Source organism: Pipistrellus hanaki, assembly GCF_964339955.1.
Source record: "Pipistrellus hanaki genome assembly, chromosome: 3".
Classification (NCBI taxonomy): domain Eukaryota; kingdom Metazoa; phylum Chordata; class Mammalia; order Chiroptera; family Vespertilionidae; genus Pipistrellus; species Pipistrellus hanaki.
The window spans coordinates 90,648,407-90,707,233 of NC_140505.1; the positions used below are offsets into that span (position 1 = coordinate 90,648,407).

General features: G+C 39.5%; 1 protein-coding gene across 1 annotated transcript; it reads right to left on the reverse strand.

Moving 5' to 3' along the window:
* Positions 1 to 19,091: 19,091 nt before the first annotated feature.
* Positions 19,092 to 51,960, reverse strand: LOC311618612 (cryptic protein-like; the record flags this gene model as incomplete). Its single annotated transcript, XM_084876199.1, has 7 exons — positions 19,092 to 19,270; positions 30,207 to 30,316; positions 30,414 to 30,528; positions 31,441 to 31,614; positions 31,705 to 31,754; positions 40,113 to 40,224; positions 51,768 to 51,960. The coding sequence occupies 7 exons, from the start codon at positions 51,958 to 51,960 to the stop codon at positions 19,131 to 19,133; spliced, it is 894 nt and encodes a 297-aa protein (XP_084732325.1). The 3' UTR covers positions 19,092 to 19,130.
* Between the last annotated feature and the right edge of the window lie 6,867 nt (positions 51,961 to 58,827).

Here is a 58,827-nt window from a genome sequence, read left to right on the forward strand (position 1 = left end):
AATGTTTGAACTGGGCAAAATAACCTTTGGAAAGAGGTTTATTCCAAACAAGTATTTGTAAAAGCTAACAGGAGAGCAGACCTCCTGGCCACAGGACTGATGATTATAAACATTCTTTATAGTTATCAACACCACCTATACCTAAAGAATAAATTTAGTTTATTTGCATCTATTAAAAACTCCTTTCTTCTATCTATGTAATTTTCCCTTTATCCTTCTCATAAAACTCCTTGCCTTCATCCCTAATTGTAACATTGATATATTACAATTGATATATTACAATTGATATATAACATTGATATATTACAAGTAGGTAGTTAGATAGACATGAGCAGAGCTAGATATGGGAAAACCTTGTGGTGGAAAGCCCTAGGTGCCTAACATCACACAATTCTAAGGTAGGACCTCACCCCTGAAGTAACCTTTCCTCCACTAGCATATCACTGGTCATGCAATTTAGACCCTCTTCTAACCTTTCATCCCTGGAAAGTCACTTATATGGTAGACCCCTTTAGAGGATGAACAAGGAGAGGTGGGCAGGAGAAAAAACTTCATATGACTCCCATCAATCCCTTGCATGACCATTCCCTTAGGCATTAAGCCCTCGAGACAGTAAGGTTCTAACCCACATCACATAGTCTTAATAACAAAACCTTACTCTCTTGACCACAGAGAAAGAGCTTTAGTCAAATTAAAGATATCATCTAGCTAGGCCTTGTGTTTCAGCTCTAGATGAACCAGATGGGGACAACACCATGGCTCACATCAGATCCAGCTGGGATGACTAATGATCCCTTGCTGTGGTGCCAACCAAACACTAGAGAACATAACCCTAAAGAAACACACCTGGAAAGCTGATGAATATACTATTTAAATTCTCCCCTGATCCCTCCAGATAAAAACCCTTAACACAAAAGACCTAGTGTACACTCTTCCCCTTCTTTGCCTCTGTAACATGTTTCCTGAGCCCATAAAGCCCAAATGGCTCACTTCTTCCATGGTCCACTTCTTCTACCTCTGTGATTTCCTAAATATTTTTTGCTTGTATTTGAGCCTTGTAACTGAATTATTTCTTAGCTAAAACTCAAAGACAGAGGTCTAAGATCTAGAGCCATTCACAATTAACATTATTTGAGTTTCTGCCTGTATCAGTGCTTTCTAGATAGTTATTCTCTTGGATTTCAAATAAATGTTTTTTGTCTCTCACTTTGTCATTTTATTTTTAGGTTAACATAATATATTTCACACATATGCATGATCTTCAAGCTATAATTTACCTTATTTTATGCTTACATTTACTCAAAGTGACAACCTAGACTTATTTCCTTGCAAAGATCCAAAAAGAGAGACTTATAAAAGTCATTTTGACAAGTATCTAAATGGTGTTTTTCCTCTCCCATTGCTAAGCTTTTCTTCCTTCACCTTGCAATGCATAGCCTGTTATTTTTTCCTCATGGGAAGGAAGCCAAGTTTCCACCCTGATGCTCAGTTCCTGAAGAATATCTCTTACTTTTCTTTTAATAGTATTTATTACTTACCATACAGAAATCATTACTGGCACAAGTGAGGGAGACTGATTTTCCACAAGGTAATAGTATTTCATATTCTTAGAACATTATATGAAGTGACCCCAAATTAGTAAAATTTGTGGTGAATTTCCCCCACTTTTCCTGGAGGCTCCTTCTTCCTCAGATCTTAGAAAAACTGATGTGGCATGTGGCTTCCCCATGAGCTACCTGCAAAAGGAAGGAGCTCTACCCAGCACCAAGCTTTTAAAATTGTGGGAGGATTAACTCTGAAAGTCAAAAGGGTTTGGGACTAAGGGAAGGTTACTGCAGTCTCAGGCCTGGCAAGTGCCCCACATAATAAGGCTCTGAAACAAATATTAAAATTGTAATTGAGGCTCCTGATTTACCAGAGAGAGTCCAAGATGGCAATACACTAGGAAAACTCCATCCACTTGCTCCTAGCACTGGATCAGACTTATAGATAAACTGCAAAACATTCAGCTTGAAAAACCAGTTGAAAATAGCTGATCTGAAATATTGTGAGCAGGGAACATGGAGATTGGAGAAGAGAGCAGAGTGGGTGAGCCAACTTGCATAGCTGCACAGCAGCGGAGTGGCTAGAAAGCAGAAGGGGAGGTGTGGCCATGCAGAACCAGACCCTGGAAAGCATGAGATCTTAGCCTCATTCAGGGACACACACACACACACACACACACACACACACACAGCAACAAAGGGAAGGGGACCCCAATTAACATCAGACAGTGAAAATCATTGGTGATTTAGTCGACAAGGGAGAATATACTGCACTATTCCCAGCAAAGAATGCTTGCTTTGGTACAACACTAACCTGGGAAGTTCATTCTGATCTGTATCTATGGGAGGGGCCATGCAGTGGAACTCAGGCAACTGAGGTGTCTGACCAGTTCACTCAGCAATAAATCTGAGGGACCATTTATCCTCTGAAAGAACCTACATGGAGAGCAGGACAGTGGCCAGATAGAGTGCCCTGGGAAACAGGATCGATCCACCCCACCTTGTGTGAAGAGTAGGTAACATTTTTCCCACCTGAAAAAAATGCTATGGACCAATAATCAGCACCCATGTGGCTGGGCTTGGTGGTCTGGAGAACTCGAACATCCAGCCTAGTAGGATCCTGGGGAGAGGCCCCACGGTGAGGGCTGGCTGAGTTAAAATACTGGAGTGCTGCCCTGGCTGATGTGGCTCATTTGGTTGAGCATCATAACATGCACCAAAAGGTTGCTGGTTCAATTCCCAGTCAGGGCATACGCCCAGGTTATGGGTACAGTCCCCCATTAGGGGGAGGACAAGAGGCAGGGGCTTGATGTTACACTCTTACATTGATCTTTCTCTTTCTTTCTCTCATGCTTGGGGTGGTGACATCGTGGTGCCAGTGACTCAGGCAGAGCTGAGGCTTTGGAAAGAGAGGAAGTGCCCATTGTCCCTACAAGTTATGAGCACCATCCCTAGTATGAGACTGTTTAAAACATCCTGTTTAGGACACAGATAACCCCACAGAGCCCAGTTTCTTGGGAAAGGTAGAGCAGCTCAAAACAAGGATATTCAAGGTGCCATGCCAAAGGAAAACCCAGCCACTGGGCTATAGAGTCCCTGCCCACCAGACTATCTGGGGCTCAGCCCTGCCATGCATCAGTCAAGGTTTCCCAGGGCCAGGGAAGAACAGCAACATTGGCAGTGACCAAGGGGCCAGATTCAAAATATCAGAGCAAAATCCAGAGAGCTCCACAAATAGCACAGCCAAAAGATTTTGGGTGTTTTTTCTTCTTCTTTTTTTCTTCTTCCACATTCTCTTATTTCTCTCTCTTTTTTTTTTTTTATTATTCTATTCTTTTTTTCCTTTCTCTTATTTTTATTTTATTTTTTTTATTTTGTCTTTTCCCATTTTTCTTTCCCCATTTTATTATATATTGTATTGTATTAATTAGTCTGATTTTTTTAATTATTGTTATTTTATTTATTTTTCTCTTATTTTATTCTTTTCCTTCTTTCTTTCATATTCTCATTTAATTTCTATAATAATTTGGGTTTTATGTCTTTTATATATTTTTTTCACTTTCTCAGTCTTTTTTCTTTTTTAAAAATCCTCACCCAAGGATATTTTTCCATAGATTTTTAGGGAGAGTGGAAGAGAGGGGGAAAGACAGAGGAATGTTGATGTGAGAAAAACGCATTGACTCATTGCCTCCTGCACATGCCCCAACTGGGGAAGAGCCTACAACAGAGGTACATGCCTTTAACCAAAATTGAACCTGGGACCCTTGTCCTCAGGCCAATGCTCTATCCACTTAGCAAAACTGGCCAGGGCTTATCAGTTTTTCATTGTGGCTTTGTTTTTGTTATTGATTCATGGCAGTTTTTTCATCTGTTTTTTTGGTCTGGTTTTGTCTTTTACTGTTCTGTCAATACCTATATAATAGTTGGCACAATTGGGTCAGAGTTGCTCACAATCAGCAATCCTGAAGGCTGAGCCCACCTATGAAAAGGTCAATAGCTATCGAGATCCAAATTCAATAACAGGGCCCACATAACCCATACAAGGGACATTCCTAGAGCATCCGGCTCTAAAGACCAAAGAGATGGCACAATTGGGTCACACAATAAGGCCATACCACCAAGAGTAGGAGGCATACTAATCTTATTCAATACACAGAAACAAACACAAAGAAACACCTCAGGCAGCATGGCTCAATTGTTGAGCATCAACCTATGAATCAGGAGATCGCTGTACAATTCCCAGCCAGGCCACATACTCAGGTTGCAGACTTGATCCCCAGCAGGGGGAATGCAAGAGGCAGTCAATCAATGATTCTTTCTTATTATTTATGTTCTATATCTCTCTCTCTCCCTCTCTCTTCCTCTAAGAAATCAATAGAAATACGTTTTAAGAAACAGCAAAACTTAGAGAGAAAAAAATAAGCCTCAAATGAAAGAACAGGAGGAATCTCCAGAAAAAAAGCTAAATGAAATGGAGAAAAGCAGTTATCAGAAACAAAATATAAAGTATTGGTCTTTAGAATGTTCAACTGCATTTAAAAAAAAAAGGGGGGGGGGGCGCATTGACACTATGAAAAACATCCATAAGAAATAAGAATAACAGCTGAAATAAAGAATATCCTAGAAGGAATTAACAGTGGCTTATAAGACAAGGTAGAAAAAAACTCACTAAATTAGAGTAGCAAAAGGAAAAAAAAAATACTTTAAAAGCATGAGGACAGTTGAAGACAATTTTGGGACAGCATGAAATGAAATAACATCCATATCATAAGGGTGCCAAAGGGAGAAGAAAGTGAGCAAAGGTTAGAGAACCTGTTTGAAGAAATAATGACAGGAAACTTCCCTAACCTGGTGAAGTAAAAGTCACACAAGTTCTGGAAGCACAGAAAGCTCCAATCAAGATGGCCACAAAGAAACCCACAACAAGACACATCATAATTAAAATGACAAGCATTAAAGACAAAGATAGAATCTTGAGGACAACAAGAGAGTAATATTGTAGTTACCTACATCCTATAAGACTCAGTTGATTTCTTAACAGAAACACTATAGGACAGAAAGGAATCTCATGAAGTATTCAAAGTAATAAAAAGCCAAAGTTCTGAAACCAAGACTACTCTATCTAATAAAGCTATCATTCAAAATTGAAGGTGAAATAAAGAGCTTCTAGACCAAAAAGAAAGGCTAAAGAAGTTTATTACCACCAAACCAACATTGCAACAAATGCTAAAGAAAAAGAAATAAAAAGGACCATAAGCAAAAAGAATAAAAAATGGCAATAAGTAGATATCTATCAATAATAATCTTAGATGTCAATGGACTAAATGCTCCAATCAACATACATAGGATAGCTGAATAGAAAAGAAAACATGACCCATATATGATATTAAAAAAGAGGCCCACCTCTGAGCAAAACACTCACACAGGATGAAAGTGACAGAATGGGAAAAAAATTTCCATGCAAATGAAAGTGAAAAACAAACAGGGTAACAGTACTTATATCTAACAATATAGATTTCAAAACAAAGTCCATAATAAAAGACAAAGAAGGTCACTACATAATACTAAAGGGATTGATTCAGCAAAAGGTTATAAACCTGGTAAACATATATGCAACCCAATATAGGAACACTGAAATATATTTTAAAACTTCTGGAGGAGTTTAAGGAAGAAATTGACATCAATATAGTCATAGCAGAGGACTTTAAAACCCGACTGACATCAATGAATAGACAATCCAGATAAAAAAAAAAAATCAACAAGAAAACAGAGACCTTAAAGAACACACTAAATTGTATGGATTTAGTTGATGTTTACAGAACATTTCATCCCAAAGCTACAGAAAATATTCTCCTCTCCAGTGCACATAGAGCATTCTCCAAGAGAGATCACATCTTAGGACACAAAACAAGTCTCTATAAGATCAAGAAGATTAAAATCATATCAAATATCTTCTCAGATCATAATGGTATGAAATTCAAAATCAACTACAATTTTTAAAACTCAAAAATATTCAAACACCTGGAGGCTAAATAGCTTGTTATTAAACAATAAATGAGTTACCAATGACATCAAGGAAGAAATAAAAAAAAAAAAACTTCCTGGAAACAAATGAACATACAACAATCCCAAATCTATGGGACACTGCAAAAGCAGTCCTGAAAGGGAAAGTCATAGCATTACAGGCATATGTCAAGAAATAAGAAAAGACTCAAATAAAAGATATAATCCTACAACTAAAAGAATTAGAAAAAGAACAAGAAATTCCCAGAGTAAGAGATGAAAATAATAAAGATCCGAGTGGAAATAAATGACCTAGACACTAAAATGATAACTAAAAAGAAAAAGAGAGAGAGAGAGAGAGAGAGAGAGAGAGAGAGAGAGAGAGAGAGAGAGAGATCAATGAGTCTTTAGCCAACCCCATCAAGAAACGAGAGGGGATCCAAATAAATAAATCAGAAATAAAAGAGATGAAGTAACAACAGACACCACAATACAAAGGATTGCAAGAAAATTCTATGCCAATAAAATGGGCTAACCTTAGATAAATGGACAAATTCCTAGAAACCTACAATCTTCTAAAACTCAATCAGGAAAATCAGAAAACTTGAGTATCCCAATAACAACTAATAAACTTGAAGCAGTAATAAAAAAAACAAAACAAAAAAAAAACACCCACCACTCCCCCCCCACCCCCCAAAAAAAAAAAATTTCCTGGACCAGATGGCTTCACAGGCAAGTTTTGCCAAATATTCAAAGAAGAACTGAAATCTATCCACTTCAAACTATTCTAAAAATTCAAGAGGAGGGATGCCTTCCAAGGTCTTTTTACAAGGCCACATTATCCTAATTCCAACACAGAACAATTACATTAAAAGGAATGAAAATCACATTGCAATATCCCTGATAAACACAAATGCTAAAATCCTCAACAAAATAAAATTAGCAATGGGATCCAACAGTATATTAAAAAGATCATATACCATGATGAAGTTGGATTTATTCTAGAGATGCAAGGTTGGTAAATATCCACAAATCAATAAATGTGATATAGCATAAACAAAGTTAAGATAAAAATCACATGATCATTTATTAATAGATGCAGAAAAAGCATTCAACAAAAATCCAACACCCATTTTTTATAAAAACTCTCAGCAAAGTGAGAATAGAGGGATCAGATCTCAACATAATAAAGGTCATATATGGCAAACCTACAGCCAACATCATACTCAATGGGCAAAATCTGAAAGCATTTCCTCTAAGAACAGGAACAACACAGGGATATCCATTTTTACCACTCTTATTCAATCCTATCTAATAAAGACAGGATATTCAAACTGACAATAATTCCACAACAAAGATGGAGGGGCCCACAGCGAATAAGGAGGGAATATGCAAATTGATACTATAAGGTGAGAGGTGAAGGTGGCTCTGGGCCAGAGAGAAGGCAGTGCCAGCAGCCAGGGGAAGGAAGGACTATTCTTGCATGAATCTTTGTGCATCAGGCTTCCAGTATAGTACATAATGGAAGTCCTAGCCACAGTGATTAGACAAAAATAAAAAATAGCTGAAACTGGTTTGGCTCAGTGGATAGAGCATCGGCCTGCAGACTGAAGGGTCCCAGGGGTGTGCAGGAGGCAGCTGATCGATGTTTCTCTATCATCGATGTTTCTGGCTCTCTATCCCTCTCTCTTCCTCTATGTAAAAAATCAATAAAATATATTTAAATAAATAAATAAATGGCATCCAAATTGGAAATGAGGAAGTAAAACTGTCATTATTCACAGATGGCATGATATTGTACTTAGAAAACCCTAAAGACTCCATCAAAAACTACTAGATTTAATAAACAAATCTGGCAATGTAGCAGGATACAAAATTAACATCCAGAAATCAATGGCATTTTTATTCACCAATAATGAGCTCTCAGAAAAAGAAACTTAAAAAATTTCAATTTACTATTGCAACAACAAAAAATAAAATACCTAGGAATAAACTTAAGGATGTAAAACTTGTACTCAGAGTCTGAATCATAAGAGACTTTCTCAAGGCCATGGCACGGGACTATAATGACAATCTCCATTTGTGGGGTCCTACTGAATATATTGCTTTGATCATTTTTTTATGTTGGTAATGGTAGGTGTTACGGAGCAAGTCCCCAAGAGATGGACCACCGGAGCCAATTTGATTAAGCATGCTAGAATTTATTACAGATTCGAATCCGGGCTCAAACTTTGGCTGACGCAGCAGCCGACAAACACCCAGGCAAGAGCCCCAATGGAGGGGCAGTCCCTCCAGAGCGCTCACACAAAAACACAGACAAACACACACCTACTGCGGCCAGTCAAGCTCTCCGGACCCGGTCCCTCATGGTCCTGGCTGGGGATACCAGACGAATTCATGATCCCCAAGGACCACCAGGGAGCCGAGTCCGATGCAATAAACAAAAGAGCCATCTCCATGCTAGCATGGGCTGTCCCACTCACGCCGGCAGCATGGCGAAAGAGGAAGAGAGCGAATATCGCCCAGTCCAGGGGTTTTACTCAGGTCGGTGGTGATGTCACTGCCTCAGCTAACCCTGACTGGCCCCTCAGGACAAAGAACTGGCCAATCAGTTGTCTGTTCCTAAATCCTAAAGACTAAATTCTAAAGACTGGGGACAGCCTGCAGGGTGGGTTCCCAGTCACACCATGCTGGACATTGGAATGTGGCCCTATCTTGCCCATAATACAAAAGCAGAACTAAAGGTTATCTATAGTTTCTACCCCTAAAGCCACTGAGTCAGTGGGAGTCAATCTCCTGTAACTACCCTATTGTTTAAGGAAGTAATCGAAGGTCGAAGTCAGATAGCAAGGTTAAAATTCAAACAGCAGTTTTTACCCAAGTATGATTGCTACCATATTTCAGTAGGCTCCTTAATGTAGAAGTGACTCAGCAGGCTTGTAGCATGGTAAAAGCCCTAATGCCACCTCCAGCGCTATACATGGGATAAATCAAGAGCTGAGCCAGGTCAGGGAGGCAATTCTAGAAAAATGGGCAGCAATAGATTATTTGCTGTTGCAGCATAACTATGGTTGTAAGGAATTTCAAGTAGTGTGCTGCTTTAATCTTTCTGACAATTCTCAGTAAATAGAATACATATCCAAGATCCTAAATTTGGTGTATTCCATCCCAGGGAACTGCTTTCAATACAGTCCAGCAGGATGAGATTTTTAATCTAAAACTAATCTCATAGATATGAGATGATAGAAATAGCAGTGAAAAGGAAAATGGGGGGTGGGGCATGGACTTGCAACCTAGTTCAGTATCTGGTTAAAACTATAGTCTTACTTCCCCATTCTGACTGACTTCGGGAGAGCTGCAGAGCCTAACCCCAAGGCCCTACCAAGACTGACTTGGGCGGAGCTGGGGAGACCCTCAGGGGCCCACCACAGGAGGAGATATATAAGTCAGATCCTCCCCATTAGGTCAGTTCAGGCTTTGGATCTGGAATTCCCCTGGACTAACAGATCTGTGAAATAAAGGTTAACTTTCCTCCCTCAGAGTACTGGCTGATCATTCTTCCATGCATTCTGCTACAACAGCAGTGAAGAAATGTTAGGACCAAAAATAGAATATTGGGGACTAGCTATGGTTATGAGAACTATCGATCATGCTCTGTGTACATGATTGGCTTGTGTTGGTTAAAGAAAGGACATTCTGACCTGGCTGGGAGTTGTATGCCCCCATGACCTGGGAGTTAACCTTGGACATGAGAATCAATTTTGAAACCATTCTCATTCATCTGCCTATTATCATGGAAAGATTAACAACCTTGTTGCCCAAACAATGGAGTCCCACCCCACCCTCCTACTTCCTTATGCCTGTAATCCCTACTTCCTGATGTAATCTTTGTCCTACCCTATATAAGCAGTTGGTTTATGGGGGCTGCAAAGGGTATTTTTGTGGATGATCTACTGCTCTCCTATGTTGCTGGCAGTATTGAAATAAATGCTCATATATGATTCAAAAACTAAAAAATAAAAAAACCCGTATGCAGAAAACTATAGGACATTTAAAAATAAAGAAATAGTGAAAAATACAAACAAGTGGAAGCATATACCATCTTCATGGATTAGAAGAATTAACATTATTAAAATGTCCATATTAGCCGGGACCGGTTTGGCTCAGTGGATAGAGTGTCAGCCTGCGGACTGAAAGGTCCTGGATTTGATTTTGGGCAAGGGCATGTACCTTGGTTGTGGGCACATCCCCAGTAGGGGGTGTGCAAGAGGCAGCTGATCAATGATTCTCTCTCATCGATGTTTCTAACTCTCTATCTCTCTCTTCCTTTCTGTAAAAAAATCAATAAAATATAATTAAATAAATAAATAAATAAATAAATAAAATGTCCATATTAATCTAAGTAATCTATAGATTTAGTGCAATCCCTATTAAAATATCATCAGTATAGAACAGATCCAGAACAAATATTCCAAAAAATATATGGAACCAAAAATGACCCATAATAACTACAGCAATCTAGGGAAAGAAGAACAGAATTGGAGGAATCACAATACCAGCTATCAAACTATACTACAATGTAATCAAAACAATCTGGTACTGACACAAAAACAGGCATATAGATCAATGGAAGAAAATAGAGAGCTCAGAAATCAACCCGCATGTATTTGGTCAGTTAATATTTGACAAAGGAAACAAGAACATACAATGGAATAAAAACAGTCTCATCGATAAATGGTGTTGGGAAAACTGGACAAAAACATGCAAAAGATGCAACAAGACACATCAACTTACACCATATATAAGAATACACTCAAAATCAACAAAAGACTTAAATATAATTCACAAAACCATAAAAATTCCAGAAGAAAACATAGGCATTAAAAAACAGAGACATCTCATGTAGCAGAATTTTCCCTGATACATATTGTAGGGCAAGAGAAACAAAGAAAAAAAATAAACAAATAGGATTACATCAAAATAAAAAGCTCTTCACAGCAAAAGAAACCATCCTCAAAATGAAAAGGGAATCCACTGTATAGGAGAACATATTTGTCAAGGATACATCTGATAAGGAGTTAATTTATAAAATATATAGAGTACTCATTCAACTCAACAAAAGAAAAACAAACCAATTAAAAAATGAGCAGGAAGGAGCCCAGGGCAGGTCCAGGTGAGAAGCTGAGCTGGCAGGCAATTCCTTGTCTTCAACCCTATTGTAGCTTCTTCAGAGACTGGGAGATAGAACATGGCTGAGCAGTAGAAAAGAACATAATACAGATGCCAGGGTCTCCTTCCCACACCTGTTTCATGATTTCTTTCAAACGAGTGGCCTTAGATCCCTAGGAAAGGGTTTCAAGGAGGTTAGGTGGGAACCATACCCCATGAGCTTCATCCTCAACCACCTTCGCTTTCCCCACAATAAAAATTTGTTAAGGGCCTGCTATGTACCAGGCACTGTTTTTCTTTGTTTGTTTCCTATGTTTTTTGTTTGTTTTTAACGATTTTAAAATTTATTTTAAAGAGAGGGAAAGAAACATTGATGTGAGGGAAACATAGATCTGCTGCCTCCTGCATGACCCCCACGAAGAATGTAGTCTGAAACCCGGTCATGTTCTCTGACCAAGAATGGAACCAGCAAACCTTTGGTGCAGGAGACAATGCTCAACCAACTGAGCCTCACCAGCCAGGGTTTCAGGCATTGTTATATATGTCAAGATACAAGGAAAATTTAGAAAGATCAGGAAAGGGTTGTTGGTTTTTCATTTGCATTTTAGATGTAGGGTGGGGTCAGACATTAAACACATAAACTATAGAATAACAAGAACACAACAAACAATTAGAGTAGTTACTCTCTGAAGAGGCTTTACATATAACTATAATCCTGCCAACAACTGTGTGACAAAGATGGTATTGTTATCTCTACTTTATAATGGGAAACTAAGACACAGTGGGTAACCAACATCTAGTAAATGGTGGAGCTGGGATTTGAACCTAGGTAATCTGGTTATGATAAATGCTATGAAGAACAGTCTGATTGGTTGGTTGATTCTCTATCCTCATATCCCATACCTATTTCCTTGTACCTTGCCCTCATAGTCAACTATTTTCACATGGCATTATCAAGCTTCCTAGTAGTTGCCAGTATATTAGGGGTGAAGTAAAATCTCATTGTTTTAATTTTAATTTGCATGTTTCAACTTATTAATAATTAAGCATCTTTTCATATGCTTGTTAGCTTTTTTGATTCCTTCTTTTGTAAATTGCCCATTCATATATTTCTTTAGGGCTGATGTCTTAATCTTTTCTTTTTTTAAATATATTTTTATTGGGTTCAGAGAGGAAGGGAGAGGGAGATAGAAACATCAAGGATGAGAGAGAAACACTGATCAGCTGTCTCCTGCATGCTCCACACTAAAATGAAACCTGCATCCTGGACATGTGCCCTGACTGGGAATTGAACCATGACTTCCTGGTTCATAGATCAACACTCAACCATTGAAACACGCCAGTTGGGCCAATGTCTTATTCTTGTTGATATATAAGAATTCTTTGTATGTTCTACATGTCTGTCCTTTGTCCATCCTGAACACTGCAAAAATCTCCCATTTTACCATCTGTATTAACTGTGCCTATGATGTTTTTTGTTGTTATTTTCATATGATTAAACTTATCTCTCCCATTTTTGCTTTAGAGTTTGTTTTTGAAATTTTGTTTTAAAAAATCCTTTCCTATCCTTCTCAGAAACTGGTCTTGTAGAACTTGTTATAGAGGCCATAAAACTGAACAGTGCACTGCCCTGAAGGGAGTGTTATTAATGCTGGCACCAGGCCAGACCATCAGATATGGCCTGGAGACCCCCAACACTTGGGAGCCTTCTTGCAAGGCCCATGAAAAGGACCGGAAGCATAATTCATATTTGCTGGGCAAAGACTCCAGGAAGATATAAAAGAGAAGCCCCCAGCATGTTACTTTACTCAGATTTGGAAAGTTATTCCCTGAGTCCACTGATGTAAATAAACAGTGTCACTCCTTTTCTCTAGAAGCATTTCTTGTTTTTTCTTTGGTCTTCTGAAATAAACAGAGAGGGAGCTGAAACCATGTAGCTGAAAAAAATCCTGTGGCTTTCCCTGTTCCTTCTCTCAGTGTCTCTGTGTGGTTGGTTCCCTTAGTCACTAAGATTTAGTGAGAGTTCACATATAAACAATGCAGAATGGAAGAGCTTATTGTTTTCTTCAAAGGGAGGTTCTCTCATGCTCTGTCAGAGAGAGCAAAACCAGGGCTGTGAGAAAGCCTTGGAACAGGGCAGCTCTGAGATAGTGGCCTAGCAAGGCTGTCTTCATCTGTTCTCTTCAGCATCAGGGGACAGACAAGGTATATTACACATTTATATAAATATGCAAACCATGAGCCCAAGGCCCTTTTGTCTCCTAAGAAATTTCTACTTTTTTATGATCTTTCTAGACATCTGGGGTGTCATTTACAGGAAAAATACCCTTTATCCTCAATTTCTCTAAGCACTACAGAAAAAGCTGGCAGCTTACTTTTCCCAGTTCCTGGATGAGATTTTATGTTCTTTTAGAGCTAGGTAGGTGAAGCTTTCTTAGTTAGTTAGTTAGTTAGTTAGTTAGTTAGTTAATTAGTTAGTTTATCGTATAGGTGAATAGATAGATAGATTAGATAGACAGAAATAGATAGATAAAAGGGTTATTTTGTTTTATGTTTATAACCAGGAATCATTCTATTAGGAAGATCCATAATTCTGGTTCCTAATTATCTACTTAAAAAGTAAATGAGTATTTATATCTTATATAGTCACATGAATAATCAACCAACATGTGTTGGTTTTTCTTTTTCCCACAATTGTTGCCTCTCAAATGTGGAACAAATATCTCTGTTCAGTTTCCTAAGTGCAGCCCTTGAAAATAAGATTATGTGTTTTTTTATCCACCTATGTTTTTCAGCACACTTCATCTTATATAATAAAACCCTAATATGCAAATTTACTGAATGGTGAAATGACCAGGTGCTATGATGCTCACTGACCACCAGGGGGAAGACATAAATGCAGAAGCTGCCCTTTGAGGGGTCTCGGACTGCAAGGGGGCACAGGCTGGACTGAGGGACTCCCCCTCCAGTGCATGAATTTCATGCACTGGGCCTCTAGTATTGGTATAAAAGTATAGAAGATGGGCATTTTGTAAACATTCCACACATAGTATAAACATTCATAAAGTTCTTAAAATAAATTTACTAAGTCCATCAGCAGTTTGTTACTATAATAATTATGCTGTAATAAATAGTACTGCTCAGAACGCACTTGAAACTATTTAAACACAACTTTGCTATCAAAAATCATTATTGCCTAGAGATGTCTCAAAATTTGAATATTTTTCATGTTAACCCTTTACTAAAGTCTATCTCCTTTTTAAACACTTATTAATATTATACTGAATTCATAAATTCAGCCAAGTATTAAAAAGTTTAAAATGAAAATAAACTATTTTACAATACAGATTTTTTAAAAATAATTGTATTACAAAGACTTATGAACTAAAGTGGATTTTTAAAAGCTGAAAAACTAAATGGAACTATCTATTTGAAGTGAATGCTTTCAAAGTAGACATTCTAAACATCGCAGCTTTACATGAACAGGCCTTTCTCATCATAACTGGAGTCTCCAGCATGTTGGGCCCCATTCTAAAGGACTTCAAGTTACTGACAATTTTAGCATTATTTCACTTCTCTTTCTGTCTCTCTGTTTAAAGAGCTGTGCCACTAAGCACAGCTTATAGTGGGCTTCAAAATATATCTGTTAAACTGTGTGTGTGTGTGTGTGTGTGTGTGTGTGTGTGTGTGGGTATGCACATATGCTATACAGAGCACTAAGATAGCAAGTAGCTTATTTAATTCAACATGACTTCCTATCTCAGTGGTCATAGTGAGAAATCTCTATTAACCTATATTTGTAGTGCCATAGCAGCCAGGTAGTCAAAACCATCCTTCCATGCAGCAAAAATCTCTCCAGTTCATGCAGTTTTATATCACACTAATGACCCAGTGCACAGATTCATGCACATTGAAAGGAAATTAATTAGAAAAAATATTTTAATATCACTATTTGCCCTTTCTCTATAATAGAAGTGTCAACCAAATTCACAATTGACAATGACAGATTGAAACACACGCAAGTGATTGGTACCAGTGAGAGCTTTATATTATGTATCAGACATGTGGGAGTCAACACAGCCTTTTATATATACTACTAGAGGTCTGGTGCATGAAATTTGTGCACTGGGGGAGTGGGGAGGGGGGTGTCCCTCAGCCCAGCCTGCATCTTCTCCAATCTGGGACCCCTCGGGGGATATCCAACTGCTGGCTCCTATGCCTGCCTGCCTGATTTTCCCTAGCTACTTCTGCCTTCCAGACTGATGGCCCCCTAAATGCTCCCCTACTGGCCTGATTGACATCTAACTGTTCCCCTGCCAGCCCAATCACCTCCAACTGCCTTCCCCTGCAGGCCTGGTTGCCCCCAACTGCCTTCCCCTGCAGGTCTGGTCCCTTCCAACTGCCCTCCCCTACAGGCTTGGTCACCCCCAACTGCCCTCCCCTGCTGGCCATCTTGTGACAATGTGGGGGTGGCCATCTTGTGATGACGTGGTAATAGCTATCTTGTGGCAGCCATTTTGTATAATGTGGGGGCAGAAATCTTTTGACAACATGGGGGCAGCCATCTTTGTGGTGGCCATTTTGTGATGACATGGGACAGCCATCTTGTGACACGATAGTGTGAGGGTCAATTTGCATTATACCTCTTTATTATATAGGATATATAATAAACTTGCTTAATTAAGTCTGCTTTCTGATTTAGCTAAACTTTTTCCAGCCCAGTGAAGCACCCCAACTTCTCTTTCAAGTAATGGTCAGCAACACAGAAGTAAATATCAACAAAAAGCAGATTATTATTGTAGATCACGCAGGGAGAAGAAATGGTAAAATATTTAACTGCAGCAGTGTTTGACTATATTCTGCACAGTGAGAAAACTAAAGTCATTTTCAAGGTCTACCATTTATTACTTCTTTTCACTTGAGTCAAGTGTCTAAACTTTCTAAGTCTCCAATTTCTGGCTAAGGAAAAGAAAATAGGATTCCATCAAGTCTCCTATCTACCTACTCCAGGACTTCTGTGAGGATCAAATGAGATGAGGCATGGGAAAATGCTTCACAGACATTTGGTTAAAGTGTAAAATGTTTCCATCTGGCTATAAAGCAAGTCATGTTCCTGGGCTGAAAAAACTCCAAGGAGGCTAGTTGCTAGGGAGAGGAAGCTGGGCGTTGCTATGTGATATCATTACCCGGCACCCATAGCCACTGTTTCTGGAATGGGATGGGCTATGGGCTGCATTTTGCTCCATGAAGTCACAGCATTATTGTCTGCGATTTAGTAGGCTGTTGCTCCAAGGAGGCGGCAGGGCCTATGTCCCACTTTGGGGGAAGCTGAGTGTTGCTTTGTCTGTGTCAGGTCCGCGGTGCTGTTTCTTTCTAAATGGTCAATGCATGTCATGGCATATCCTGCATTGAGTATTTGCTCCCTGGTGCTCAGTATGTGTCATAGCGACCAGTTGGAAGGTCAGAGGGACACATAGCATATTAACCTTTTATATATATAGATGGGCAATAAATCCTGTAATGGCATGTACACTGAATTCAGCTTTGAACATTATAAGGTTTATAAAAGATCATTTTTTTATCAACTAATTTATTAATTCAGGCTATATTAGCTATTTCAGAGTCATTTTCTCTCTCATATTTTATTCTTGTTTACCTAAATAATTAGTAATATTCTTGTCTTCATTCTTCTTCATTTCTAGTTGTGGTACCTGTCCAAACAGGACTATGACTGATAAGCAGAAAGCTAAGATACTTGACAGATCAAATTTAGAAATACCTGACTTCCAAATACTTTGTGATTGACAGGAAGACAGCCATTAAGTCCCCCTTTATTTTCCCTGAGTTCTTTATAGGAATTTAGTTTCTTAGAGTTCAGGTTTGGTGGCTTGCCTGACTGGCTGTCAAGAGATGACTGAATCCTCTTACAGGTTATATAACTTATTTTGGCTAAATTATCTCCCTGCTTTGCCTTTATAATGGATTTTGCTTTGTAGACTCTTCCCCTTTTAAAGAGCTGTTGGTGATAATCTCAAGAAATGCTAATTGTCCTGAAAAGGTTGTTACAAAAAGAAGGAAGCAGGTCCCTACAGCCTGGCCTTCCTTCACCTATGGCAGCTTCTTATCAGACACAGAGCACAACAATATTGGGGACACACCTGTCCCCCAATGACTTAGAGGGTAGTGAGGAGATTGACAGTGAACAAAAAAACAAAAGACATGAGATGCTGCAGCATGTTATCAGACCAGTCACACAGTAGTCACCAGCCAAATAACTAAGATTTCATGAGAAGAAATGCAGTTTATAGCCAGCAGATAAGGACACACAAGGGGAAGTGAATGTCACTTCTCCCAAAGCAGCTGTCCCCAAACAAAGGATAGGATTTGTTTAGTAAATGGGGGGAAAAAGGCTACATGCTAACCTGACTAGCTCAGGGAAGGCCTGCAAGGTAGTTTGGCAAACTCAAAGACCTAAAGAAACTAAATGATGGTCTGAAATTAAAAATTTAACTAAAAGCAGATTATAGTGGGTAGTCATGTCCTAAGCCAGTATTTTCCCTGACAAAGATCAACTTCAATCTTTACTGATCCTAACGTCTTTTTGCATTTAATATAACATTCCTGTGGAATGTCAGGATAACTTGTAATTTCCCTTTTTCTGGATCGCTCAGGGCACAACAAATGGTAGCAGGGTGGAAACCACAATTCCCTCATTGTTATTGTTATGCTGTTAGTTGTCAACTGCTAACTATCCTGTACCCATTTTGTAAAAGCAGCATGTATCCATCATTTCACTTTTTATCCAGTTCCAGAGGTAACCCCTTGCTTTCTCCCACCTCCTTAATCTATCACCAATGGATTTCACGTAACCCACTTACATCTCCTCCTTTGATTGTGATGTATAAAACAAGGTAAAGGGCCACCATTTTCTGGAGCATTATCCCAATCCGTTGAGATTTTGCTTCCCGGCAATTGGCAGTTTGACTCAAATAAACTCACAAAAATTCTTTATAAGTTTGAATGTTTTTATATTAACAGTTTTTATTCAGGAAAGTCATGCATAAACATTGAGGAGAGCTTCCTCATTGCACATAGAGGTGGGGACATTCCTGCTCATGTGTAGTTAGAAAACATGTCTATACATACATCCATGTTCATTCAAAAATGGCAGACAATCTCTACCTCTGGGAAGATATTTTAGTATTACAATGAGTGTATAATGAGAAAAGTTCATGAAGGGGTCAGTACAGAGTCCTCCAGGACACTTTGGCCAGATCAACCCCCTGGTTCTGCAAATCATCCTGAGCTTGTCTCTGAAAAGACAGCTCTGGCAATCGTCAATGTCAGGGATGGTATAGGTATGGAAAGAAGTTTAACCAATTAAGTCCCTTCTGTTAAACTCTTAGCAAATTACAGGATGTGGGTACACAAACCTTATAAAACCTAGGGTGTTCTTAGTGGGTTTACAGGTTAATCTAAGCAAAGAAATGCTTATGAATTCTAAATAAAAGTTAGTCTATGCTAGGCTGCCTGCATATATCAGCAATTTACAGCATCTATTTAGGTTACAGCATCTCTAGTGCATCTATGCATGGGGGCTAGGGATGCTGGAGAGGAGTTGTTATTTGCCTGCTCAGTCTACTCTGAAATCACAGATGATGTAGGGTTGAAAAAGTCCCTGCCTCTAGTGTTTACTCATGTAAGCAAAATCATGTATCTAGAAATAAGGCTTAGAGAAGCAAAAAAGGCTCTTTCATGATAATGTTTATTAATAAAAATATTTATATAATACTTTGGTTTATACAAAATCAAGCAAATATATTACTTACAACACAGAAAACTAAAGAGGATGCACAAGACATGCTTTCCCAACAGATACAGGGACAGTAAGGTCCTGCTGGTGTATATTTTGAATCAGACCTTTGTAGGCCAGGCAGCAATCTTTCCTTCACTGATGATGTATTTCAGGAGAAAGCAGGGTAGGAGGCTAAGAAAGACCAGCAAGCACTGTGTGCTTAGTCTAGTCGAGTATGAGGTGAGAAATTCCTTCAGGTCTGAAAAAAAACAATACCAGAAAATGTAAGACATTCTGTTGCAGACTGAAACAGGGTTTTGTATATGCTCTGATAAAGGTCCTTCCCTGTTTGGCCTCCTAACTAGGCTTTGCCTGCATTAGGGCTGGATGGGAGTAAACCCAGAGCCCATAGCACAGGCTCACCAGAGGTCACCGCACTCGCAAAAGGAAGTCAGCCTTTGGGGGCACAGCTCAAGAAATAGGTGCTTGCCTTTAGCTTTTTTACTCTTTTTTTCTGTAGCCTAAAAAAAATGGGATTTTTGTGAAACATGGGATTTGTTGAAGAATTCACTGATTGTCATTAAGGCAACAAATAAGTGACTCTGCAGCCCCTCTCATTTAGCACATGAGCTGACCAAAGTGATCTTTCAGAGTTCCAAACCAAGTCATTTAGCAATTAGGGGCAAATATATCTGATTTAAAATATAACACTATTTTTTTAAACTAGGGACAATTTAGTAAACAGAAGAAAAGTGCCCACCCCTAAAGAAATGGCAAAATACCACAAGAAGGTAAAAACAATAAATAGCTCCATAGCATTGTGGCACCACACACTACAGTGCTCACCTCTCCTGCTGTCACAATGTGGATCCTTGTCAACAGACCTCACTCTGAGCTCTATGAGTCTGGCTTTCTGTATGGCTGAGCCTCCAGTCTAGAGGTGCTGAGTAGAAAGAACCGTCAATTTCCCTTAGTCTGGGGTACTGAAGCTAGGCAGGGATCTTGGCTAAAGTCGCTGGTAGTGAGTGATTACCATGTAAAGCTGGTAAGCCCCAGCTTTATGGTCACAGGCAGGGATGCCAACTCCACCAAAGCATTCTCACAAGCAAATTGGGGGTTGGATGTGGCCTTAGTAGAGGAACTTCTTCCTGGGCTAGCCAGCCCCCAACCACCTGCTGCTCCTGGAACAGGGCTGCCAGCCCCACACTCTATGATACTTCTAGAACAGTGGTCGGCAAACTGTAGCTTGCCAGCCACATGTGGCTCTTTTGCCCCTTGAGTGTGGCTCTTCCACAAAATACCACAGCCTGGGTGAGTCTATTTTGAAGAAGTGGCATTAGAAGAAGTTTAAGTTTAAAAAATGTGGCTCTCAAAAGAAATTTCAATTGTTGTACTGTTGATATTTGGCTCTGTTGACTAATGACCACTGCTCTAGAAGATGCCCTATGAGAACCTGTGGTAAGCATGAGACAGTAGGATGATTAAGTAATAATAAATACAACCCACTGTAGAAGGGTCCCACTTTACTTGCTCACAGGTGAGCCACTGTGGGCAGTCTAGGAGACCAGACTCAGGATGGGACCAAAGTCAGGCCCACTCCAAACCTAGTTGCCTTCCCCATACCACCTCACCCTGTGAGAGTGATGTTCCAGAGTACTATACTCCACAAAACAGGAACCCTAACATGTAGGCACAGTGAAGGCTCCAGAAGAGCTGGTGAAAGATAGGGGTTCCCAAATTAAGAAGCTATTCAGGTGATAAAAGGGTCAGTAAGTACTGAACTTGAGAGCTGATTTTCCGAGAAGGAAACAGGCTGCCCAAAAAAGAAGGATTCAAACCCCATGAATTGTCTTTTCTTGTATATAAACTTGAAGGTCATTGTTTGAGTCAGCTTTGTGAATTAGGTTAGACTGAGTTAGCCCCTCAGCAGGAGTCCCAAAACTGAGGCTGTGAGCACCATGTAGTATCCCTTCAAGGGAGCATAAGGTTACCCTTTGAGCTAAGAGAGAAAATATTAGAACTTCCATTACATATTTATAGAAGCATTACTAATTTTTACTGTGTATATTTAAATCTAGGAAATCAGTAGTTCTAAGCCCACCATTATTTTATGTTATGCCAAACACACACACACACACACACACACACACACACACACACACAAGCACACACACACACACAACTCTGCTACTGATTATTTATTATAAGCTAGTATGGCCCTGGTACACGAATTCGTACACTAGTGGGTCCCTCAGCCCAGCCTGTAGTGATCAGGCCAAAACCAGGTCTCCAACATCTCCTGAGGGGTCCCGATTGCAAGAGGGCACAGGCCAGACCAAGGGACCCCAGCAGTGCACGATTGGGGTTGGGGAGGGACACCAGAGGATGGTGGGGCTCCAGGGTGTGTCCAACCAGTCTTGCTCAGTCCTAACCTACTGGTTGAAGCATCTGCACCCTGATGGTCAGTGCACGTTATAGCAAGCAGTTGAGCAGTCTTAGCATATCATTAGCATATTATGCTTCGATTGGTTGAAAGGCCAACTGGACACTTAGCATATTAGGCTTTTTGTTATATAGGATGATTTTTATTATATACTTATTGAATGGCGTTTTTTAGACTTTAGTCAGACATAGCATATTTTTATCATGTACACTAGCCTGTGCATACGTGAAAAGGAAGCTATAAGTGAAATCAAGTTTGTGCATACTCAGCATGGCCACTGTGTCATCACCACTTAATGGGAAAATGGCTCAAATTTTTTTACTGGTGGGATGGGAGATTTAAAAAAAAAAAAAAAAAAGTTTTGCACCCTGGATGAGAATAACATCATGCTTCAATGTGAGGTCCAGAACCATAATTCTCAAAACACTCCTATTTGCAGATACTCACAGATGCCCTTGGGAGGCAAATGGCTTCCTATCCTATTGTGCAACCCATTGGACCAATACCTACCATGAGAAAACATTCCGGGAGGGCTTAACAAAGTGTCTGCTCTCTCCCAAGCAGCACACCATGGTCTCAGTGCTGGTTAGGGCTAAGACCTCTTTAGGTCATCCTCCCCACAGGTCACAGCCCCACAGATTGCAGCCTCACAAGCCACAGCCCCTCAACCCCCACAGTCCCACAGGCTGACTCTGTCCCACAGATATTTATTTGCTTGTTGCTAGGTTGGTTGATTGTTTTATGTCAGAAATGTAATTTTAAAAATTGAGTTTGAAGTAAGAAGTGAGGCTTGACCTGATAACATTCTGACATTTGCATTTTTTGTTTGTCTTTGAAGGCATTTGAGTTTCCTACTTCATTTTGTCATTATTTAGAGCATTAAACTAGTTCTTGATACTAATAAAATATATTTAATTATCTGGGGCTATGTGTAAGAAGAACCAACCTCTGTATAAGGATATCTTGGGCTGGCTCAAGGACTAAGTAAAACCCCCTCCTAGCTGAAAGCTTACCCTTATTTAACCCTATTTTACTTAATGCCCACCAACTATTAGAGGGTGTTGTTCATTTCACATTTCAGCAAATTTACAATTAATGCTAAATTATGAAGTAATTCTAACCTCAATGTATTGATTAAAATACTTTGATGATGTTAATAAAGTAATAATAAATTATTTTGTGCATAATATGTAACAGGTCCAGTGCCTTTGCATCTTAACAAACAATGGACAATATTCAGCTCCAATTTTGCATCTGTGGCGTCTGAAGCACAAACAAGTCCTTTAACCTTTTATAAAGATTATAAATATTATAAAAAGTATTTTTGGAATTTGAACAAGTACTTTGGGGGATTTTTCATGCTATCTCTATTTTGCCACATTTTCTCTTTAAATGCAATATTAACAAGTGCAAATGAAGAAAATGGTAGAATTATAGTTACCTGGCTAAAGCATATTGTTTTTAGAACACCAAGAAAGGATTATTTGATCTGTAATATAGTAATAGATAATGGCTTATATGGTATTTATTCTTTGGAGCTATATTTGTAACTAAGAAGCCAATATTTATTTAGAATTATTATGCACAAAGCATTATTTAGATCCTAAAGCAGAAAAATTACAAAAATAGCCCACACCAATAAACAAAATTATTTTGCATAAATTTTATCCTTCAACATTTGTGTGAGGATAAAGGGCAGGGCTATCCTCATCTGACATGAGAAAATAAAGGAATAAATCATGTTCTTCTAAGTCAGAATGGAAAAGCATGCCTTGAAAAGGTATTATATGTGAGATTAGGAAAGCTTGTCATATTTGGACTCTATAGGGCCCTTGGAGATCCTTTGGTAATGGGGTCTCTGGAGGAGCCAGAGAGCCACAATTTCATAGTATACTGGGATTAAAAGTAGACTGAATAAAGCAGAGGACCAAATCAGTGATTTGGAAGACAAGGTAGAAATAAATACCCAATTAGAGCAGCAAACAGAAAAAATAATTAAAAAGCAGGAAGATCACTTAAGGGAGCTCTAGGACAACATGAAATGTAAAAACATTCACATTACAGGAATACCAGAAGGGGAAAAGGATGAGCAAGGAACAAAGAACCTGTTTAAAGAAATAATGACAGAAAACTTCCCCAACTCAGGAAAATGCCATAGAAGTTCAGGAGGCAGAGAGTTCCATCAAGAGAAACCCAAAGAGATCCACACCTAGACACATCATAATTAAAATAGCAAATGTTAAAGACAAAGAAAGAATCCTACGCCAAAACTGGTTTGGCTCAGTGGTAGAGCGTCGGCCTGCGGACTGAAAGGTCCCAAGTTCGATTCCGGTCAAGGGCATGTACCTTGGTTGCGGGCACATCCCCAGTGGGGGGCGTGCACGAGGCAGCTGGTCGATGTTTCTCTCTCATCGATGTTTCTAACTATCTATCCCTCTCAATTCCCCTCTGTGTAAAATCAATAAAATATATTAAAAAAGAAAAAAGAAAGAATCCTAAAGGCAGCAAGAGAGAGAGAATAAATTACATACAAAAGAGTTCACATTAGAATGGCAATTGATTTCTAAAACAAAACAAAACAAACAAACAAAAAAATGCTTCAAGCCAAAAGTGAGTGGCCTGAAGTACTCCAAGTAATGAAAATCAGGTGTCTAAATCTAAGACTACTGTACCTAGCAAGGCTATAATTTAAAATTGAAGGTAAAACAAAAAGCTTTCCAGACAAAAAGAGGTTAAAGCAGTACATTACCACCAAACTAGCAATGTAAGAAATGTTAAAGGGACTTCCTTAGGAAGAAGAAAAGGAGAGAGAGGATCATAGGCATAAAGAAACTAAAAATGGCAATAAATTAATATCTATTAATAATAACCTTAAATGTAAATGGACTAAATGCTCCAATCAAAAGATATAGGGTGACTAGATAAGAAAACCTGACCCATATATAAGCTGTCTACAAGAGACTCACCTCAGAACAAAAGATACACACAGACTGAGAATGAAAGAATGGAAAAATATATTCCATACAAATGAAAAGTAAAGAAATGCTGGAGTAGTAATATTCATATCAGACAAAATAGACTTCAAAATGAAGGCCATACAAGAGATAAGAAGGCCACTTCCTAATACTAAAGGGAATGTTTCAATAAGAAAATATCTCTTGTAAACATATATGTATTCAATATAGGAGTACTCAAGTATATTAAAAAACTCTTGAAGGACATTAGGAGAGAGATTGACAGCAATGCAGTTATAGTGTAGGACTTTAACACCCCTCTGACATCACTGGATATATCTTCCAGACAAAAAAATTAACAAGAAAACAGAGGCCTTTTTGACACAGTAGATCAGATGGATCTAATTGATATTTACAGAACATTTCACACCAAAGTAACAGAATATACACCAAGTGGCCAGATTATTATGATCTCTAAACACATAGTAATCTGGCCACTCATTGCCGAAACCAGTTTGGCTCAGTGGATAGAGTGTCAGGCTACAGTCTGAGGGGTCCTGGGTTCGATTCTGGTCAAGTGCATGTACCTTGGTTATGGGCACATCCCCAGTGGGGGGGTATGCAGGAGGCAGCTGATCGATGTTTCTCTCTATCCCTCTCCCTTCCTCTCTGTAAAAAATCAATAATCTGGCCACTCAGAGAATATCATATATATTTAAAAAGGCTAATATGCAAATTATCCCCTCCATCAGGACCAGGAGTTCGACCAGCAAGCAGGCCAGCCAACTGCCCATGTCCTCTCCCCCTGGCCAGGCTGGCCAGACCCCACCCATGCATGAATTCATGCACCAGGCGTTCAGATATCATAATAATCTGGCCACTCAGTGTACATTCTTCTCAAGTGCACATGGAACGTTCTCAAAAATAGACCGCATGTTAGGGCACAAAACAAGCCTACACAAATTCAAAAAGATTGATGTAATACCAAACATCTTCTCGAATCACAATAGCATGAAATTAGAAATTAACTACAATAAAAAAATACTCAAATACATGGAGACTAAATAGCATATTATTAAGCAATGACAGGATTACCAATGAAATCAAGCAAGAACTTAAAAACTTCCTGGAAACAAATGAAAATGAGCACACAACCACTCAAAACCTATGGGACACAGCGAATGTAGTTCTGAAAGAGAAGTTCATAGCACTACAGGCCTAACTCAAATAAAAAAAGGACTAATACACTATCTAAACCTAAAATTAAGTTAATTAGAAAGAGAATAGCAATAAAAGCCCAGAGGAAGTAAAAGGAATGAAATAATAAAGATCAGAGCAGAAATAAATGACATAGAAACTAAAAAAAATAAAATAAGTGTACAAAAGATCAATAAATCCAAGAGCTGATTCTTTGAAAAGAATCACGCTGGTCCCCTCTGTTTGCTGACTCCCCATGACCCTAGCTAGACTCATCAAAAACAAAGAGCATTTATGGATAATAAAGAACATTATAAACTGATTAACCAAAAGATAGATATAGAGACAGTAAAGCAACAAGCAGACTGTCAAATTACAGCGGGGAGGGTAGGGAGATCTGGGGGAGATAAGAGATCAACCGAAGGACATTTATACTTGCATATAAGTACAACCAATGGACACAAAACTCTGGGGAGGGAAGGCATATATTGGGGGGGGCAATGGTTAGATATGTACACAGATAATAATTTAATAAAAAATAAAATAATAATAATAAAACAAAGAGAGAGGATCCAAATAAATCAAACAAGAGATGAAAGAGCCAAGAAAGCAACAGATAACACAGAAATACAAAGGATTGTAAACAAATACTATATGCCAACAAACTAGATGAACCTGGGTGAAATGGAAAAATTCCTAGAAATATGCAATCTTCCAAAACTCAATCAGGAAGAATCAGAAAACCTGAGTAGGCCAATAACAACTGATGAAATTGAAGCAGTAATTCAAAATAAATTGAAGCAGTAATTCCAGAAAATAAAAGTCCTAGATCAAATGGATTTACAGGTTAATTTTACAAAACATTCAAAGAAAAACTAACACCTTTCCTCCTCACATTATTCCAAAATATTCCAGAAGGCACACTTCCAAGTTTGTTCGGTTTTTGAACAGATGAAGCCAGCATTTTTCTAACTCCAAAACCATATAAAGACACTACAAAGAAAGAGAATTACAGGCCAATGCCCCTGATGAATATATATGCTAAAATTCTCAACAAAACATCAGCATATCAGATCCAGCAATATATTAAAAAGATCATACGCCATGATCAAATGGGATTTATTCCAGGGATGCAAGGCTGATACAATATTTGCAAATCAATAATTTGATATATCACATAAACAAATTGAAAGATAAAAACCACATGATCATATAAATAGATGCAGAAAAAGCAAAATACCGCATTCTTTTCTGATAAAAACTCTCAGAAAAAGTGGGAATGGAGGGATCATATCTCAACATAATAAAGCCCATATATGACAAACCTACAGGAAACATAACACTCAATGACCAAAACTAAAAGGGTTTCACTTAAAAACAGGAATAAGACAAGGATGTCTGCTTTCACCACCCTTATTTAACATAGTACTGGAAATCCTAGCTACAGCCAACAGATGAGAAGAAGAGATAAAAGGCATCTAAATTGGAAATGAGGAAGCAAAATTGTCATTATTTACAGATGACATATAGAAAAACCTAAAGACTCCACCAGAGAACTACTAGACTTAATAAATGAATTCAGCAAGGTAGCAGATACAAAATCAACATGTAGAAATCAATGGCATCTTTATACACCAATAATGAACTCTCAGAAAAAAAAATTAAAAAACAATCCTATTTACCATTGCAACAACAACAACAACAACAAAAAGATACCTAGGAATAAACTTAACCAAGGAAGTAAAAGACCTGTACTTGGGAAACTATAGGACATTGAAAAAAGAAATAGAGGAAGATAGAATAATGGAAGTGTATACAATGTTTATGGATTGTGTATACAATGTTTATGGATTGGAAGAATTAACAACATTAAAATGTCTATACTATCCAATGCAATATATAGATTCAACACAATCCCTACTAAAATCCTAAAGGAGAAAATAAACAATTGGGACTACATTAAAATCAAAATCTCCTGTATAGCAAAAGAAATAACCATCAAATTAAAAAGGGAACCCATTGAATGGGAGAACATATTTGCCAATTATAGATTTGAAATGGATTAATATTCAAAATATGTAAAGTATTCGCCGGGACCGGTTTGGCTCAGTGGATAGAGCGTCGGCCTGCGGACTGAAAGGTCCCGGGTTCGATTCCGGTCAAGGGCATGTACCTTGGTTGCGGGCACATCCCCAGTAGGGGGTGTGCAAAAGGCAGCTGGTCGATGATTCTCTCTCATCGATGTTTCTAACTCTCTGTCCCTCTCAATTCCTCTCTGTGTAAAATCAATAAAATATATATATATATAAAAAAAATATGTAAAGTACTCATACAGCTCAACAAAAAGAAGACAAACAATCTAATTAAAAAATGGACACAAGACCTGAATAGATATTTCTCTATAATCATCAGAGAAATGCAAATTAAAACCACAATGAGATATCACCTCACACCTGTCAGAAAGGCTATAATTAAAAGATCAACAAACAAGTGCTGGTGAGAATGTGGAGAAAAGGGAACACTAGTTCACTGCTAATGGGAATGCAGATTGGTACAGTTACTATGGAAAATAGTATGGAGTTTCCTTAAAAAAATTAAAAATGGAACTTCCTTTTGATCCAGAGTTCCCATTTCTGGGAATATATTCTTAAAACACCAAAACTCCAATCAGAAAGAATATATGCACTCCTCTGTTCATATCATTATTTACAGTAGCTAATATTTGGAAACAGCCCAAGTGTCTAGTTGTAGATGAATGGGAGGAAAAAAGCTGTGGGATATTTACACTATGGAATACTAGGCAGCTGTAAAAAAGAGTGATCTCTTACCCTTTGGGACAGCAAGGATGGACCTGGAAAATATTATGCTGAGTGAAATAAACCAATCTGAGAAAGGCAAATATCACATGATGTCATTTATTTGTGGAATCTAATGAACAAAATGAATTGACCAATAAAATAAGACCCAAAGCAGGGAGGCATGAAACAGACTGACAAACCTCAATGTGGGTTTGGGGAATGAGAAGAGATAAACCAAAGAACCTATATACTTATATGTATAGCCCACTGACACGGACAATAGGGTAGTGAAGAGTAAAGACTTCTGGAGTGGTTGGGGCTGGGAGGAGGAGGGGAAAGGAGGAAAAAATGGAAGATTTTCTGTAGTATCAACAATTAAAAATTTTTTAAAGCAAAAAATATCTTCTTTATTTTGTATCAATGATTATTCTTTTTTTAAATATATTTTATTGATTTTTTTTTTTACAGAGAGGAAGGGAGAGAGATAATTAGAAACATCAATCAGCTGCCTCCTGCACACCCCCTACTTGGGATGTGCCCACAACCAAGGTATGTGCCCTTGACAGGAATCGAACCTGGGACCTGTCAGTCTACAAGCTGACACTCTATCCACTGAGCCAAACCAGTTTCGGCTCGATGATTATTCTTATAGGTAGAGTATAGAAATGGCACAGTGTTTGAGAATCAGATCCTGAACCCTTATGTAGTGCTATTGGGAATGTAAACTGACACAACCATTATGGAAAACTGTATGAAAGTTCCACAAAACATTAAAAAGAGAACTTCCATACAAACCAGCAATCCCACTTCTGGATATTTGGAAATCCAAATCACTAATTCGAAAAGATATTTGCATCCCCATGTTCACTGCAGCATTATTTACAAATAGCCAAGATATGTAAGTACACAGGTATACATCAGTGGATGACAGGATAAAGGGAATCTATATTAATAATAGAGGAATATGCAAATTGTCTGACAGTCACAATAACAGTAACAACAAAACAGCAGGCTGCCTGGACGACCAGGAAGGCAGGGGTGTTAGTAAGGGACGACCAAATGACTGAGCAGGCTGTATGGGGGCGACCATGCCAATGGGGGAGGGGGCGGGAGGTGGGGAGCAGTTGGGGTGATCAGGCAGGCAGGCAGATGTGCAGTTAAGAGCCAGAGATCCCAGATTGTGAGAGGAATGTCCGACTGCCAGTTTAGGCCAGATCCCAGAGATTGGGCATCCCCCAAGTGGTACCGGATTGGAGAAGGTGCAGGCTGAGCTGAGAGGGCCCTTCCCCTACCCCTCACCCGCAAGCGCAAACTTTATGCACTACTGGGCCTCTAGTATATATATGTAAAAGTATTCAGCCATAAAAAATGGGAAACCTTACCATTTCTAATAGCATAGATGGACCTTGAGGGATTATGCTAAGTGAAATAAGTCAGACAGAGAAAGACAACTGCCATATGATGTCACATATGTTGAATATTAAACAGCAACCAAAAAAATGGAGAACTTATAGACGCAGAAAACAGATTTGTGGTTGCCAAGTTGTGGGGGCAAGGTGAGAGGGGTGGTGAAATGGTTGACGTACAAGCTTCCAGTTATAAAAATAACTCACAGGGATGGCCACTACAGTACATAATAATACTGCATTGTAAATTTTTAAATAATTCACTATGTGATTCACAATAAATGTAACTTTCCTGAATAATGAATCAACCCAGTATCTGTGTGGCTCTATGGATTGTATATAAAGGAGCAATTGTTTGCATGTGTAGACTATGAGCACAGGATGTGTATGCCCTTACCGCAGTGGCTGGGTGTCTGGCGAGGAAGGCAGTACAGTGCCCCGAAGACACACCTACAGAGCCGGCAACCGCAGAGGGTCCAGGATCCGTGCACCAGGTTGCCGCACTCGCTTAAGAGGCCGAGATCCCGCGTTAGTACAGCCAGCGTGTGCATCCCACCCCTCACCTCTCACCACGGTCCGCCATCCCGCTCATCTCTGCACTCACCTGTGCCTCAGGTCGTGCTCGCAGTAACGGCCGGTGAAATGGACGGAGCACACGCAGAAGCTGCCCAGCACACAGGTGCCGCCGTTCATACAGCAACGCTGGGGCGGGAATGCACCTATGAGGTTCGCCAAGGCGTCAGCTAGGAGCTTAGTGAGCTGCCCGCCGGAAGAGGGCATGAGGAGATTGCCACAGGGAGGCAATAAAATTAGCTCCCAGATTAGTGTGTTTGCTCAGGTAAACCCTGCTTGTTAATTGAAGGATTAAAAACAAACTACCTTGGGTGAAGTTGGGTTAGGAACAAGTAGGATGACAGACGTGAAACCCTGCCCCCAGCAGTAGGGTTTTTAGGGTTTTCTTTCTCCCTTCTTCCCTACCTCTTAACATTCTTTCTTTCTTTCACATGTTAAATTCGGGATGTGACTTTCCTGACAATGATTGAAGACGGCCTCCCAGGCGAGGACCACCCACGGTGCAATGCTGCCTCCCTACCCGCCACAACCTCTTCCCCCACCCCCCCTACCTCCGCCAGAGAACTTGGGATCTGGCGCCAGAGATCTGCAATAAGCGGAGCAAAGTCTTGTGTTTGGGATATTTGTTTTAAATACGTTTCAATCATCTTTCTGGACCTGAGAAAAATACCCACTTAAGAGCAAATGCACATGGACACAAGCTTCCAGTTATAAAAATAACTCTGTAGGTGTGTCTTCGGGGTGGGGGAGAGGGAAGCGAGATGGAAGGAGTCAATTAGGGAGGGGAGGGGAGAGAAAAACTTCAATACTTCAAACAATAAAGATTAAATTTTCAAGAGCAAATGCAACGTTTTACAATGAAATAGTAAAACGTATTTTCCAGAGTAAAAGAACACTTCACTAGGAAAAAATTTATTTTATAGTGTATCTTCATTTGAAAATGATAAAATGTTCTCTATTGGGTTTCTTGTCTTATCTTTAATATATCTCAGGATTTTTCAGACCCTAAACTTGGAGTTCAATGACTGAGCTGATTGCAAAACAGCCTGGGGACTTACGCTCTTGGAAAGTCCTGGAATGGGAAAATAAGTCCTGAGACCTCCAGCTCTCCAGGCTCCCATTCATCTCCCTAAAATTATTCAAAGTCCAGTTGAGTGTTTTCTGTTGGAGCTTCTGAACTGTGGCGTTGTTGACTTCTTCTCTACTACCTTTATGTTTCTCTCTTTGATAGCCTTGTAAAAACATTGAAAATATGAAGCTGAAAATGATTGAGAAACAAATACACAATAAAAACTAAAAGACTGTAAATAAATGCTTCTTACTGTTTCCCAAATGGATGATCTGTAACACTAAACTGATCATAAGCAGAAGCCTAGAATATTTAAAGAAAAGTATTGAAGTTTAAAATATAAAAAATATAAACAGAAATTTACACATATTAAATGTAATACAATCATATTATAAAGTAATATTTAATGAATAAATATCATGCAATCATTTTGTAACTTGTAGACTTTGATTAATGTTGTAATCGCTAGAAAGATTTTGAGACCAAAAAAGCATACAGTATCTTAATGAGAAGGAACAATCATGCATGTGTTGCAATTTATTATGGAGGCTTTTAACAGCCCCTCTTGACTCTAAGATCTAGATGGTCTGTCCTTACCTAATAGGGTGGCTCCATGTCATTTTCTCACTGACAGGTCTGGTATGAGAGTATCCTTCTCTCATCAATATATTGAAGATCAATTTCCAAGGAAGTTGAATATGATGGTGTTTGTATTTGAAGGTCCTAGAGTAACTGCATCAGGATACAAATGGATAAGTACTGTAGACTCAGGTATTTCCTACCCTCTGCCAAGGCCACAGGAAACAACAATGCGATCTCTGAGTTCAGATGTGGAAGCTGTTAGGCAATTGCCTGTTGTGAAGCTGGGCCATACAGAGCCTCAAGGACTATCCCCTCAATGAGACTCAGCTGGGAGAAGGGGGGTGGAGACATGGCTGAATATCTCTCCGGGACAGTTTACAGTGCTGACAGCAGCAAGAGTAAACTAACCCCAATGTAAAACATTCATGACCAAGGCAACAAGTATTTCCCTCACTGGAAAAAAAACGTTAAGACCCCAATGTGAACAAATTTGTTTTCATAGGAAAATTGAGTTTTTATATTGCTAACTCTATACTGGGAGATGAAAGGAGTCCAGCTAGAAAAGAGAGTTGCTATGTGGGGAATAACCAGCAGGCTTAGATCCCAAAATTCTTAAGTGGGGAGCATGAATATAAAGGGAGACACTTCAACACCTGCTCTCTGAGGATTTGTCAATATTTCCAACGACTGAGCCTTTTCTCTGTGCCCAGCATAGTGGTAAATAAGTCATATGCATTATTCATTTCATATAGCCTGCTCAGGGGAAGCACTATTATTAATCCCCCAGGTAAAAGATGAAGAAACTAAGGCTTAGTGTTTAAGACCCTTGTGGCAATACATAAGATCAACAAAACCAAGAGCTGGTTCTTTGAAAGAATAAACAAGATAGATGAACCTCTAGCCAGGCTAACCAAGAAACAAAGAGAGAGGACCCAAATAAACAAAATCAGAAATGAAAGAGGTGAAATAACAACAGACCCCACCGAAATACAACGGATTGTTACAAAATACTACAAACAACTCGATTCCAACAAACTGAACAACCTGGAGGAAATGGACATATTCCTAGAAAAATACAAACTTCCAAAACTCGATCAAGAAGAATCTAAAAATCTCAATAGACCGGTGACTTGGGAAGAAATTGAAACAGTCATCAGAAAGCTTCCAGCAAACAAAAGCCCAGGGCCAGATGGCTTCACAGGAGAGTTTTACAAAACATTCAAGGAAGAACTAAAACCTATCCTCCTCAGACTATTCCAAAAATCCAAGAGGAAGGAACACTTCCAAACTCCATCTATGAAGCCAGCATCACCCTAATACCAAAACCAGATAAAGACAACTCAATGAAAGAGAATTACAGGCCAATATCTCTCATGAACATAGATGCCAAAATCCTCAACAAAATTCTAGCAAATTGACTCCAGAAGAACATCACAAAGATCATACACCATGACCAAGTAGGATTTATTCCAGGAATGCAAGGATGGTACAATATCCGCAAATCAATAAACGTGATACATCACATAAACAAATTGAAAGATAAAAATCATATAGTCATATCAATTGATGCAGAAAAAGCATTCGATAAAATCCAACACCCTTTCCTGATAAAAACTCTTAACAAGGTGGGAGTACAAGGATCATACCTCAACATAATAAAAGCTATATATGATAAACCCACAGCCAACATTATACTCAATGGGCAAAAACTAAAACCATTCCCTCTAAGAACAGGAACAAGACAGGGATGCCCACTCTAGCCACTCCTGTTTGACATAGTACTGGAAGTACTAGCCACTGCAATTAGACAAGAGGAGGAAATAAAAGGCATCCAAATTGGAAAAGAAGAAGTAAAGTTATCCTTATTTGCAGATGACATGATATTGTACATAAAAAACCCAAAAGACTCCATTAAAAAACTAATTGACTTAATAAATGAATTTGGCAATGTAGCAGGATACAAAATTAATGCCAAGAAATCCATGGCATTTCTATACACCAACAGTGAAACTACAGAAACAGAGGCTAAAAAAGCAATTCCATTTACCATCGCACCAAAAAAATTAAGATACATAGGAATAAATTTAACTAAGGAAGTAAAGGACCTATATGCAGAAAACTACACGACACTGAAAAAAGAGATAGAGGAAGATGTAAGGAGATGGAAGAACATACCATGTTCATGGATTGGTAGAATCAACATCATCAAAATGTCCATACTTCCTAAAGCAATCTATAGGTTCAATGCACTCCCCATTAAAATACCAATGGCATATTTCACCGATCTAGAAAGAACTCTCCAAAAGTTCATTTGGAACAATAAAAGACCCCGAATAGCCACAGCAATCCTGAGAAAGAAGGGTAAAGTAGGAGGGATCTCAATACCAGACTTCAAACTGTATTACAAAGCCACTGTTCTCAAAACAGCCTGGTACTGGCACAAGAACAGACATATAGATCAATGGAATAGAATCGAGAACCCAGATCAACCCAAATCACTATGCTCAATTAATATTTGACAAAGGAGGCATGAATATACAATGGAGTCAAGACAGTTTCTTCAATAAATGGTGTTGGGAAAATTGGGCAGAAACATGCAAAAAAAATGAAACTAGATCACCAACTTACACCATACACAAAAATAAACTCAAAATGGATTCAGGACTTAAACATCAGACGGGAAACCATAAAAATACTAGAAGCATCCACAGGCAGCAAAATCTCAGACGTATGCAAAAAGAACTTCTTCACGGATACTGCCCATAGGGCAATGGAAGCTAAAGAGAAAATAAACAAATGGGACTACATCAAAATAAAAAGCTTTTTTACAGCAAAAGAAACCATCAACAAAACAACAAGAAAGCCCACGGTGTGGGAGAACATATTTGCAAATAACACCACTGATAAAGGTTTAATCTCCAACATCTACAGACAGCTGATACAACTAAATAAAAGGAAGATGAATGATCCAATTAAGAAATGGGCAATGGACCTAAATAGAATATTTTCAAAAGAAGACAGAAGGAAGGCCAAAAGGCACATGAAAACATGCTCAAAGTCACTAATTATCCGAGAGATGCAAATCAAAACAACAATGCGGTACCATCTCACACCTGTCAGAATGGCCAACATCAACAAATCAACAAACGACAAGTGTTGGCGAGGTTGTGGAGATAAAGGAACCCTCGTGCACTGCTGGTGGGAATGCAGACTGGTGCAACCACTGTGGAGAACAGTGTGGAGTTTCCTCAAAAAACTGAAAATGGAACTCCCATTTGACCCAGTAATCCCACTCCTAGAATATATCCCAAGAAACTAGAAACACCAATCAGAAAGGATATATGCACCTCTATGTTCATAGCAGCACAATCTACAATAGCCAGAATTTGGAAACAGCCTAGGTGCCCATCAGCAGATGACTGGATCCAAAAACTATGGTACATCTACACAATGGAATATTATGCTGCCATAAAAAAGAAGGAATTCTCATCATTTGTAGCAACCTGGATGGAATTGGAGAACATCATGCTGAGTGAAATAAGCCAATCAATGAAAGAGAAACACCACATGGCCTCACTCATTTGTGGATGATAAAGAACATTATAAACTGATGAACCAAAAGATAGATATAGAGACAGTAAAGCAACAAGCAGATTGTCAAATTACAGCGGGGAGGGGAGGAGGATCTGGGGGAGATAATAGATCAACCGAAGGACTTGTATACATGCATATAGGTACAACCAATGGACATAAAACTCTGGGGAGAGAGGGGATGTGTGGGAGGGAGGGAGGGGAGCAAAAAAAAAAATCAATAAAATATGTAAAAATAAATAAATAAATAAATAAATGGTAAAAAAATTTTAAAAAAAGAGATAAATACTGAAGTATTTAGGGATTAAGTGTCATTTGTGCCAACAACTAACACACAAAGGTTTCAGAAAGAGAAGGAGAGAGAAATCAAATTACAAATTACAAATTGCTAATCTGTGTTAAGGTACAGGAGTGTTTGTTACAACAATGAACTTTTCTGGAAGTTTCACATTTTTCTCAAAAAAAACATTTGGAGAAAAGAAACCATTTTAAATACTCCTAATGAAGTACGTAATGGATCTAGTCAATGGTAGTAATGGCTGTTAAAACCATTAAGTGAAAAGCTGATGAAGGGAAAAAAACGGAAAGTGAACTTTATAATGGATATATCTGGCTGGCAGCTACTGAACCCGCTGATTAATCTTAATATTATAAAAAGGAGCCGAAACCGGTTTGGCTCAGTGGTAGAACGTCAGCCTGAGGACTGAAAGGTCCCGGGTTCGATTCCGGTCAAGGGCATGTACCTTGGTTGCGGACACATCCCCGGTAGGGGGTGTGCAAGAGGCAGCTGGTCGATGTTTCTCTCTCATCGACGTTTCTAGCTCTCTATCTCTCTCCCTTCCTCTCTGAAAAAAATCAATTAAAAAAATATATTATAAAAAGGAAAAAAAAAAAAAAAGACCCTTGTGGCAGCTAGATATTTGAAAAACATGAAATATATAGATAGTATGAGAAGAAGGTTTTACGGTGCTCAGCATGCAAATACCTGGGAATACTGGAGTAATTGCTAACCACCATCATCTGAATCCAAGAAGGGAGTGATTTAGGAACCTCTTTTGAGACTTTGAGTCTCAGTTTTTCTAATTGCTAAAATAGTGATCCTCGGAGCTCTTTTATGAACACTACAGAGGACACCTTGCGAGTTTGGTGCAAATTGTTCTGTGATTTTGATATAAAAACTGCTTTCTAAAAATAGCATGCTTCTTTCAATGATGATTTTGTCTTTGTTACTGATTTAAATTTTTAAACCTTTAAATGTGAGGTTTATTAAAAAGGTTGTTAAGTAAACCAAAAGTGAGTCAGTGAGCCTGGCTGCAGTGAGGCCTCCCAACCACTGGTTCTGTGAGCTGCCAGGACCAGGTTGGGACCAGCAGATCCTAGTGGTCAGGACATGCTGAGGATGACACCTAGCACCTTTATGAAACATCTGTAATTGAAATCATGACAAACACATATTAAATTTGTTACTTCTTGTTAATTCCATAATTTAGTTCCACATAAAAGTAAGTACATTTTAGCCGAAGCCAGTTTGGCTCAGTGGTAGAGTGTCGGTCTGAGGACTGAAACGTCCCAGGTTCAATTCTGGTCAAGGACATGTACCTTGGTTGCGGGCACATCCCTGGTAGGGGGTGTGCAAGAGGCAGCTGGTCGATGTTTCTCTCTCATCGACGTTTCTAGCTCTCTATCTCTCTCCCTTTCTCTCTGTTAAAAAATCAATAAAATATATATTTTTTTTTAAAAAGTAAGTACATTTATTACCTTAAATCAGTAGAAACTTCTATACAACCTAACTGGCTTATGTACTAAAATGAAACTGGGTATAAGCTAATGGATTATATATACTTGAATAAGAAGTATAAAAACTGTTTCATCTACAGGATGACACTAAATCCAATCCTAATATTAAATATTAATATTTAGTATTAATATATTAAATTATCTAACATTAGCATTTTAAAAGTGGTAGCTGAAATCTAACTTTCCCCCACAGTTATTTTTAATTAAATTTATATTGTGGACTTCCAAATTTACACAAAAGCCAGGACAATGCTCCCATAAACCTGCCTAGGTTCAACAAATATCAACTTTTGCCAATCCTAGCAAATTTATTTCCCACATGCTTTTGCTTTAAGTTTTTAAAGCAAATCTCTGACATCATGATATTTCTTAAGTCAAATAAGGTTTTGAAAATATGCACTTTATAAATGGAAATTATAGAAATAAGAAAGAAAATGTTTTGCCAGAAAGACAGAATTGAGAGGCTAGAAATAGCCATGGAATGTCCCATCTCTTAAGGTTGTTTGCTTAAGATCAAAAGTCTGCCCTAAGGAGAGAAAGAGCTGATGGCCTAGAGGTGATAAAGTTGCTAAACCTCTTTTTTCAACATTCTGTCACTTGCTCTTATTTACTTAAAGGTCTTATAAAAGAACTTTGCATTTCACTGCAGAAGAACCCAGGTTTGCTTGGTTAATGAGTCCCAGCTGGAAGGAGTTGCTTAGGAGCAGCTGGAGATCAAGTGGTGGGCCCCCAGACTCCCAGGTCTTGTTATCAGTTATAAACAGATAAGATTTGGAGCCAACTCACTCATCAGACTTTCAGGGGAACTTCTGACTCATTTTGAGCTGCCATAAGGTGTGTGGGAATGGGGACACCCTATCTCAGGATTGGAGATTTCCTTAATACAGTGGTCAGCAAACTCATTAGTCAACAGAGCCAAATATCAACAGTACAATGATTGAAATTTATTTTCAGAGCCAAATTTTTTAAACTTAAACTTCTTCTAACGCCACTTCTTCAAAATAGAGTCGCCCAGGCCATGGTATTTTGTGGAAGAGCCACACTCAAGGAGCCAAAGAACCGCATGTGGCTCGCGAGCCGCAGTTTGCTGACCAGGGCCTTAATACATCAGTCAACAAATTAGGTGTGAAGGAACTTTCTGAGAATGACTAGAGCAATGTTGGTCAATGTATGTTACTAGCTGGTTTTTCCTTTAAGCCACACCTCAGACCTTTTTCACTCAGAAATTCCAGTCAAGGCTGAGAACAGCATCAAGATTTTTTTTATTTTTTTTTTCACCAGTCCAGGTGACACTGGTGTGCAGCAAGAACTGATTCTATGTCTATGTTCTGTTTGGCTATATACTCCCAAGGATGGGATACTCCTTTCAAGCCTTTGCATTCCACCCTGAAGCACATTCCATTCTAATGCACCACGGGTACCAGGCACTATACAATGAAGTGTTAATTGTGTAAATAAAAGAATAAGTGGATTATTATACTTAGACTCACTTTTTAGTGAGGAAAGTGAAATCTAAGAAGAAACTGGCTTGTGGCTATATAATGTGGAAGAAGACAAACTGCTCTCTCCCCCAAGGTTCTTCTAGCTGGTCTAATAATAAGATAGACATGAAAGAGATGAGCAAGAGAAAAATAACCAAATGTAATACATACATATGTATGGGAACCTTGAATACATGGGACAGTCAGAGACCCCATATACAGGAGAGCTTCAGAGATAGAAAAATTTACTGAGGTATATAAAACAGTCTGAGCTTGGGATGAAGTACCTTGGAGGCTTCAAAGGGTCATGGCAAGATATAAGAAGAGCAGGTGTTTAGTAAATAGGAAATTTGTCCTGCTTTATAGATAGGTCAAAAGAGGTTATCTCTCATAATTACTTATTATGGGCAAGGCTCCTAACTCAAGTTATTCTAGGTACTTAAGGGAGGGGGGCAAAAGTTTCTCATAAGCCTGTAGCTGAAGTTGCCTTTAGGTCAAAATAATCTGCATACCACAGAGACACATCTTGGGGTGACTTATTCTGAATCCCCAAAATTTCCTCTTTGGAAATTCTCCTGGGAATTTCACATTTCAGAAGTTAGATTGGTAGAGTATTCTTTTTCTAAATTTTTTTTTTTCAATTATAGTTGATACACAACATTATATTAGTTTTAGGCATAAGCATAGTGGTTAGATAATCATTTACTTTACAAAGTGAAGTTTCCCTGATGTTTCTAGTATTCATCTGGCATAATACATAGTTATAATTTTTTACTATATTCCCTATGTGGTGTTAGGTCTGATCAAATAATTGAATTGGCCTTTAGACCACTTCACCATGAACACTCCCTTTTGCTTAGATCACATTCCACTTGCTAAGACCACCTTCCATTTCCTGAGACCATTATTTCTTCCCTCTAGACTTGCCCAGATCCAGACCAGTCAGAGAATTCTCTGCCCATAAAAAGCTTACCTAGAGTCCTATAAAACCTCATGGCTCCCCATCCCTGAATGCAGATGCCATTTTGGAGCTCAGTCTATTTATTATCCATATGATCTAATGCTATGTAATAAAAGGGTAATATGTAAATTAACCATCACTCCATCACAAAGATGACAGTGCCCAGTCCCCTCAGCCCCACCACTGGAGGGTCTGATCCTATCAGCCCAATGGGGGGTGAGGGCTGAGCGGTGAGACTGGATCTACCACCTCAGACGGATCCAGCCTCCTGGCTCAGCTGCCACTAGAGTGTCTGGTCCTGTCAGCCCGGCCAGGGGGGCAGCTGGAGTTCCAAGTTCTTTTGGTTTCTGCAGCCCCTGGACTGGAAACAGAAACCAAGAGTGCAGGGAGCATCAAGAATTCTGGGAATCGTAGTTCTGCTGGCAGCTCCTGGACTGGAAGCAGAAGCCCAGAGCGTGGGGAATACCAGGAATTCTGGTGGCAGACACTTTGTGTGATATCCACTTGAGCAAAGTGAGTCTGGAACAAGTTACTGTTGCGGGTGGGAGATGAGAGGAAAGCAAAGGTGAGAGACATAAGTAAAGTCAGAGTGTTGAGGAAAAATTAAAAGGAAGATATCCTGCAACTTCTAGGAAATCTCCACCAATGGAGCAAAGAAAAAAAAAATAATAATAAGAGCTCTATTATTCTGTGAGCCCCAAACCAGATTGGGCTGGGGTCTCAGACAATTCGCTCATATGATTGCAAATCAGACAGAAACTTCACTCTTTTATGTACCCAGGCAGATACAATGCACAACATGCATGTTTTCATGGAAGAGGACTTAACAGCACTGTTTGCTATACACCCTTTGGTAAGTCACCATTTTGGTGGCCATCTGTGTTAGTTAATTGCCATAATCAACAGTAAAAATTAAAACTTTTCTATCTCTATGACAAGCAGGTCCTTACAGCTTAGAGCAAGGCAACTATCTATAATAATAAAAGTATAATATATTAATTAGACAGGATAGATGTCCAGATGGAGTTGGACCAAGGCAGAGGCAGTTAGGGGTGATTAGGCAGGTAGGCAAGCAGTTAAGGGCAATCAGGCAGATAGGCAGAGGCAATTAAGGGCAATCAGGCAGGCAGGTGAGTAGTTGGGGCAATCAGGCAGGCAGAGTGGTTAGGGGCAATCAGGAAGGCTGGCAGACAAGCATCCCAGATTGTGAGAGGGTAGAATGGCTGAAGGACACCGCCCCCCCCCCCATGCATGAATTTTGTGCACTGGGCCTCTAGTTCTATATAATAAAGAGGTAATATGCAAATTGACCCTCACACCCTCACAAGACGGCTGCCTATGATCAGGTCAGCAGGGGAGGAGGTTAGTGAGGGATGACCAAATGACTAAACAAGCAGGCTGCATGGGGCAACCAGGCCAGAAAGGGGGTTAGTGAGGGACGACCAAATGACTGAACAGTAGGCTGTGTGGGGTAACCAGACCAGGGGAGAAGGGGCAGTTGGGGGCAACCACGCTAGCAGGGGGACAGTTAGGGGCAACTGGGCCAGCAGAAGGGGTGCAGTTGGGGGTGACCAAGCTGGCAGGAGGGGAGGAAGAGTGGGGGCAATTAGGCTGGTAGAGGAGTCATTGAGGGGCGAATAGGCCAGTGGGGGGCAGTTAGGGGCAATCAGGCTGGCAGGGGGAGCAGTTAGGAGTGACGAGGCAGGCAAGCAGGTGAGTGATTAGAAGCCAGCGGTCCAGGATTGTGAGAGGGATGTCCAACTGCCAGTTTAGGCTTGATCCATAACCGGCAGTTGGATATCCCCCAAGGGATCCCGGATTGGAGAGGGTGCAGGCTGGGCTTGCCCCCCACCCCTCAGTGCATGAATTTAGTGCACTAGGCCTCCAGTAAATTTATAATCCCTTACGATCTTTGGCCTCTTGCATTCCTCCTTTGATGACCCTAACATGCCGTACTTTATATATCTCCATCACTATTTTATAGCTATGAATTTAAATCTTAATCTATCCCTATTTTTTTTTTTTTTACCTATCCCCATCCCATCTGTCAATCATCAGAATGTTCTCTGTATTTATGTTTGTTTCTATTATCTTTGTTCATTTTCTTTTTAGATTCCACATACAAATGAAATTATATGGAATTTGTCTTTTTTTGTCTGACTTATTTCACTAAGTACCATACCCTCTAGATTCATCCATGTTGCTGAAATGGCAAGATTTCATTCTTTTTTAATGGCTTAGTCATATTCCATATGCACCATTTTATATATAATATATTATATTATATTATATTATATTAATTATATTAATTATATTATATTATATTATATTATATTATATTATATTATATTATTATATACTAGAGTCTGGTGCACAAAATTTGTGCATGGGGAGAGAGTGTCCCTCAACCCAGCCTGCACCTCTCTAATATGGGACCTTTTGAGGGATGTCTGACTGCCTCTGACAATTCAGGACTGCTGGCTCCCAACTATTTGCCTGCTTGCCTTACTGATTGCCCCTAACTGCTTCTGCCTGCCAGCCTGATCACCCTCTAACCACTCCCCTGCCAGCCTGATTGATGCCTAACTGCCCTCCCCTGCAGGACTGGTCCCTCCCAACTGCCCTCCCCTGATTGCCATCTTGTGGTAGCTATCTTATGTCCATATGGGGGCAGCCATTTTGTGTGTTGGGGTGATGGTCAATTTGCATATTACTCTTTTATTAGATAGGATAGAGGCCTGGTGCATGGTTGGGGGTCTGCTGGTTTTCCCTAAAGGGTGTCCCAGATCAGGGTGGGGGTTCCTTTGGGGTATGAGGCAGCCTAGGCAAGGGATCTGTGGTGGTTTTCAGGCCTGCCAAGCCACCCAGAAACCCAAGCAGAGGCCCTGGTATCTGGGATTTATTTATCTTCTATAATTGAAACTTTGTAGCTTTGAGCGGAGGCCAGGGCCAGCCAGGAAGCTTGGCTTCCTCCATTGCCGGGGAAACCCAAGCCTCCTGATCACTCCATGGCTGCAGTCATCTTGGTTGGGTTAATTTGCATACTCGCTCTTGATTGGCTTATGGGTGTGACTTGTGGGCATAGCGGAGGTACAATTTGCATGTTTCTCTTTTTTTAGTGGAATAGAACCCAGGACCCTTCAGTCCACAGGCCAATGCTCAATCCATTGAGCCAAATCAGCTAGGGCTGTATCACATCTTTATCTAGTCATCTACTAATGGACACTTAGGTTGTTTCCATGTCTTGGCTACTGTAAATAATGCTGAAATGAACATAGGAATGTATATATGAATTTTTTATTTAGTGTTTGGTGTTTCTTTGGATAAATACCCAGAATTAGAATTGCTGGGTCCTTCTTTGTCTCTTATCATAGCCTTTGTTTTAAGTGTATTTTGTCTGGGATAAGTATTACTATCCCAGCCTTCTTTTTTTTGTTTTCATTTACATGAAATATATTTATATATTTCTTTACTTTCAGTCCATGTACCATTTGATCTGAAGTGAGTTTCTTGTAGACAGCATATGTAAGGGTCTTGCTTTCTTATTCAGTCTTTTGATTGGAGAATTTAATTCATTTTAATTTAAAATAATTACTAATTGGAAGAAAAAATGGCACCTATTCAGTGTTGTGCACCTCGTCCCAAACCAGATGGAAAATACAGTTAAATTGGAGGGTATATTTCCAGAATTAACAAGGAAGGGCAGAAAACACCTAGAGATTGGTAGGAATGGAGACGTGGATTTGAGAAGGGCAGTGGTTAGGAGGCTTAAGGGGAGAGGAAGAAGCTGCATTGCTCCAAAAGCGTGTCCCTTGGCAACAGGCTCAACATCCAACTATGAAAAAGAAAAGCCAGCTGAAACCGGTTTGGCTCAGTGGATAGAGCGTCAGCCTGTGGACAGAAAGTTACCAGGTTCGATTCTAGTCAAGGGCATGTACCTTGGTTGTAGGCACATCCCCAGTAGGGGGTGTGCAAGAGGCAACTGATCGATGATTCTCTCTCATCGATGTTTCTAGCTCTCTATCCCTCTCTCTTCCTCTTTGTAAAAAAAAAAAATCAATAAAATATATTTTTAAAAAAGAAAAGTAAAGAAAAGCCATAGGGCTGCTGCTAGCTAGGGAGTCCGGACCCAAGACCACAGCTGCAAAAGGCTGCCCCTTGAAAGGTGGCCCCACATGAGGGGAAAATAGCACAGTGCTGGGGGGGGGGGGGGGAGTCATGGTTTCATTGTTTTGTTTTGATTTTTTTTGTCTTTTTTGTCTTTATTTTTATTCTCTAAACTCAGAACACAGGACTTTTCAATTGCAATCACTCACCCAAGGCTTTGACACTGGAAGAGAGACACATACTTGAAGTGCCTGAGGAGAGGCTGAAGAGGGAAGCAGGGTGGGAGGCTTGGCCAGGAGACCTGCATTTGGATATTCTTAAGCTTCCAAACCTAAGCAGCCATTTTTCCCCAGGAGAGCAAGCCCCTCAGTAGCCTCAAGACAGGTAATACAGCATGCCATGCCCTACATATTGAGCTTTACAGAGGAAACAAAGTCAGAGGCCAAGCTTATGGGTCTGAATAGGCCCAAGGAGCCCTCAGTAACTGGATTGGAAGAGGAACTAGTCCACCCCACTATTCTGGGAACCAGAATGATAAAAACTCCAGGTTGCCAGCCAATTCCATTGGTATCATACAAGGATCTCTGACCAGTCAAGGGCAGAGTAATATTTTTGGGCCACTCATGGAGGAGTAGCACTGGGTAAGGAAAAAAAAATACCCATCTTATTCTGTGAAAACAAAACAGCACCAATCCCATGTAAAGCCCTATCAGAAAAGAGGCTTGAGTGATTAAGATTGACAGATGGCAGACAGGCAAAGAGTATAGATTGGCCCCACCTGCTTGCAGCCAAGGCCTGTGTAAACAGACATAAGCAGAGGACTGGTGGATCGCTATACACCAATAGTGAACTTACAGAAAGAGTGACTAAAAAAGCAATCCCATTTACCATCACACCAAAAAAAAATTAAGATACCTAGGAATAAACTTAACTAAGGAGGTAAAAGACCTATACGTGGAAAACTACAGGACTCTGAAAAAAGAGATAGAGGAAGACATAAACAGATGGAAGAACCTACCATGTTCATGGATTGGTAGAATCAACATCATTAAAATGTCCATACTACCCAAAGCAATCTATAGGTTCAAGGAGCTCCTGATTAAAATACCAATGTCATATTTCACAGACCTAGAAAGAACTCTCCAAAAATTTTTCTGAAATAAAAAAAGAATCCAGATAGCCACACCAATCCTGAGAAAGAAGAGTAAAGTAGGAGGGATCTCAATACCAGATTTCAAGCTGTATTACAGAGCTACTATTCTCAAAACAGCCTGATACTGGCACAAGAACAGACATATAGATCAATGGAATCTAATCGAGAACCCAGATATCAACCCAAATCACTATGCTCAATTAATATTTGACAAAGGAGGCACAAATATACAATGGAGTCAAGACAGTCTCTTCAATAAATGGTGTTGGGAAAATTGGACAGATACATGCAAAAAAATGAAACTAGATCACCAACTTACACCATACACAAAAATAAACTCAAAATGGATACAGGACTTAAACATCAGACGGGAAACCATAAAAATACTAGAAGCATCCACAGGCAACAAAATCTCAGACATATGCCTAAAGAACTTCTTCACTGATACTGCCCCTAGGGCAATGGAAGCTAAAGAGAAAATAAACAAATGGGACTACATCAAAATAAAAAGCTTTTTTACAGCAAAAGAAACCATCAACAAAACAACAAGAAAGCCCACTGTGTGGGAGAACATATTTGCAAATGTTACCACTGATAAAGGTTTAATCTCCAACATCTACAAACAGCTTATACAACTAAATAAAAGGAAGATGAATGATCCAATTAAAAAATGGGCAATGGACCTAAATAGAATATTTTCAAAAGAAGACAGAAGGAAGGCCAAAAAGCACATGAAAACATGCTCAAAGTCACTAATTATCCGAGAGATGCAAATCAAAACAACAATGCGGTACCATCTCACACCTGTCAGAATGGCCAACATCAACAAATCAACAAACGGCAAGTGTTGGCGAGGTTGTGGAGAAAAAGGAACCCTCGTGCACTGCTGGTGGGAATGTAGACTGGTGCAACTACTGTGGAGAACAGTATGGAGTTTCCTCAAAAAACTGAAAATGGAACTCCCATTTGACCCAGTAATCCCACTCCTAGGAATATATCCCAAGAAACTAGAAACACCAATCAGAAAGGATATATGCACCCCTATGTTCATAGCAGCACAGTCTACAATAGCTAGAATCTGGAAACAGCCTAGGTGCCCATCAGCAGATGATTGGATCCAAAAACCATGGTACATCTACACAATGGAATACTATGCTGCCATAAAAAAGAAGGAATTCTCATCATTTGCAGCAACCTGGATAGAACTAGAGAACATCATGCTGAGTGAAATAAGCCTGTCAATGAAAGAGACCACATGGCCTCACTCATTTATGGATATTAAAAAACATTATAAACTGGCAAACCAAAAGATAGATATAGAGACGGTAAAGCAACAAGTAGACTGTAAAATTACAGCGGGGAGAGTAGGGAGATCTGGGGGAGATAAGAGATCAACCAAAGGACTTGTATACATGCATATAAGTACAACCAATGGACACAAAACTCTGGGGAGGGAGGGTACGTATGGGGGGGGCAATGTTAAAATATGTACACAGATAATAATTTAATAATAAAAAAAAAAGAAAAGAAAGAGTAAAAAGATGGGGGAAATTTTATGCAAATGAAAACAAAAAAGCTGAGGTTGCAATACTTAATCAGACAAAATAAACTTTAAACAAATTAGGCTACAATAGACAATAAAGGACATTACATAAGGATAAAATGTTCAATCAACAACAACAAAAAAATACACCCCTTGTAAACATTTATGCACCTATACCTGTTAATAATGTGAATTTTTTAATCAAAGAAAAGATGTTAATTTTAAGAGAAACATCAAAAATGTTTTATTCAAAGTAATGACCATCTCTAGCTACACACTTCTCCCATCTTTCAGGTAATTTGTGAATACCGTCCCAACACAACTTTTCTTGTTTTGAGACAAACCATTCAGCGAGCCAATTTTCCACTTCTTCGTACATTTTGAAATGCTGCTCAGAAAGTGCATGTGCCATCAACTGGAACAATGGTAATCTGAAGGAGCAAGGTCTGTTAAATATGGCAGGTAGGTTAGTACTTCCCAGGCAAGGTCTTTTAATGTGTCTTTGTTTAACTGGTTTTGAAGTGTGTGATGGTGTGTTATCATGAAGCAAAATTACTTTGTTGTGTCTTCTGGCACATTCTGGTTGTTTCACCATCAAAATGTGGTTCAAATTGATTATTTGTTGTCCATAGTGATCAGTATTAACAGTTTCACCTGATTTTAGAAGCTCATAATACACCATACCTTCCTGATCCCACCAACCGCAGAGCATTGTCTTCTTTCTGAAGCAATTTGGCCTCGCAGTCGATGTTAATGGTTGACCTGGATTGACCCATTATTTTGTGCATTTGGGATTCTCAAAATAAATCCACTTGTCATCACCAGTCACAAGTCAATGCAAAAAAGACTTTTTTTTCATGCCATTGAAGCAATATTTTACTGTCTTTTCAATTTTCCATTTGTCTTCGTTCAGTTGATGTGGTACCCATTTTCCTTCCTTTAAAATCTTTTCCATTGCTTGTAAATGATTGGAAATTGTTTGCGGAGCAGTGTTTAATCTTTCTGCAAGTTGCTTTTGAATTTGACACACATCTTCATCCAATAATGCTTATAATTGTTGGTCTTTAAACTTTTTCGGTTGACCTGAATGTTCTTTGTCTTTCACATTGAAATCATCACTTTTAAAGTACTTAAACCAGCATTCACAAGTATCTTGAGATAGAGCATGTTCATCATAAGCTCCCAAAGTATATGATAACTTTCAGCAGCACTTTGCTTCAAAATAAAGTAATGAATTAAAAATTCCTACAATGCTCTTTTTTTTGGCATGAAATTTGACATTTTTAAATGTAAAAGTATCTATGATCTGAACACCTTCAGAAGGTTTGACATATGAAGTTTTAAAGCTTGTTGTCAATACAACAAAATAGCATTCATATCATTCATATTCATATGTATGTATATATATAAAATCCATCTATTGAAAAAAATCTGCATTATTAAACAGTACAACTAGTAAAGGAGCATCTAAATATGTTAACCAAATATTAATGGGCATAAAGAGAGAGATCCAGAGTAAAACAGTCAAAATATGGGACTCTAACACCTCATTGACTTTAATGCATAAATCTTCTACACAGAAAATCAGTAAGAAAAGAGCAGCTTCAAATGATGTGTTTTACTAGCAGGATGCAATTGATATTTTCAAAGTATTTTACTCCAAAGCAGCAGAATATCCATTCTTTACAAGAGCACATAGAACATTTTCCAGGATAGACCACATAAAGTCTCAATAAATTTTAGAACATTGATATTACATCAAGCATCTTCTTTGGTATGAAAATAAAAATAAATTAGAAAAAAAAATACACCCATACAAATACATGATGTTATATAACATGTTACTAAACAATGAAAAGGTTAACAATGATATTAGGAAATAAACAACCCCAAATCTATTAAATATAGCAAAAACAGCCCTACGAGGGAAATACATAGCAAGACAAGCTTGTCTCAGGAAATAAGGAAAATCTCAAATAAATAATCTAACCTTACATTGAAAAGAACTAGAAAACACAGAAATAATAAAACACACATACACACACACACACACAAAATGAGTGGAAGGAAATCATTAAGATCAGACTAGAAATAAACAAAATGGATTCTAAATAAATTACAAAAGATCAATGAAACCAGAGCTGGATCTTTGAAAAGATAAACAATATTGATAAAACTTCAACCAGACACATTAAAAAAAAAATGAGAGAAGACTCAAAGAAATAAAACCAGAAAAGAAAAAGGTGAAATGACAACTGACACAACAGCAATAGCAAGGATCATAAGAAAATACTACACAAAATTATATAGCAAAAATTGTGCAATATGGAAGAAATAGATAAATTACTAAAGCACACAATCTGAATCAAGAGAAAAACAGAGAATCTGAACAGAACAATTGCTAGCAAAAATTGAATCAGTACTTAAAAAACTCCCAATGAACAAAAGTTCACAAGTGAATTTTACCAAACATTCAAAAAAACTAACATCTATACTTCTCAAACTATTCTAAAAAAGTAGAGGATGGAAGATTCCCAAACTCATTTTATGAGGCCAGCATTATACTGATTCTAAAACCATATATCAACATTAACAAGAAAGATTATAGAGCAATGTCTCTGATGAACATAGATACAAATATCCTCAGCAAAATATTAACAAACCAAATTCAGCAATACCTTTAAAAGACTATACACCTTGATCAAGTGATATTTATTTCTTGGGTGAAAAGATGGCTCGATATCCACAAATCAACAAGATATGCCACAGAAGTAAAATGAAAGCTAAAAATCACATAATCATACCAATTGATGCAAAAAAAAAAAAAAAAAAAAAAGCATTTGACAAAATCTAGCACCCATTTATGATAAAGACTCTTAGCAAAGTAGGAATAGAGGGAACATACTTCAACATAATAAAGGCCATATATTAATACTACAAACCCACAGCTAACATTACATTCAACAGGGAGAAACTGAATGTATTTTCCTTAAGAATACAAGATAACATTGTCCACTTTTACCATTTTTATTAAACACTAGTGGCTTGGTGCATGGATTCATGAACATTGGAAGGAAATTAATTAGAAGAAATTCTAATTCTTCACCCTTTCTCTAGAATAGAAGTGTCAACCAAATTCATGGTCGACAATGACAGATTGAAACGTGTGTGCAATTTCGCCAGCAAGCGCTTTATATGTACCATACATGTGCAAAACAATTTAGCCTTTTATATAGAGAATAAACTTGTTTAATTACATCTGGTTTCTGATTTAGCTAAACTTTTCCAGCCTAATGAAGCACCCCAACTTCTCTTTCAGGTAATTATCAGCAACATAGCAGTAAATATCAACACAAAGCAGATTATTATTGTAGATCATGCAAGGAAAACAGAATGTAAAATATTTAACTACAGCAGTATTTGACTATATACTGTGCAGTGAGAAAACCTGAAGTAATTTTCAAGGTCCACCATTTCTTATTTCATTTCAATCAGGCCAAATTTCTAAGCTTTCTAAATCTCCATTTTCCAACTAATGAAAAGAAAATAGGATTCTACCTAGTCTCCTATCTACCTATTCCAGGACTTCTGTGAGGATCAAATGAGATGAGGCACGGGAAAACACTTCACAGACATTTGATTAAAGTGTTTGCACCTGCTATAAAGCAAGTTGTGTTCCTGGGCTAAAGAAACTCCAAGGAGGCTAGTTGTCGCTAGGGAAAAGAAGCCAGGCATTACCATGTGATGTCATTAACCAGATGGACACTTAGCATATTAGCCATATATATCATATATGATATATATAAACTACAGGCCCAATGCATGAAATTCATGCAAGAGTAGGCCTTCCTTCCCCCAGCTGCCAGCATCGGCTTCCCTCCAGCACCCGGCACCTGGGCTTCCCTTACAGAGGGAGGCCCCACCCACCTGCTGCAGCCTGCAGTCTGTGGCCTGGGCCTCCCTCTGCAGGGTGATCATGGGGTGATGGCCGGGCCCCTGACCAATTGCATCGCACCTGCCTTTGCTGGCCTGGTGCCAGTGGGTGTCATAGCATGGTCTAGGATGGTTGTCCAGGTGGTCGTTCTGCTGTTTGGCTGTTCAGTCAATTTGCATATTATGCTTTTATTATATGCAAATTGTAATGCCCAGCTTCCTCTCCCTATATAATAAAAATTTTATTATAAAATTGTAAAAGATATTATATAGGATGGCTTGTAAATTGAAATCTTCCCCTTACTATTCAGTTCACAGCCTATATAACCAAACCCCCTTCACCTAGTGTCAGCATTATAATAAATATTTTTATTATATAGGGAGAGGAAGCTGGGTGTTGCTACATGATGTCATTACCCAGTGCCCACAGACACCATTTCTGGGCTGGACTGGCTATGGGCCATATTTTGTACCATGAGGTCTTGGTAGCATTAGCTGCAATTTGATGGGCTGTCACTCTGTGTTGGTAGCAGGTCTCCCCACTTGGGGGAAGCCCAATGTTGCTTTGTCAGCACCAGGTGTGTGGTGCTCTTTCTTTGTAAATGGCCAGTGCTTGTCATCACATCACAGCAGCTCCTGCATTGAGCATCTGTCCCCCGGTGGTGAGTGTGCATCATAGCAAAGGTTGAATGATTGGACACTTAGCATATTAGTCTTTTATATATATAGATGTTACTGTAAGTTCTATCCACAGTACTTGAAAGAAGAAATAAAAGATATCCCAATTGCACTTGGCCAGTGTGGTTTAATGTTGAGTATTCAGTTATGAACCAGGAGATCTTGGTTCCATTCCTGGTCTGGGGCGCTATGGGCCCAGGTTTCAGGTTTGGGGCAAGGGAAGGACCTTGGGATGATGAAAAGGTGGGTAGGATTAGCCTAGTTGTTTGGCCTCCAATTAAGAAATAGGCACTGGCTACTAGTATGGGTCCCAGGAACGGCCTTCTGGTCCTCGCCATAATGGTGTGCTACCAGGAGGTAAGTCTGGTACCCAGACAGAAGTCTGGGTCCTGGGAGGGCCTTTGTGGCTAGGGAGGGTCATCAGAGCCCCCGGGGGCAGTCTGGTACCACACCTGGACCTCTGAGTTATGGAAATGGTGGTCTTGCTTACCAATTGAGAAGTACAACCCAGGATCCAAGTCTGGAAACTGTGCTTGAGGCCTGTGCCCCAGGAAAATCTTCTCAGCCCCACCATGATAATCTGTGTCCCAGATGTAGGTGTGAGCCTCAGGTGGAGGTCTGGGTCCTCTGAGGGTAGTTCGGGTCCAGAGGAAAGTCTGAGCCTCCAAGGTGATCTGGTACATCACCTGAGCATCTGGGTTATGGAATAGTTGTTTGGATTACACAGAGATCTCTTCCGCTGATACAACTCTGTGTTCCAGGTTTGTGGCCTGGGCCCTGGGTGGGCCAATTAGACCTGCCATGAAGGTCTGGGACCTAGATGTAGGTCTGAGCCCTGGATGTAGGTCTGGGTGCTCAGGCATAGTGTGGTCACTAGGGGGTGCTATCGGCCCAGGTGTGAGGTTTGGGGCAAGGGGAGGACTTTGAGATGATGAAAAAAGGTGGATAGGATTAGCCTGGTTAATTGGCCTCCAATTAAGGAATAGGCACTGACTGCTAGTATGGGTCCCAGAAATGGCTTTCTGGTCCTCGCCACAATGGTCTGCGACCAGGAGGTTGGTCTGTGCCCCAGACAGATGTCTGGGTTTTGGGAGGGCCTTTGGGGCCAGAGAGGGTAGTCTGAGCCCATTAGGGCCGTCTGGCACCTCACCTGGACCTCTGGGTTATGGAAATGGTGGTCTTGCTTACCAATTGAGAAGTACAATCCCGGATCCAAGTCTGGAATCTGTGTTTGAGGCCTGTGCCCTGGGAAAATCTTCTCAGCCCTGCCATGATAATCTGGGTCCCAGATGTAAGTGTGAGCCCCAGGTGGAGGTCTGGGTCCTCTGAGGGCAATTTGGGCCCGGAGGAAAGTCTGAGCCTCCGGGATGGTCTGGTAGGAATAACTGTATGGATTTCACTAGAGATCTCTTCCCCTGATGTAACTCTGTGTTCCAGGTTTGTGGCCTGGACCCCGGGTGGGCCAATTAAGCCCCATCATGAAAGTCTGGGAACTTGATGTAGGTCTGAGCCCTGAATGTAGGTCTGGGTGCTCATGCATGGTGTGGTCACTAGGGGGCGCTAAGGGCCCAGGTGTGAGCATTGGGGCAATGGCAGGACCTTGGGATGTTGAACAGGTGGGTAGGATTAGCCTGGTTAATTGGCCTCCAATTAAGAAATAGGCACTGGCTGCTAGTATAGGTTCTAGGAATGGCCTTCTGATCCTGGACACAATGGTCTGTGACCAGGAGGTTGTACTGGGCCCTGGACAGATGTCTGGGTCCTGGGAGGGTCTTTGGGGACAGGGAGGATTATCTGGGCCCCTGGGGTTGGTCTGGCACCTCACCTGGACCTCTGGGTTATGGAAATGGTGGTCTTGCTTACCAATTGAGAAGTACAACCCAGGATCCAAGTCTGGAATCTGTGTTTGAGATCTGTGCCCCAAGAAAATCTCGGCCCCGACATGAAAATCTGGGTCCCAGATGTAGGTGTCAGCCACATGTGGAGGTCTGGATCCTCTGAGAGCAGTTCTGCCCTGGAGAAAAGTCTGAGCCTCTGGGACGGTCTGGTACCTCACCTGTGCATCTGGGTTACAGAATAGTTGTTTGGATTACACATAGAGATCTCTTCCCCTGATACAACTCTGTGTTCCAGGTTAGTGGCCTGAGCCCTTGGTGGGCCAATTAGGCCCCGCCATGAAGGTCTAGGACCCGGATGTAGGTCTGAGTGCTCAGGCTTGGTGTAGTCCCTATGGGGCACTATGGGTTCTGGTGTGAGGTTTGAGGCAAGAACAAGACCTCGGAATAATGAAAAGGTGGGTAGGATTAGCCTGGTTAATTGGCCTCTAATTAAGTAATAGGCACTGGCTGCTAGTATGGGTCCAAGGAATGGCCTTCTGGTCCTCGCCACAATGTTCTGTGACCAGGAGGTTGGTCTGGGATCCGGACTGATGCCTGGGTCCTGGGAGGGCCTTTAGGGCCAGGGAGGGTATTTTGAACACCTGGGTGGGTCTGGTACCTCACCTGGAACTCTGGGTTATGGAAATGGTGCTCTTGCTTACCAATTGAGAAGTACACCCACGAAGCAATTCTGAAATCTGTGTTTGAGGCCTTTGCCCCGGGAAAATAATATCTGCCCCATCCTGTAAATCTGGGTCACAGTTGTAGGTGTGAGCCCCAGGTGGAAGTCTGGGTCCCCTGAAGGTAGTTCGGGCCAAGAGGAAGTTCTGAGCCTCCCAGGCGGTGTGGTACTTCACCTGAGCATCTGAGTTATGGAACAATTGTTTGGATTACACATAGAGATCTCTTCCCCTGATACAACTCTGTGTTTGTGGCCTGGACCCTGGGTGGGCCAATTAGACCTGTCTGAGACCTGGATGTAGTTCTGAGCCCTTGATGTAGGTCTGGGTGCTCAGGTATGGTGCGGTCACTAGGTGGCGCTATGGGCCCAGGTGTGAGGTTTGGGGCAAGGGCAGGACCTTGAGATGATGAAAAGGTGGGTAGGATTAACCAGGTTAATTGGCCTCCAATTAAGTAATAGGCACTGGCTGCTACCGGTTTCCCCGAAAATAAGACATCCTCTGAAAATAAGACCTACTTACAGGTTTCCTTCTGACTGAAATATAAGGCATCCCCTCGAAAATAAGCCCTCCCCCCACCAGGCTAAACATGAGAGATTTGGTCCACTGATTCTGAAAGAAATGGAGTCACAAGAAATTCACCAGGAAATTCAGGAATTGGATTGTTATGATGATGTTCCAGAAGATTGTCATTGAATAAATGAGTAAATTCTTGATACTGTAGGATTCACAGTTTGTCTGGTTTGTGTTGACAACTACCGTACTACTGTATCGTATACAGGTAATAAATTTCTTTTATTTTCATTTAACAATAAATGTGTACCGTATTCTTCTTCATGGAAAAATAAGACATCCCCTGAAAATAAGACCTAGCACATCTTTGGGAGCAAAAATTAATATAAGACACTGTCTTATTTTGGGGGAAACAGGGTAGTATGAGTCCCAGGCATTGCCTTCTGGTCCTCGCCACAATGGTCTGCGACCAGGAGGTTGGTCTGGGCCCCAGACGAATGTCTGGGTCCTGGGAGGGCCTTTGGGGCCAGGGAAGGTTGTCTGGGCCCCTGGGGGCAGTCTGGTACCTCACCTGGACTCTGGGTTATGAAAATGTTGGTCTTGCTTACCAATGGAGAAGTACACCCAGGATCCAAGTCTGGAATCTGTGTTTCAGGCCTGTGCTCCGGTAAAATCTTCTCGGCCTCGCTGTGATAATCTGGGTCCCAGTTGTAGGTTTGAAAGAGGGAAATAATGAGCTGTCAGAGAGGTAAACTATGAATACAATCCCATTTATAATTTCATTAATAACAAAAACAAACAATAACAACAACAAAACACATTAGGGAATAAATTTAACCAAGGAAGTAAAAAACTTATACTCAAAATTATATCATATTGAAGAAATAAATTGAAGAAGATATGAATAATGGAAGCTCATACCATGAACATGGACAGGAGGAATTGACAACCTATAGATTCAATAAAATTTTTATCAAAATATCAATGGTATTTTTCAAGAACTAGAACAAATAATTTAAAATTTATATGTAACCACAAAAGACTATGAATGGACACAGCAATTTTGAGAAAGAAGAATAAAATTGGAGGCATCAAGCTTCCTGATATGAAACTATAGTAAAAGACAATAATAATGAAAATAGCATTGCACTGGCATAAAAACAGACACCTAGATTAATAAAATAGAATAGAGAACCCAGAAATATATGGTTTATTAGTCTATGAAAAATAAGACAAGAACATATGATATGGTAAAGACAGTCTATTCAATAAATGGTGTGGGGAAAATTGGACAAATACATTCAAAACTATAAAAGAAGTCTACATTTTTAAACCATATAAAGAATAAACTCAAAGGATTAAAACTGGCAGCAGAGTAGGATACTGCATGGACATGCTCTCAGGAACAAGTTGGAATTACAACTGACATACAGAAAGGCTTCCTGAATAAATCAATAGAAAACCCACAGGAGAAAACCCTGATACCCAAGGACTGAAGGTGGAGACCACATAGAGATGGGTGGGAGGGAAAGAGGTATAAAAGGGCTGGCTGGGAACCCACAGACTGCATCTGAAGTCCCAGAGAGATATCTCAGCTCTGGGGTTGGGGTACCACTGAGAACTCTGGGATCTAATCCCAAAACTGGACCTCCCAGAAGAAAGCACCAAACTGAGGAGGGTACCCACATAACATCTAGCTGTGAAAAGCAGTGGGGTGCTGTCTGCCAGAAAGTTTAGGCATTCTCTCAAAGGTCCAATTTACAAAGTTCCCTGTGGAGCCACCCACCTTTATCTGGCAGAGGGAGGGTGAAGTGGAATGGAGTTGTGAGAGCAAAACCCAGGACTCAGAGTATAAAGCCACAAGGCAGAAATCCCAATATTCCTGGGCTGAGTCATTCCTTCACACAGTGAACATCTTTCCCACATAGACAACTGCATGCCTGGGGAGAAGACAGTAAACGCACCCTATTGGAAAAAACCTTACTCTGAAGCCACTTAAGAGATTAAAAGTAACAATTAGCCTCCAGGCAGAAGCAACTGCTCCACCTTGTAAAAACAAAAACAAAAACAAACAAACAAACAAAAACTCTTGTCGTGTGTGTGTGTGTGTGTGTGTGTGTGTGTGTGTGTGTATATATATATATATATATATATATATATATATATATATATATATATAGAGAGAGAGAGAGAGAGAGAGAGAGAGAGAGAATTGGCTGGGGGCAATTCTAGTGTGAATCCTATTAATCTGTAGACTGTTTGTCACTGGAGGCTTTGAGTCTTTGACTGATCCAATTAGTCAGAAATAGTCTTTAACACTGTCCTGTTTTAGAGATTGAGAGGTATAGAGTATTTACCTAAAACAGTGGTTAGCAAACTCATTAGTCAACAGAGCCAAATATCAACAGTACAACAATTAAATTTCTTTTGAGAGCCAAATTTTTAAAACTTAAACTTCTTCTAATGACATTTCTTCAAAATAGACTCACCCAGGTCATGGTATTTTGTGGAAGAGCCATACTCAAGAGGCCAAAGATATGAGCCACAGTTTGCTGACCATGAACCTAAAACATAGTCATAAACTCAAATAGACAACTCAAAGAAACAACCCCCAGCCTCTTGGTGCCTGTGTATGCAAATTAACCCATCTTGTTGGATTAATTTGCATACTCAGTCCTAATTGGCTAGTAGGCATTGTGAATGTACAATCAATTTGCATCTGACTCTTTTATTAGAGTAGATTATTTTTTTATTGTTTAAAGTATTAAATATGTCACCTTTCTCTATGATTGATCCTTCCCCTGCCACTCCTACCCTTCAGGAAAGCCATCACCTCCCCAGTGTCTGGTCCACTGTAATGCTAATATGCATTCATACAAGTTGTTTGGTTAATCATATAATTAACCAAATTTGGTTAATTATATCACACACACACACACACACACACACACACACCCCATCTCCTGACTTCCCTCTGAGGTTAGATGGTCTATTCGGTGTTGCTTCATGTTTGGACCTATTTTTGTTCATCGATTTATGTTTTTCATTATATTCCACATATTAGTGAGATCATGTGATATTTTTTTCTCACTGGCTTATTTCACTAAGCATAATGCTCTCCAAGTAAATCTATGCTGTTACAAATGGTAAAAGTTCCTTCTTTTTCATAGCAGCATAGTATTCCACCATGTAGATGTTACACATGTTTTTTATTTTATTGATTAAGGTATTACATCTGTACTCTTATTCCCCCATTCCCCCTGCTCATGATCTCACCCCCCCCCCCCCGTGTCTGTGTCCATTTGTTATGCTTATATGCATGCATACAAGTCCTTTGGTTGAACTCTCCCCATTCCCCCACTCTCCTCTGACTTACCTCTGAGAGAGTTTGATGGTCTGATCAATGCTTCACTGTCTCTGGATCTGTTTTTGGTCATCAGTTTATATTGTTCATTATATTCCATAAATGAGTGAGGTCATGTGATATTTATCTTTTTCCAATTGACTTTCATTTAGCATAATGCTCTCCAGGTCCATCCATGCTGTTGCCTATGATATGAATTCCTTCCTTTTTACAATAGTATTATATTCTATTGTGTAGATGTACCACTGTTATTTAATCCACTCATCTGCTGATGGGCACTTAGGCTGTTTCCAAATCTTAACTATTATAAATTGTGTTGCTATGAATATAGGGTTGCATATATCCTTTCTGATTGGTGTTTCTAGTTTCTTAGAATATAGTCCTAGAATTGGGATCACTGGGTCAAATAGGAGTTCCATTTTTAGTTTTTTGAGGAAACTTCATTCTGTTCTCCACAGTGGCTTCCCCACCAACAGTGCAGGATGGTTCCTTTTTCTCCACATGCTTGCCAGCACTTGACATTTGTTGATTTGTTGATGATATTCATTTTGACAAGTGTTAGATGGTATATTATTGTGATTTTTATTTGCATCTCTGAGATTATTAGTGACTTTGAGCATGTTTTTATATGTCTCTCAGCCTTTTGTATGTCCTCTTTCAGAAGTGTCTATTTAGGTCCATTGCCCATTTTTTTTATTGGGTTGTTTATTTTCCTTTTTTAAAAAGTTGTATGAGTTCCCTGTAAATATTAGAGAATAAACCCTTATCAGCAACAGCATTAGTAAATATGTTCTCCCATGCTGTTAATGGTTTCTTTTGCTGTACAGAAGTTTTTTATTTTGATGTAGTCCCATATGTTTATTTTCTCCTTAGTTTCCATTGCCCTAGGAGTTCTATTAGTAAAGATATTGATATGACATATGTCTGATATGTTTTGGGGTTTTTTTTTTGCCAGATAAATACAATTCTTTATTTTTCTCCCATGTTCCACAAAAACAAAGACATAACCTGCTAAATGGAAGGTTACAAAATCATACCTTATTGAAAGATGTGAGGCAAAACATTCGACACACCCTGCTCATGTGCCCTGCTTCTCTCAACCAACCCCCAGTCTCT